Here is a 72089-nt window from a genome sequence, read left to right as displayed (position 1 = left end):
TTTGCCCCCTAATGACGAAATCCTATCAGCGCGCATAGTTACGCGCCTTGGCCACACCCCCCGAGACACCTCAGCAACAGCACAGACATGTTAATTCAATAAACAGGGAATGGGAATTGTCAGAGACAATGCTCGAGACTTATAGCCAGGAAAAGAGCACATTCCTCTTAATTACTTTGACTACAGTTGGTGTGAAGACTGTGTCTGAGACAATACGCAAGAAACAGCTGCGGATGTCTGAGTTCTGGTCACCTATTCATTAAACAGTGGATGTGTATTGACTGAGACAATGCTCCAGACTTTGGGCCAGGAAAAGAGCACTGTCAGTGTGAAGACTGTGTCTGAGACAAAACACAAGAAACAGCTGTGGATGCCTTAATTCAATAAACAGTGAATGAGGATTTTATAACCTTTATTTTTTCAGTTAATTTATTAACCACAGGTCCTCTCAGTTGATTCTGTGATTCAAGTGACAGGTTTTGTGAAACTGGCTGATCTTGTTCATCAACAAGAATGACTACATCATGGGCAGAGAGAGGAGGGAGTGGTCCATCATCAAAAATGTGGATGTCTGTTGTGTATGAGAAAAGGTTGAGTGGTGGTTGGGTGGAGGCCACAGAGAGCAGTGGCTATGTGGAGGGCACAGCCAACAGCGGCTGACCAGGAGTTGCATGGGGTGGAGGCATAAGCTCCATTATTTGACTGACCTGGGATAATTTTCTTATTTAAAGACAAACATGCACAATAGATGAGCTCGCATGAACCAAACACAGATGCCATTGAGACAGGACGTAACACATGCACTATATATTTACCTGTACATCCTGATTTAAAAGCCACAGCACATATAGAGTTGTGGATGTTTTTAAGTCATGATCCATTACTGACCCAGAGGAGCTGTTGTTAACTGATCTTGATGATGTGGCTTCCTGCATCATAAATATTTCACTGGCCATTTCATGTTGACCAACAAAGTCAAACAAAACCTAATAAAAGTGAAGCACAGTGTCATACCAGTCATACCAGTTCAATTCAATTCAGTTTTATTTATATAGCGCCAATTCACAACACATGTTGTCTCAAGGTTCTTCACAACAGTCAGGTACATACATTCCAATTAGTCCTAAACATTGAACAGTGCAGTCAGATTCAGTTATTTATTCAAATTGGATAAAATGTTTTTCTATCTAAGGAAACCCAATAGATTGCATCCAGTCAGTGACTTGCAGCATTCACTCCTCCTGGATGAGCATGTAGAGACAGTGGACAGTCACTGGCGTTGACTTTGCAGCAATCCTTCATACTGGGCATGCATGTAGCGACAGTGGAGAGGAAACACTCCCTTTTAACAGGAAGAAACCTCCAGAAGAACCAGGCTCAGTGTGAGCCTGGGGTTTTGAGAGAAAGAACAGAGCAGAGACACAAAGAGAACAGATAAACTTTGAGCCAGTTTTCAAGGTTAGAGTCTGAAAAAGAGCACATATAATTAGTTACAGTAAAGATCAGTCAATCGCCATGTCTAGGAGAGAGACAGGGTTAAACACCAAAAGACAGGGCTATGTGGATCATCGGAAGAGGGTGAGCATTAAGTTGTTGCCAGCAGAAGCTCGGACAATGCCCCTCTCCAGAAAGGTGTCACAGGTAGACACAGAGCCACGCCAGGTGTAGCTTCTAGGAAGAGAAAAGAGAGAACAAAGTTAAAAGCTGAAATAACAGCAAATAATGCAAAATTGGAGAGTAGTATGAGAATGTAGCGAAGAAGGTGAAAGTGGTCATTATGTCCTCCATCAGCCTAAGCCTATAGCAGCATAAATACACAGATAGTTTCAGTTCACATTATTTAGTGCTTATTTACAACAATGTCGTCAGAAGGCACCCCACAAAGGGTCCCACTGATGTCATTGTTATACTAAAAATCACAAGGATTGGGATACCTCCCTCTGTCAGACTGATTATAACCATTGGAAAAAAGAAGGGGTCACACAGGTAGCAGAAATGGAGGGTGTGTTTGCACCTCAACCATAACTGAGCCAGTTTAGGCTAAACCCGACTCCCCCTTACTCCAACCAACAGGGAGGGAGGAAGGCTCCCTCCCTGATAAAGCCACTCTAACTATAAGCTTTATCAAAAAGGAAAGTTTTAAGCCTAGCTTTAAAAGTAGACAGGGTGTCTGCCTCACGGACTAAAACTGGGAGCTGGTTCCACAGGAGAGGAGCCTGATAACTAAAGGATCTGCCTCCCATTCTACTTCTAGAGACTCTAGGAACCACCAGTAAACCTGTAGTCTGAGAACAAAGTGCCCTGTTAGGAACATATGGAACAATCTGATCTCTGATGTATGATGGAGCTAGATCATTAAGGGCTTTATATGTGAAGAGGAGAATTTTAAATTCTATTCTGGATATAACAGGGAGCCAATGAAGGGAAGCTAAAATAGGAGAAATATGATCTCTCTTTTAAATTTTCATCAGAACTCTTGCTGCAGCATTTTGAATCAGCTGAAGGCTTTTAACTGCATTTTGTGGACATCCTGATTGATTATCTATAATGACAAGCACCATACAATGGTACAATGGGAAAATAGTTTGAATCTTAGTAGTCCAGACTGAATTACAGATATCTGTAATTAGAGTTTTGACTAGTCAAAATGTAATTACAGATTTTGACTAGTCAAAACTCTAATTACAGATATCTGTAATTCAGTCAAAATGTAATTACAGATTTTGACTAGGCAAAATTGTGTTGCAGATATCAGTAATGTATATCCAGTCTAGCAATTAAATGTTAAATCGGCTTGCCATATCGTACCAGTCTCTTTTGTTCTCTGTGTGTAAATCAGTCCTTGGCCCTGTCCCAATACTCGCACTTCCACCCTTGTGTCCCTGAATTGCACGTTCCCGTTGATGGGTTCGAGTGCGTAGTGTGTCCCAATTGTCCAGAGTGGTCCTTAGCCCCGCCCCCTTTGTGCCCTCAATCCACACTTCGGCCAAGCCCGCATCCAAGCGGACTTCGCCGAAGTATATTACCCACAATTCACTGCTGCAAATGATGTTCTGAGCAAAAACCAATCACAACCGTCAACGTAACCAGCCATCAAATCAGAATAATATGAACTGATTAAACTTTAGACAGCAAGCCGAAAATGTTTTTTTTTCAATCAACATTGTAAGATACCACTGGCTTCAGAGTGAGTCTGGGCAGTCAGTAGCCCATAACACTGAAGTTACCTTTCAAACAAACAGTGGCGCAGTGAGAGTCTGGTGTAAAAGCTTCCTTCGATTCCTGCACTTTATTCTCCTCAAAACAATTGCTTGTTGCAGTTTTAAATAGTTTTTTAGCAGCAAGACTGTGAAAACAGCGCTGGTTCCTGCCATTTTTGATGTTGCAGTTACGGTGCAGAGGTGCAAGTCAATGACGTAACCCCTACTGTCCCAATTCTCAAATTTTGCACGCTTGTAACCTGCACACTACAACCCCTAATGTCATGATTTTTACAGCCGACTTAACCCTTCTCCTCCGACGGGAACAACGGAGGTTGGTATCCCAACGAAACCTCAAAAGGTGAATAACCGGTGGCTGAGGAGACATGAGAGTTGTGGGCGTATTCGATCCACCCCAAGTGGTCACTCCATTCAGCGGGGCAGGTGGACGTCATGCACCGCAGGGCCACCTCCAACTCCTGGTTAAGGCGCTCCACCTGACCGTTAGTATGGGGATGATGACCAGAAGTCCAAGGCTACATGGGACCAGGGTCGAACAGGGATACTGAGAGGTTGATGTAAGCCTGCAGAGGGTCGATTAGAAGACTTACTTCTAGCGCATGTGGCGCAGGCCGTCACGTACTCCTGGACGTCTTTGTGAAGGGACGGCCACCAATAGCGTCTGGTGACTGTGGCAATAGTCCTACTGACACCAGGGTGAGCGAAGAACTTGGATGAATGAAACCAGCCAATCACTCTGGATCGCACTGATGCTGGAACATAGGTCCTTCCAGGAGGTCCAGTTCCTGGCCCAGGATCATCAGGGAGAGCTCGCTGCACCAAGTCCTCTATCTCCCAGGTTAAAGAGCCCACGGTACAGATAGGCGGCAGGATAGACTCGATGTGTTTCTCTGTATCTTCAGGTTCAAATTGGCGGGATAGAACGTCTGGTTTGATGTTCTTGGAATCTGGTCTAAAAGAAATAGACAGATTAAATCGAGAAAAGAAAAGAGACCAATGTGATTGACGTGCATTGAGTCACTTAGCTGACTGAATGTATGACAGATTTTTATGGTCTGTCCAGACCAACACAGGATGTTCAGCGCCCTCCAGCCAATGCCTCCACTCCTCTAGGGCCAACTTAATGGCCAGCAACTCTCTGTCTCCAACCTGGTAGTTTCGTTCAGCAGGGGTCAATCGACGGGAGGAAAAGGCACATGGATGAAGCCTTCCATCCTGATCAGAAAACTGGGAGAGCACCGCACCCACCCCAGTATCCGAGGTGTCTACTTCCAGGGTAAACTGTTTCGTAGAATCTGGATGGATCAGAACAGGCACTTGGGAGAACAGTCTTTTCAGCCGGGTGAAGACGGTCTCAGCCTCCGAACCCCAGCTGATGGTCGTCTTTGTGGAAGTTAGCGCATTCAATGGGGCCGCCACCTGGCTGTAATTCCTAATAAATCTTCGGTAGATGTTGGCGAACCCCAAGAACTGCTGCAACTTCTTCCTCGATCAGGTACTGGCCAGTCCATTACTGCTCGGACCTTTCCTGGGTCGGCACAAACCTGTCCCTCCTCCAGAACAAAACCCAGGAAACTGATGGTTGACTGATGAAGTCACACTTTTCCATCTTAACAAACATTCTGTTTTTAAGGAGACGCTGTAGAACCTGTCTCACATGGTGGCGGTGTTCCTCTAGACTCCTGGAAAAAATTAAAATATCGTCCAGGTACACAAATACACAAATATTCAAAAAATCTCTCAACACGTCGTTGGCGAGAGCTTGAAAAACTGCTGGGGCATTATTTAGGCCAAAAGGCATCACCAAGTACTCGAAATGCCCCAGAGGAGTCTTAAATGCTGTCTTCCACTCGTCTCCCTGGCGGATTCTGACTTAGTGGTAGGCATTTCTGAGGTCCAGCTTAGAGAAAACAACAGCGCCATGTACTGGCTCAACACAGAAGCTAGCAGAGGAAGAGGATATTTGTTTTTAACACTAATTGCGTTCAAACCTCTGTAATCTATACAAGGGCGTAAACCTCCATCTTTTTTCCCCACAAAGAAGAAACCTGCCCCTAAAGGAGACGAAGAGGGATGAATAACCCCAGCAGCTAAAGACTCAGCAATATATTTTTCCATTACTTTTCTTTCTGGCCCGGAGATGCTGTACAGTCGGCTGGAGGGTAAAGGGACACCAGAAAGAAGATTAATGGCACAGTCGTATGGTCGATGAGGCGGTAGAGACAGGGCCCGAGACTTGCTAAAGACCATTTTAAGATCATGATACTCGGGGGGAACTCTGGTTAAGTCTGAGAGTTCCTCCTCCATACCTTCCTCACCAGGGGTTGTAGGACAGATGGCTGACTGTAAACATGAATTGAGACATCCCTCAGACCACGCTTCTACCCGTAATTCTGCCCAATTTATGTGGGGATTATGACGCTGGAGCCAGGGAAAACCAAGTACTAACGTACTCTGAGCTATGGGAAAAACAAAAAAAGATACCTCTTCTCGGTGATTACCGGACGAAAATAGCTCTAGAGGCAGTGTTTGATGGGTGATCTCATGAAAAGATAAACCATCCAAGGCCAAAATCCGACGTGGCTGGGTCAATCTTTCTGTGGAAATCCCTTTCTTTGAAACAAAATCTAAATCAATCAAGTTCAGATCACAACCTGAGTCAACTAGGGCAGATAAAACCTCAGAGTGATGGTTCACACACAAAGTAGCCAGTAACGTGAAGCGTGGGGTCTTACTACTGGAGGATCGGTCCATCGGTTGCCCAATCACAGCTGACGGACCCGCCCTTTTGGCCAAACCGGACAACCGGAAATGAAATGATCGGAAGCCCCACTATAGAAGCACTGGTTGGCCTCTCGACGTCGTTGTTGTTCTCCAGGCGGAAAGCTAGCTCTCCCAATCTGCATAGGTTCGGTCTTGAGGTGGCTGATTTGAGGCCCTAATGACACTGGTAATGGGGACGGAGGAAACGGAGAGGTTCGCTCCAACGCTCTCTCGGAGCAATTCCTCCTCCTTTCCCGTAGACGAGAATCAATGCGGATAGCTAAATCAATGTACTTATCTAATTCTTCTGGTTCATCTACAAGGACTAGTTCGTCCTTTATGGGCTCGTTCAAAGACTGGAAAAACGCCGCCTTTAATGCGCTTGCGTTTCAGCCTGAGGATACAGCTAATGTACGAAAATCGATAGAAAAGTCCGCTAAAGGACGATTCTGCTGTTTCAACGCCCACAATTTGCAGGCAATACAGGACTGATCTGAAGCTACATCAAATGTCTGTTTAAACTCCTTAATGAAATCCTCATATGACAACCCGAAACCAGTGCAGTTGGAAAACCTTGCCTCCGCCCATCGGAGCGCCCTTCCAGTTAACAAACTCAAAACATAAGAAATCTTACCCTCATCATGCGAAAAAGCTCGAGGTGACCGATTAAACACCAACCTACACTGAAGTAAAAAACCACGACATCCACCCATCTCTCCGGAAAACCTCTCAGGATGAGGAGAAGTAACATCTCAAAAAGGTGGTGGATGTTGGGCCTCCAGTGGCTCAGCAGTACCCCAAATGGGTGTGGCAGACTCAGAACTACAAGCACCTTGAAACATTGATGCCAAATGCTCCAGCTGCTGGTTTGTTTGCAGCTGTCTATCTAGGAGGGTTTGGAGAGTAGAACTTTGCGTATGAATTTGCTGACTATGTTCAGCTAAAGTTCTCTGAAGGTTCTCCGCTGGGTTAGGCTGGCCTGAGTGTTCTGTCATGATTTTTACAGCCAACTTAACCCAGATGCAGAGACTCTCAGAGAACTTTGTAAAAGGAATACGTTTTTATTGAAAGATTGATCAGGAACAACAGGAGCGACGAGTCTAATCTTCCTTACTGTGAAAACACAAAGAGAAAAGATAAATAGCTGAACCACAGAAACATGAACCAACATAAACGTATCTTACTGGAGATTCCGGAATAACCCGCCAGGGAGAGAATAAATGTCAGGAAAGGAGTTCAGCTTGCCATGCACAGACTAGATCAGGAAGTAGCCTTAGCCAATACGGAGGACTGGAACAGATCAGGTAGGATTCACACCACGGAGACAAAAACACTCAGGCGCCGAGGTGTAGGCAACCTTCCTCTATATGCTTCCCAGCTGATGAGTAGATGCACAACCCCTGTCGCCTCAGGTACACTCCTACTGGCGGCACCTAGTGTCGAAAAGGTGTAAGCAGCAGGCAGCAGAACTCCAAATACTGACACCTACATGCACTTGTAGAAAGTAAACACTTCATAGAGGGCCGTAGGGTGTAGTGTGGGTATTTGGACAGGGCCCTTGTCTCCTCCTATGGCTAGGCTCAACACTTGCCCCTTTTTCCTTCATATGTAACAATGGTCATTATGGCCAAACACTGCAATATTATTTTCATAGGAAGACAGGACATGACTCCAAAAATTGCGATATTTGTTCCTAGGTGCATTTGCAGACCAGAATTGAGTTTTTGATGTTGCTTTTGGAACAAACGTTTCTTTCTCTCTGAGCGGCCTTTCAGCCCTCGTCGACATATGCACCATTTCACTGTGGATAATAATACTCCATCACCAGCTTCGGCCAGCATGTTCTAAAGGTTCTCTTCTTTTGTTCTACGGTTCATATGCAAGTCATACTTAAACACTCATTTTGAATGTGCACTGTAAACCCGGATAAGTAGAATCTACTTAAAAAAATCAAGGTAACTCGTTGCCTTAAAAACGTTAAGTAATGAGGCATTAGTTGTATGAGTGAAGTGAACTACGTTCAATGAACTTGAGCCCCTATTGGAATGGAATAGAATATTTAAGTTGCTTTTACTTGTAACCAAGTTATAGTAACTGAAGATATGTAGTTTAAACAGTAATTTTCCACTAGTTAATTTAACTCAGCTTGTTAAGCAGGAATTACTTCATTCCAGTTCAACTAAATTGTATATTCTACGTGACCATACTTAACTTTTTTAGTTCTTGAAACTCAAAAAAATATTTTTCAATTAATAGAGCTGTGCAAAATACATACAACTGCAACATTTTACTGATTAATTGTTGAACATTTTCTTTTTAGCATCAAAAGAAACATTAATGGCCCAATAGGCTTTTAGTGAGCATATTCTGATCTGTAAAAAAAAAATGTGTCTAATGTATTGGCACACAAAGCTCACTCACTTCCAATCATTACAACATCGTACTGTGCTTCTTCAAATTTGGCAGAGATACAGGCAAGATAAACCAAAGCCCTACTGAAAACTGGCATTTTAACGTTTCGAAATAACAAATTTGTCTATGAAGAAAACAAAAAAGGGGTTGAGACTGAAAAAGGAGAGAACAGGAGGGTAAAAAACAACAGAGAGCAGATAACAGCCATACTCTCCCCTCCGCCTCTACCCCACACCATCATCTTGGCATTTGTGAAGTTAACAAAAAATGTTTTTTCAGGATAACAAAAAGTGAATGATACAGAATAATGTTGAAAAATAAAACTAACAGTAGATGCCCCATCTAGAGCCCACACTCTCCCACCTCTACCTTCCCTCCTCGTGACCCCCTTGCTTTCTCTATCCCACACATATTGTTTTTCAGTCCTTCCCTCTCTCCTTACATCTAGACATTCCCTTCTATTAAACTTTTACACTCTAAAACGTCATTCTGGGCCTTAGTATATATCACAATAATAAAAAAGTATATCATCTTAATAAAATCTCTGAAGATCACAAAACTGATTATTTGAGTTGGACAAATCAAAATAAATGCTTAAAAATCCAACAGATAATTTAGCCTTATATTTACATCATTTATTTAAGTTTATTTCACAATAGAAATCAGTATTAAACAAACAAATTATAATTTTTAGATATCCGTAATATTTTCAGTAAATACCAGTCAAAACTTTTGAGTATGGAAAAATTACACCAATCGGTTTCAAGAACTTTAATTATTACTCACTCTAACTCAATAGACTTCATCTACAACAACAACTTGTAAAATTTAGTAGTTTTTAACGGGACGTGCCGACATTCGCGCGCAAGAAGAGTGGAATTATGGGATTTTAACCGTGCTTTAAGCGACAACACCAGGCAAGCAACGGTCGAGGAGGCACCACGGTAAAAATCACCTGGAGGACTCCATACGCCAGTACTGTAAGTAGAGTGCTCAAAAAATTTAGCAAAAATGTAATATGTAACAATAAGAAAATGTAACAAAATATTACAAAATGTCCTGTGCGAGTGTTAATGCAGCTGTTGCTTTTGAGCTCACATAGCAGAAACGGTAAAGCTAACGACTTTAATAGTGATATAAATGCTATGTAGCGAATTTTACGACATTTTGATGGTGAAATTGTGTCTTAGCATGAATTTTGTGGCCATGATAGATGATTCTGTTTTATTTTTTGACGGGGTGTTTTTTTTGTGGCTCCCGCTAACACTGACGTCATTTGAACGTTGATTTTACGTTTTCAAACGTCAATTTGAAGTTTGTAGTAGTAGTTTAAAATGTAGTGGGTCTGAGAGATTAAAAATTTACAATGCATTGTAATTGGGTAAAAATGTGGAAAAACTTTATAAATATAATATTTATATATATACATATGTGTGTTTATTCATATTGTGTGTGTGTGTGTCTGTGTGTGTATGTAAAACGATAATAGTAGAACTTATAAAAGTAAAAGCTGGAATGTAAGAATAATACCGGTAATAATAATTATTTGAATAACCCTCTAGTCATCCAGACTAATTAATAAATAATTACCTTAAGAAATAATTTCACCTTTTTAGTGTAAATTTTCCATTGTAGTAGTATAATTTACATAAAAAGAGTGTATTATTTTAATAGATGTGTAGGATAAAACATAGTGGTTCAAAAGCTATGTACATTAATAGAAATTGCATTAAATCAGTCTTTTTGCTCCGTATTGTAACATTTTTTGTCATCTTTTTTTTTTTTAAGGTGGCAGCTCATGGGATAGCAATGTAAACTTTGCAAATTTGAGGATTCTTCAAAAGGCGAGTTGCTCAAGCATTATCGACTCAAGCACGGTACCTTTGGTCGTGGCTATTCAGTACCCTGTCTTTATTTAAGCTGTCCTTGCTCCTTTAAGACACGGGGTGGCTTGCGTACACACTTGTCTAGATCCCACAAAACTGAAGAGTGTGAACGTGTGCAATCTTTCAGATGTCAAATTTGTGACTCATTTTATCCTAGAACAAAAGACTATTTTCAGCATATTAACTCCCACTTGAAAAGACATGAATCAATAGAATGTGTTTTTAACGGATGTGATTTCAAGACAAACATACAACACACAAAAGTAGAAAACATAAGGCCCATTCATGGGAAGACTTAAAGATTGATGTGATCGCAAAACATCCTGTTGCTACAGAAAGTGAAACTGACTTATCTCTGTTGGAATCATATGGTCACGTGGATAGTGATACCACCTTAGAGTTGGGATGTGAAAGGGATACTTCAGGTGAAATAGTAAAAGCTGTTGGTTCTCTCTTGCTAAAATTGGAAAGTATCTATAATGTCTCTTGCAAATGTGTTGATGACTTGGTGGAACAGCTTCAGTTCATCTGCACTTCATCCACTGAGTACATTCCAAAGTTAGTGAGTGATATTTTTACAAAGAATAGCTGTGCTGTTGATGAAGCTATTGTTAGTGAATTGGTTGACAAACTTCATCACTCCAATCCTTTTACTGCAGTCTTGGGTCCTGATGGTCCCTTTTCTTCTAAATTTAAGAGGGTGAAGTATTATAAGGAAAACCTCTGTGTAATTGAGCCAGTAGAGTATATTTTGGATCCAAAGGAGAATTGCAGCTTTCAATATGTGCCTGTTCTTCCATCCTTACTGGAATTATTGAAAAATGAAGACATTGTAAACAGGTTATTGACTAAACAAACTACTTCAGACTACTCACAGTTGGCATTCTTCCGTGATGGAAAATATTTCCAGTTAAACGAATTTCTTGCTAATGAAGAGTACAGTATTTCACTCATTCTGTATGTAGATGATTTTGAAATCTGCAATCCTCTTGGGACATCATGTAAAAAACATAAAATCACAGCAGTTTACTGGGTACTAGCCAATAGTCCACCTGAACTGAGATCACAGTTAACATCAATTTGTTTAGCTCTCCTTTGAGAGGGAAGGAGTTTTTTTTACCTCAAGTTGGAAAAAATATCAGAGGTACTGTTTTTTGCATTTCAGCAGACAATCTGGGTGCTCATTCTTTGAGTGGACTTGTAGAAAACTTTTGTGGACATTATATCTGTAGGTTTTGTATTGGTGACCGTTCTGAATACCAGAAAAAAGAAGTGCATTCAGGAGCTTTTCCACCAAGAACAAAAGAGAACTACAATTTACATGTTCAGTCTGTAAAGAGAAATCCTGCTCTGGTACACTGTTGTGGTGTGAAGAAAAGTTGTCCCATCACAGAGAAATTAAGTCATTTCCATTTTGTAATTGGGTACCCACCTGACCTTCTACATGACCTTTTTGAAGGCATAATTGCTTTGGAACTAGCACTGTGTCTTAATGTGTTCATCCACAAGCAGTACTTCACCTTGACTGAACTTAACAAGTCCATCACTGAATTTCCCTACAAATTTACTGATAAAACTGATCACCCCCAACCTATCCCAGCAAATTTTGCCTCTCGTAAAAATATTGGTGGGAACGCCACTGAAAACCGAACATTGTTAAAATTATTATCATTCATTATTGGTGCAGCTATACCACCGAATGATCCAGGATGGCACATTCTCATGATATTAAAAGATATAACTGAGCTTGTAGTTGCCCCCACACACACTGAGGAAAGTATTTGCTACCTAGACACACTGATATCAGAACATTGGCACAAGCTGTTGGAAGTTTTTCCGGATCAAAAATTGATTCCAAAGCACCATTTTTTGGTTTGATAAGAGGGTTTGGTCCGTTGGTTAGCCTCTGGACTATGCGATTTGAGGCAAAACATAGCTTCTTTAAGCGCATTGTTAGACACACAAACAGTTTCAGAAATGTATTGATGTCACTGGCCTCAAAGCACCAAATGGTGATGGCATACAGTATACAAGAAAATGCTTTGAAACCTGCAGTGTGTGTCACAAAAATATCATCTCTTCCATTAGATATACTTGATACAGGAATACAGCAGTGTTTAAAGGGAGTTTATCCAACACAAACCTCTGTGAATTTGACCAATGTGGTTACACTCCATGGAACTAAATATGCTGCTGGGATGGTTTTGCCTTATGGGTCAACTGGTGGTATACCTGATTTTATTATGATTTCACAGATTGTTGTTGTAGATGATAGTGTCAGTTTCATTGTGAAAATGCTCAACAGTTGGTATGATGAACATTTTAGGGGAACTTGGGGACATGTATCCCTTGACAGCATATTTGGTGGGAGGAAAACTCATGGTGACATTGAAACGTCACATTGTTTGCCAGTGTTAGGTGATGAGACTTTTAATGTCTAACACCTTCCTTTATTCAGATATATTTGTGCTGTTTCTGTCCAGATGGATTCAGTTGCCTTGAAAGTGGTTATAGAACACCGGAGTGAAAAGCTTACACTGTCCTCAGGAATACTCAGCACAGTAGAACAGTTACACAAAACTGTAAAAGAGACATTTGGACTCATTGAAGATTTTACCCTGCATTACTTGGATGAGGAGTTTGGTGATTACTTTTCTCTCCATTCTACCAACCAGCTTAAACACAAGGGTATCATCAAAGTTGTGACCATCCATGCCTGGCAGAGCTAGGCAGTTGTAATGGCTGGTTTGGGTGGATGTACAGTCTTAAATATAAGATGGGAAATTACAGGTCAAAGCTCCGAAACCTTGGATTTCCTGAGGTTGCCTGCAACTCACTTAAGAACAAGCACCCAGATGATCGGTCTCCTGCAAAGAATATAAAGAAAGCACGGAAAGGAGAAGTTGTGTTTCTCCCACACTATCCTGCTGGAGACAGTAAGGAACAACAAGAACTGGACCGAAACCAACTTATCGCTGAATCAAAAAAGAGAGACAGCACAGTCATCAAGGACTTGATGTCCAGGACCTTTGCACATCGGAGACATGATGTGTTCAGGCTACAGATGAGCATCAGTGACATCAAGGACAGATGGCCTGCCTTGTTTGATGTCTCGCAAGTGAGTATTCGGAAATGTTGTATCACAATGGTCAACACATATTCTGGACTGAAAACCTGCATGTTTCACAGCTACATACTCAGTTGCACTTCATTAATTAGTTAGTTTAACCTGTACCATCTAATGCAATCAAAGACAACAGCTCTGACACATACATTTTCAATTTATGTTGACATTGTCAGAAATCTGATAATTATATTAAGCGTTGTCTAATCCATATACGTTGAGGGGAACAAAATATTAGGAAAATTTCCACAATGTCAACATAAACTGAAATGTATAAGCCAAGTAAAAAGAGAATTTATTGCAGAGCTGTTGTATTGGACTGCGTTAGATTGCACAGGTATACCTAATGAAGTGGCTGGTGACTAATATTCTTGCAGCCTAATCATCTCAGTATGAATTTAAATTTTTGCTGAATGACAACAGATGAGTCACCAGTTATTTTTTTTCTCTTTTCTCATCTTTTCTCATCTTTCAGATTACCGCAGAGTTTCAGAGGATCACCACACTGAATCTTGAGCCAAAATTCATGGCAATGTTGGACATCTACACACCTAAACTGTTGTCCTTATTTCAATCGAAGAAAGGTGCTGCAGGAGAGAGACAATGGGCACAAATGAATGTTCTCCTTCAGGTATTAAAATGTATCCTCCTATTCAATTTATAGCTTACCTGTAATAATCATAATTCCATCTGTCTCATTCACATTTCTCTTCTTTAAGTTAATCACCATCACTAATTACATATTCATAACCTCACAACTTACTTGTATCCCCTCTGACTCTTCCTCATTCTTCATCCTCTGCTTTTTTCCTTTGTTTTCTGTCCCTCAATCTTTCACATCCTCTGGACACCATTTTACATATTTTGTTTTCTTTTTATATCACTGCAATCCAGCTCCAGTTAAATGTTTCTAATCTAAATGATATTGAAAGGTTTGACATTAAAGTTTTTCCAAAGAAATAAACCTCTGCTTGAATGTTTACTGTTGTATTTTATTAGTTCTGCAAAGTTCTTTCTGTTCTGCAGAGTGGAATTCCCATTCAACAGACACGTGAGGTTGTCATCCGATGTCTCATCAGCCATCTGGGAGAAGATGCAGATGCCTTGTTTAAGGACTTTGAGGTTAGTATGATACTGTAGTTGTCCTGATTTTTAACAATGTAAACATGGGTGACCATAGGGTTACTGCAGTACAGCTTGTTTTTTCCATACCGCACACAAAGAAGAGGCTGCTTTTCATGTAGCATAAAAAGCAGCTGCACATCAGCTGCTGTAAGAGTCACCCACATCATTTATAGATTGATACTGATTATTACTGTTTCATGTCTGTCCTGCTTTAAATACATTGAATGTTATTTTCTGTGTCAATTTTATTTTTTAGAGAGAAATAAATTATGAAAGCATTAATTAGTTTTCTTGTCTGTTTTTAAAAAAAGACCATAGACAAATTTGGGACCACCACACTAGTATTGTTTAGTTTGTCCACTTTATGTCTTGCTATACTCTTATGTTAATAGGTGACATTTGTCTTGTGACATGCAGGTTGAAAGTGAGCTTTAAATAGTTATCTTTATTTCTGCAGGATGCTGCTGATGGATCAGCCAGTGTTCAAGAGGAGTTATCAGAAGAGGTGATGAAGATTTACCTGCTGAGGAAACGAGATGGGTCAATCGATGTCGGGATTGTGATTGAGGGCAACACTGTCCTCAGCAGTCTTGGGGATGTTAGCAGAGCCTGCTGCTATCTCTTGGGTCTGACCTGCGATACCCCAAGAACCTCAAGTACAGTTTTGAGGTTTTCCAGAAAGTATTGCTGGAGCTAGATTCTGGAAAACCTTCCAACAAGATTCAGAGACTGAAGAATTACCTCAGTATGTAGTTGCTGGTTACAGTTCAATAAGATACTCTCTTGGTCTCTTCAATGTTAATGGAATTTTTCATTGACAAGTCTAAAGTTTGATGACATACTGTTGTCCTAATGTTTACATAAGAGTTGAGTTTTTTTTTTCATAGTGAAATTGCATTTTGAACTGGTATTTTCTGTTGTAGAGCTTGAAAAAATTAAGTGAAATATCATTGTTTTTGGTGCATTTCAGGAGGATTCAAAATGTTCTTGCATTTCAGCAATATGCTTGTGTTCATTTCAGCCTGAAGCTCACATGGACATTGTCACATCATCACTGGCGATAATTATCCATGTTGAAAGTTTTAATGCAAGCTGTGTTTTCCATTAATGCCAAGAGCCCATTGTTCTTGGTGCATTTTAGCCAAGGTTACAGAGACCCCTTAGGGGTTCAGTTCAGCTGTTTTTACAGCATGGACATTTTTACATGTCATTTGCAAAAATAAGCTGTTTAAACTTGATATTTTATATTTGTCAAATCATTAAAAATGTTGACATGTGTAGAACTGCTTTGTTTATTTTATTTGATATTGACCTGAAATACATCTAGATTAAAGAGTTAATACTTTCTAAAGAAACAAGTAAATGTAACACATTTATTCTGATATTTGATGGTCCAGTATGAAGTAGATTATGTTAAAAACATTAAGTAAATGTAGCAGAAATTTTTGGTTAAACAATAATCTCATTTTCAGTTGCATCTAATTAACATTTGAATTATACTGCCAATTGATTAAAAAAAAAAACACATGTAAAAACTTGTGGAGAAGAGATCCTGGATCTTACATTGCAAGCTGATTCTTAAGTGTTTGAAGTTTAGGTTTCAGATCTGTCTTACCCAATTTCAGAAGTACCTGTTGAAAAAAATCAAAACTTCTTCATGTACTTCGGGTAGTTGAGATAAGTAAGTCCTGCGGATGGCTCTCAGCATCCATCACAATTTTTCCCTCCAAGATGATTCCCACCGAGGATGCGTTGTGGTGAAGGGACTGCTTTTGTGGAGTGATGTATTCCTGTTCATGGTAGAGGATCCCCACGGGGACATCATTGTATAAACCCTCATCATCAACGTCCTGAAAAAAGGAACAGTGCATGACCACGTCAACATCTTGTTATAAACAGCCTTTATAGGTACACAGCCCACAGTCTGCCCTGTCCATTGTCCACCTGCTGCCTTGTTCAGAAATTACTACAGAAAATAAGTCAGGACAGGTGCAAAGAGAATTTTTTTAGAAACAACAAAACATTTTTTTTAAATAAACACCTTAAAATGATATGTATGGGAGGGATAGAGATGGAGAGAGAGGAAGGCAGGTTAAGAACGGGGGAGATAGAAAAAGCAAGTGGTGAGAGGAGAAGGGAGAAGAGGTAGTAAACGGGGGGAGAGGGAAATAAGGGAGAGAAAAATCAAAGTTGCTTACAACGCAGGCCTTGAAGAAGGTGGAAGGATCATCGCCGAGAATTACAGGAAGCCCCCTGAGGACAAGGCATCTGATTTCTGTCACATTCAAAGTCTGGTAGATTGAGGGAGAAGAGAGGACATCACAAAATTAAAATAAGGTTTATATGTTACCCTGAAAACTATGAGCACACATCCATCTATCATCTATAGCTCTACTCTATTAAAGTTGGGGGTGGGGGGCTTCTAAGACTTAAATATAGAGGTGCAAATTAACAAACCTTCGTTTGTTGCATTATGTCAACCAACACCTGCCCTGTGAGGTCCCTCTTTGTCTTGACGATTTCCATGAGCCTGGGACTATGATGGTCAAGGGCCTCGTAGAACTCCTGTTTCAGGCTCTTACCAACCATCCTGCTGAACTCCAGACACACCTGATGTCAGGTTTAAACAACCTAACAATATTTATAACAACACAAAAAGAAGAGAGAGAGACAAAGTGTTAGTTATTTACTCGTACGAGGAGAACGATCAGAGATATGTTCAGTTACAAGTCCCCAACCATTCTGAACAGCATCTGTCCGCCTCCTCTTTTTATTGTCTTTCGGGGGTCCCTAGTTTACAAAAACATTGTTCTCTAAAGGATGGGGGAAAACAACAGCTGCATCGTAAACAGGTCATAAACAGCTTTATACATTAACAACACATTTCCCACAGTCTCTTCCAACTTGTAGGGTCAGCTGTGCCTTCATCTTTATGACCTCCTCAACTGGACTGCTTCCTTCTCTGCTAGTTCAGCTCCTATTTATGACCTTTGCCTGCAGACAAACTCACACATCCTTTTTCACATATACATCATGAAAGGTTATGAGATCAAATAGTCAAGTTAAAGAATAGGAGAAAATATAAGATAAATCTATATTTAATTATTCCAACACCTGAAACATGCAAAAGAAAAACAAAAAACATGTTCATGTTCAAATGAGCTGACATCATAATGTGATCTCTTGATGCAACAACTCCGACTCCAATATTACACTTTAATACAAGTTTGATGAGCCCCTCTGGTGACATTGGGATTATTTTGTAAATGCGTGGCCATGCAGACTGTTGATCATTGCTTAAGCCAACAATCATGAACAAGTCATTGTAATTCAATTCTATATATGATATTAATTCCAAGTTGTCCATACTTCTTGGCTAAACCAACAATCATCGGTGTGCACAGAAATGAAAACAATAATAATTCATAGACATGCAGTAAATTTTAAAAATCCAATGTCACCAGAGGGGCCCTGTAGACACAGTATGTGAGACAAGTCTACAGGTCTACCTGTTGTTCAGTAAAGAGAGCAGGCCAGCGTTCACATATCTGTGTGATGGCAGGCTTGTCCTTTACAACTTCACTCCTTCGAAGAGCAAATGTCAGATCCATCTTCTGCTTGATGAGGGCTCCATTTGGGGTTTTCTTTTTCATTTCATCCACCATGGTCTGTCAAGCATCTTCAAGGGTGGAGTCATCCTGTCCATCTGGATAATATGGTAAGTAATTGATTTCTCCTCTTTTTGGCTTTTTGATTCTCTTGTTAGGTGGGTCTCCACATGGAGAGTGCTTTCCATGTTTACCACCATTCACTGTGACGTCACAGTGACCCAGCCTACGCATTTTTGTTCGGTAATTTTCCATCTTGAACTTCAAGCTGTTTTTCCAACCGCTCCAGCCGGACGCTGATCCTTGTTCTTTGAGACATGGGTGTATTTGCACTAGTGCTGAGGCAACAGCTTCAAATTCTGAATTTGTTGGGTATGCTTTCAAGGCATACATGGTCTCGGCAACCCTTTCAAGAATGTCATGTTTGAGCTCCTTTGATGGAATGAGGTGTGTTCCATCCCTGAGATGAAGCAGATTCGCTTGACGCAGCCTATATTCCACATCGACAGAAAATTTAGATATATACATATCAAATTCCTCTGGCCACTGGCGCAGTCTTTCCTGAGAGGAGTTGGAGAGGATGTCTGTGTCTGCCTGGCTGGGTGTGTCGCTTAGTTCTTCACTTGATGTTGACTGTGGGATGTGCACCTCCACAAGAGAAAGCAATGGGATAATTTATAGGGTAGGTTGCTCAAGCAGCTCTGATAGCTCTGTTAAATTGCACAGTTCGTTGTCAAAGTTGGGATCTTTAAACTGTAAGCTGAAGTTGTAGTTTAATTGAAGAACATCTTTAAGTGACCTAATCAAAAGATCGACTGTATCAGGCTTTGTTGTCAGCTCCACCTTCCGTATGTCTGCGTCAGTGATGATAACTCTCACAAGCATTCTCTGTTGCACTGCCATCTGATGATAAAGAGAGATATTGTTCAGCACAGAATAAAATGTTTGAGAGTTACCATTAGTTTTCCACCTATTCTGTATACTGACAGGGGGAAAACATCATTAAGCTCTGACAATGGAACCACACACAGAGGCGTGGTTATATCGGAGTAGCAAACTTCATATGATCTAAGGTGCTCGTGGTACCATGCACTCATTACTCTGCAGACAAACAATATTTCTGTATGAACTGCAACTATCTTTGTGATCTGCCTAAATTCAGGGAGACCTGAGCAGGATCCAGAAGAGACTACCATATCTGCCTTGTATGTAACTCCATCCACACAAATGGAAGACGCTACAAGAACTGCTGCTGGCTTTTGGATTTTCTGACTTAGTATCCTCTCAACATTCTCAGGAAAAGATGAGACAGAGACAGTAGTGACCTTTTCCATCTCGATTGAAGGTTTGAAAAATGAACATGAGTCCAAATGATAGCTGACTGCTCTCTGGTGTTTCACAGCAAGTGTAAGGGCTACATTCCTGTAGTTCTGAGCATCACGGATAACCTTTTTAAAAAATTTGTGCTTGCCCTCAAAGCGCATAGTCCAGACATCACACAGTGGACCAAATGCCTTAATGAGCAAAGGGTAGCGTTCAATGTAGTGGTGTTTTGGTCGTAATCTAAACTCTGGGAAAGTAGACTGCAGTAATTCTCTGTGCTCTGCTATCTTGCACTCCAGGAAGTACAGTGTCTCTTCAGTAAACTTGGGAGCAACTTCTAACTCCACAATATCTTTGACAAGCATGAGAACTTCCCATGCCTTTTCCCCTGGAGGAATACACTCTCCGACGAAAAATGGTAGAAGCCTAATTAGGCACCAGTTCTCATGCGCATTTCCCCCGATTGTGCGTTTTGTGGAAAAGCCCTTCGTAATAGGCTGTGGTCTATCAGTTTTGTCAGTAAAGGTGTATGTAAAGGACCTGATAGCCTGATTCAGTGTTCCTAGACTAAAATATCCCATGGAAATCAGATATGAAAGGCACAAAGACAACTCCATGGGGACTATGCCCTCCAGAAGATCATGCATGAGGTCAGGAGGGTAACCTTTAACAACATGAAAGTGCTCCAATTTTGCAGTAAAAGGGCACTCTTTTTTCACACCATATGTTCTACCGAGTTCTGGGTCTTCCATAACTTCCTGCACTTGTCTATCATGCCTGTCTTTGTCTCTGAGTTCAAAGGCACCAGAGTGGACCTCTTGTTCTTGAGTTTCACTTCTACTTGCCATACAGAATCTGCAGAACTTATCAACAGAGAAGCTCTCATAGAATCCTGCCACTGCATGAGCACTTAGGTTGTCAGCAGCTACATACAAAACAGTTCCTTTCACACTTGCACCCAAGGCCTCTATGTAAACACCATCCTTTTCTAGTGACATAAGATCACGTATAAGTGGGTCCAGGACTTTAGCATAACCAAATTCTTTTACAGTGGTTGTGTTGCATATAAGAGCAAGTTGAATAGAGTTGAGTGATGCTCTATATTTTGCTGGCATATTGGCAATTACCCAGTAGACAGCACACATCTTATGCTTCTTCTTCGATGTTCCTAACGGATTGGCAACTTCAAAGTCATCAATATACAGCCCAATGGCAATTGTGAACTCATCAATAGTAAAAATACAATTTTCTCTGAAGTATGCACCATCTATATGAGATTTATATTCATTTGGAACATGTATCTCTTCAGACATTGCTTTGTCGAACACATCTGTCCTGCTCAGCAACTTCTGCAGCATTTGCTGTATAGGAACATATACAACTGATTTCTTATCTTTGTCAACTACATACTTTACAGGCATCACCAGGGGAAATTCTTTAGACACATAGGATGCTATCTTTTTGGTTGTTGCTAAGGAGCCATCTTTGCTGCAAAATGTTGTCATAACATTGGTCTCAGAAACAACAGTGCTCACTTTTTTCACAACTGACTCATCTATCTCAGAATCATACTTCTTGAGAATCATCTTCACCTTGTGATGCAGAAGTGGCTCTGACAAATAAGGTATATCACAAAGCTGTTTGATAACTTCTTGTACACAGCACTCAGGTACATGGAGGATAGTCTGCATCTTCAAAAAAAGTGCAGCTAAGTTGTGCTCTAGCTGCTTTTTTAAATCCTGAAGATCTATCTCACAAGTTTCTTCAGTGGCATCATCTATCTCCCCCATGTGTTCAATTGGCATTTGCTCATTTGGAAAACCACACACTCTATTTTCATCACGTATTTCAACAATAACTATTTCTTTCTTGAACATCTTCAAGTTGTCCTCTCTATGTGCTTTACTTTTATGTGCATTGAAAGTTGAATACACACTGCTCTCAAATATACAGCCTGCATACGGACACTGAACCTTTTGGTTAACTTTCAAGTGTCTGCTTCAGAGGTGGCTGAAAAATTCAGCTTCAGAGCAGGGCTTAGTGAACTCACACAATTGACAGCAGAATTGTACAACTTCATATTGTTGTCCTGGTCGTTCCTCATTAGTTTTAGAGTGAACACGCGATATGTGTGCTTTAAGGCTGTTTAAGGACTTAAATGTACACAGACAGTCCTGATGCAAACAAGGGAATGGTACTGTCCTTGTGTAGCTTCCATGTTTTAGGCGGTAGTGTTTAAATAGCTGCACCCTCTTCCCACTAATAAAACCACAATATTTACACTTCCACTCCATTTTTCTGGTTAAAATTACGTGAACTAAGTAAAATTGCAGTTAGCTAACAGTGTAAAGCTTCTGAAGATAAGTAGTTGAAATTGGCTTTCCAACCGAACAGGTTAGCTGGCAAGCTAACATTAGCTAAGTAGCAAAACAGTGAAGAGTTCCAACTTACCGTTTTGAGGCTGAATTTGGTTCTTTCACTCAGTGCTTCAAATGTCCGTCGAATGATTTGTTTGTTAAAACTTCACTTGCCGAAAATATCAAAATTGCTGAATTCTTTGTCTCTGTTCTGTCCCTAAAACCTTCAGAGCTCCTCAATGCCAGCTCCTCCCGCTCCACTCGCTCAAAACCGGTCCAAACTGGATGTTTCGCGGGCATGTGGGTGACATGAAAGGCAAAACTTGATGATATTGAGTTGTTTGAGCAAACACATAATTACAATAAGCTACGCCATCAAAAAGTGCAGTTTACTCAGAAATATTAATTAATATAAAGAAATTACAGATATTTAAGTAATACTAACTCAATGTGTTTAAGTACAAACAATTGATTGTACTTAAAAACATAATTACACTAAAAAAGGACATAAAAAATTCAGCTTAATCAAAATAAACAAGTCATGTCAGTAAATTAGACCTGTTTAAGTAATATGAACCAAGTCTCTTTGAGTTCAAACAAAATCTGGGTTTACAATGTATCATTCAACTGACAAATCCTAGACAGATGACAGATAAAGCGTCCCTGATAAAGCAGAACATGACGAGTACAAGTACAACAACTTGTCATCCCGTTTTAGCTGTTTTGTAATGAGGAATGAGCCAAAATTTCAGTCTGTAGATATGCAAAGCTGGTAGAAACATACTCCAACCCTCTTGCAGCAATCAAAGGAGGTTCTATGAAGTATTGACTAGGGGGGACTAAATACAAATGCACACCACACTTTTTAGATTTGCAAAAACAAAAAGATTTGAAACTCTATTCTTTTACCACAAATATATAATTATGCACTACTTTGTGTTGGTTTATAACATAAAATCCCAATAAAATACATTTTGTGGCTATAATGTGACAGAATGGAAAAATAGTTCAGGTGCATAACCATTTTTTGCAAGGGAGATCAAATTTTCACATAAATGGAAAATGGACTGAACTTATATAGTGTCAGGATCTGTCAATGTGGAGTTTGTTATGGTTTTGTGTTTGTTTTTGAGTGAGCAGTTTATTTAGGTTTATTTACTCCTGCGTTGTGCTTAGTTGTGTAAGTTTCTTCCTCCTGGCTTTTTATGATTTACCCAATTGCTTGTTTCCCGTAATATTAGTTGTTCTTTCCCAGCCTTGTTCCTTAGGGTGTATTCACACTTGCCACTTTTGGTCTGCTTTAAACAGACCAGAGTTCGTTTCCCCCCTGTGTGCTGTGTGTTGCTTAGCAATGCTACTGGCTTGTTGTGGGACAAGGCACGTAGAGAACGTTGGCGTTCAGCACGCATTCTCCGATGGGTTTCCAAAATTATAAATGGAACGTCTCAAAGTCTGTGTTGAATGAGCTGCTCTTTACTCTCACAATAATATTGCAGCTGTAATAACGGCACAAATATGCAGAACAGAGGTGCTGCACGCAGCACGTCTACAGCTGTTTTCCTAAATGTCCGGTTCTGTGCTCTGTCCCGCCCCTGTCATTTTTGTCCAATTGGAACAATGATCGTCAAAGCGTGTTTACAAGTAATAGTTCACTTGCAAAAAGTACAATGTGAAAGCAAACCGCACTAAATGAAAAAAATAAAGTTCGTTTTTGGTCCGGACCAAACAAGCGGACCAAAAGACTTTCCTGGTGTGAACACACCTTTAGTATAGTTCCTCATGTCCTTGCTTTGTCCAGTTAGGTCTTTTTTCATGTGCTTCTGTTTGTGTTCATTCTCCCCTCGTTGTTAGGTCCCTTTGGTTATTATTTTACTCAGTTGTTTATTTCTTAGAAATGTTTCCTCCTCTGGTTATTATTATTATTATTATTATTATTACAGTTCTCTTTGTTTCTTTTCCTTCTTTGGTTTTTCTAGTTTAGTTTCTTGGTTACTGTTTCTGTGCTTGTTTACTGTTAATTTATTCTTGTTGCATTCTTCTTCTAGTTTATTAGTTCCTTTTCCCCTTTGGCCCCTTTTGTAATTGTTACCCAGTTAGTTATTTCCCTGAGTCCAGCTTTTCCCCATGTCCTCTGGTTTAGTTCTTCCTAGAGTTTATTTCTTTTTTTCCTTTCTAGCTCCCATACCTTCTAGGTTTATTACCCTCAAGTTTGTTTTCATTTGTAGGTTATGTCTAGTTTAGTTTCTCCCATGCCCCTGTCTTACATTAGTTACCTTAGCAACCCATTCCCTCAGTTCCCTTCACCTGGCCTGCACACCTGCAATCATTCACTCTGATTACCTGCCTCTCTCTTGCCCATTGTTTCATCATTCACTTCCCCTGTATATTTACTCCCCGGTTTCACTTGTCCCCTGTCACCGCGTCTCTCTTCTAACCACCTGTTGAGCTCCTGCCAGTTACCTGCCTGAATCCTGCGATTCACCTGACTTGCTCTAGCATTGTTTACAATATCCCTGTCTATCTGTTTCCAGTTCAGCTCCTGTAAGTTCTGTTGGACTTGTCTACTGTTTCCTGAATCATTGGCTGAGCATCCTGCGTTGTTAACCTCCAAATAAATATGAAAAAAAATCTTACCTCACGACTTCTGAGTATCTTCCTGCAAGCTGGTCCGACCCAAAACCATTCTCTGACATATAGTGCCTTTCCAGTCATACAGACCACTCAAAGTGCTTTACAATAGAGCCACATTCACCCAATGGCACTCACTAACGCTCACATATTCATACACCAATACACAGATCGATAGGCAAGTTGAGGTTATGTGTCTTGCCCAGGGGTACATCGACATATGGCAGGCAGAATTTGGAATCGAACCCACAACCTTCTGTACAAGACGACTACCCACAGTCGCCTTAAACTAAACTTCAACTAAACTTTGTGAAGCTGGAGTAAAAGGAGCACACAATACTTCAAATCTGGTGGTCAAACAGCATAGCTGATGTACAAAGCTAAAAACAAACAGCTACTAGATACTATTTATTTCACTGACAGAGTGGGGGCTATGATTAAACAGAAAACCTCAACTTTAGAACCTTAAGGGTTTTAACAACCATGAAGAGAATGTGAATTTCAGTGGTGTGAAGGTTTAGAAAAAACTCAGCAAAGAGCTGAAGCAAAGTCCAAGCATGAGTCGGTTTAAGAAAAGACTCAAACTGGTTATTTTCATTTAACTGTTTAACAGACCATGCCTCAAGCTCAGCTCCTTGGATTTGTCTGCTTGCTTTCTGTCTCACTGTGTATGACTCTCGCCTGAAGTAAAGACCTTTTCTCTGCCTCAGTACCTATCTCTCTGCCTGTAGTTAAAGCTGCCTTTTACTGCTTCCACTCTCCTAACTGTGACGTCATCAAATCCTCATCAGTCTCCATTGGGATGGGGATCGAGCCCCAGGAACAGCAAACAGGACTTTTGCCCTCTCCCAGTTTCTTAGAATGTTAGTGGCTTTATTTTTGAGTTTTACATTGCTCATTTAATATATCACAGCCACTAACCATTCTCTTTCCCCTTCAGCCATTTCCTGTGTCCCTCCGGGTTCACATGATTCTCTTCCTTCCTCTTCTCCTGTCCCTCAGCCTGAAGAACCCATGCAGCTGGGTAGCAGTAAGTTATCTTCAGAGGAACGTGAGTGACGGAGAAGATATTCTCAACCTATGCTTTTATTGTGGAGGTAAGTTTCGCACAGATGTCCACTAAAAGACAAGGCTCAGTAGGGGGGAGGAGGCCTCTACTGAGCCAGAATGTTTCTTCCCAGACCTCCTCTTCTTTTTGCATTGAGGCAAAGCTTAAAGTTGCCACCAAGATTTTTTTCTGTTTCAGTTTTTATTGATTCAGAAACTGAATGTATAGATGAGGCATTTGCTAGAAGTCTGGGGATCAATTTTAATCCTGCCCCATCTGCTCACAAAGTGCTGGCCTTGGATGGTCATACCCTTAATCACTCACATTCTGAAACAGGAATTGGCAGAAGTCCTGGTCCGTAAGGTTTTCCACCTCCACGGATTACCTGCTGACATATTTTTTCAGACAGGAAGCTGAAGATTATTTCCCCTTTTTTTGGAAGGAGTTCTGCTCTCTTATGGGGTGTCCATCAGCTTGTCATACGGATCCCATCCTCAAACAGATGGACAGACCGAGAGGGCCAACCAAGAGATAGAGACCAAACTGCACATCCTATGCAGCCAGGACGCTTCTGGGTGGTCACATAACCTGTTTTGGGTGGAACACGCTATCAATTCCTCCCCTCCAGCACCACTAGTCTATCACCCTTTTATGTTGCCTTTGATTATCAACCACCCATATTCTCTATTCAGGAGAAGTATGCTAAGGTTCCCTCACCCCATTCAGCTGCTCTCAGGTGTCAACGGGTTTGGAGAAGAGCCAGACAAACCCTTCTCAAGATGTCCCGAGTTAATGCCAAGTCTGCCAATTGTCTTCACACTACTTTTCCTGATTATCAGATTGGTCAAAGGGTCTTACCCCTCAAAGTAGAGAGTCGTAAGCTGGTTCCTTGTTTTATTGGACCATTCAGTATCTCCAAGGTTATTAACCCTGTGACCATCAGGCTTAAATTCCCTCGTTCTCTGAAAGTCCATCCTACTTTCCATGTGTCTCGGGTCAAATCTGGACAAAGACAAAAAACGCCTGTTTAACAGATCATGCCTCAAGCCCAGCCCTTTGGATTTGTCTGGTCGCTTTCTGCCTCATTGAGTATGACCCTCGCCTGAAGTAAAGACCTTTTCTCTGCCTCAGTCCCTATCTCTCTGCCCTGGAGTAAAAGCTGCCTTTTACTGCTCCCACTCTCCTAACTGTGATGTCATCAAGTCCACGTCAGTCTCCATTGGGATGGGATCGAGCCCCAGGAACAGCAAACAGGACATTTGCCCTCTCCCAGTTTCTTAGAATGTTAGTGGCTTAATGTTTGAGTTTTACATTGCTCATTTAATATATCACAGCCACTAGCCTTTCTCTTTCCCTTTCAGTTGTTTCCTGTTTCCCTCCAGAAAGCTTTTTGCAATAAACATTTTTAAACGCTCTGTGTTCAATTGAATTTCCGGGTCTCAAGTCTGTGGCTTAACAATATATACATATATGTTGCTCCAAAACCTGTATTTCAGCATTAATGGTGCTTTCACAGATGTGCAAGTTACCCATGCCATGTGCACTAATGCACCCCCATACCATCACAGATGCTGGCTTTTGAACTTTGCTCTGATAAAAATCTAAATAGTCAATGTCCTCTTTGTCCTGGAGGACACAACATCCATGATTTCCAAAAACAATTTGAAATGCTAATTGGTCAAACCACAGCACACTTTTCCACTTTGTCGGTCCATTTCAGATGAGCTTGGCTCCAGTGAAGCCAGCAACATTTCTGGGCGTTGTGGATATGTGGAATTAGCTTTGCATTTTAAAGTTTTAACTTGCCCTTGTAGATGTAGCGATGAACTGTGTTAACTGACAATGGTTTTCTGAAGTCCACATGGTAATATCCATTGCAGAATGATGTTGGTTTTAATGCAGTGCCTCCTGAAGGATTGACGGTCACAGACATTCATTGTTGGTTTTCGACCTTGCTGCTTACATGCAGAGATTTCTCCAAATTCTCTGAATCTTTTGATGATATTATGGACTGTAGATGATGAAATGCCTAAATTCCTTGCAATTTTATATTGAGAAAAGTTGTTCTTAAACTGTTGGCCTATTTGCTCATGCAGTTGTTCACAAAGTGATGAACCTAGCCCCATCCTTGCTTGTGAACGAATCAGTCTTGCTTCTTTTATACCCAATCACGACACTCACCTGTTACCAGTGAACCTGTTCACCTGCGGAATGTTCCAAACAAGTGTTCTTTGAGCATTCCTCAACCCAGTCTTTTGTTTTTCCTGTCCCAACTTTTTTGGAAACTGTTGCAATCAGCATATTCCAAATGAGTGAATATTTGCAAAAAAAAAAAAAAAACTATATACTTTCTCAGTTTAAACATTAAATATCTCGTTTTTGTAGTGTTTTCAGTTGCATATAGATAGAACAGATTGTTTAACAGGTTGCAAATCATTGTTTTTATTTACATCTTACACAAAGTCCCCGCTTCATTGGAACTGGGGTTGTAAAAGCAAAATAGGATTTATAATGTATATTTACAGGTACCCAGCTTTTGTGGATGACTTTGATTCATTCTAGAGAAATTGTTTATTTACTGAACATTGGCTTTTTACCCAAAGAAATACCTTCAGAAGCTAAATTGTTTGTGATCAAGACCACTATAACAATATGTTGCAAAATGGGGCAAAATACATTTACAGTCATTTTTACATTGAACACATTTTTAATCATTTTGGATAGTGAATTTACACCACATTGCTTAAAGATTTGTTTTCTATTTAGTATAAGTTTAATCCAAAATCACCAGCTTAAGAAATTAGCCAATGTTTCTCTTATTTCTGTAGATGCACAAATATGTAGAATTATGCAAGGTTAATACAAGGATAGACCCTAATTGTTTAATGAGTCATTTGTGCAAGTATTTCCTGTTTTGCAAACCTAACTTCTGTTTGTTCATGAGCAGTGTTTATGAACAGACTTACCACTTTGATTACCCAGCAGACCTCTTTGTAACAAACTGTCAGGAAAAACAAAAAATTGCACCAGCAGATTTAAATAGGAAAAGACTGCTCTTTGTTAGGGTAATTGCATTCACTCTGTGACATGTAATTACTGTTACTTTTTTCTGAAAACCTCAATGGTGAACATGTCAGTGGTGTAGTCTAATATGTGATTATCTACCCTGAAGTCCTTTTCACAGTGTGAGATAAACGGAGTTCACCTTTGAAAATGCTGAACACCAGCAGTTATAGAAAGCAAACTTAGACTTTAATTCTGAGAATTTTGTTTCTAGATTTTTGTAGTGGCACACATTTTTGTGCATTACAATCAGGGACGTGCACAGTTAGACACTAGGTGGTGTTAGAGCACCTGCCCTTTTATCCTATGGACAAAACAGTGCCCTCCTGAAATCTTTTTTTTTTTTTTTAACAGTGTATAGTGTGGGGCCCAAGGTAACATTTCTGAATTTAAAGGCCTGTACCAGTGCCCCACATTTTTAAACTACCACCTCACCCACACACATAATTGCCCCACCTCGTGTGTCTCTCAACGGGGACGGGCTGCATGCAGAGCGGACAGGTGGACACACGCTGGTGCAGCTTACCTCTTCTTTCCTACGCCTTCAGATAGAGCCCTGCCCTGCCGACAGGCCGGCTAACCATCCAGGTAGTTAACAAAACGAATGTACTCGCTTCTTAAACTTCAGATGAAAAAGATAAAACTTCACTTGCCTCCATTTTACCTAAACAGAACAGGCCAATCAATGGCATTCTGCCGGCTATGTCTTCTACGGCCGCCACCGGGCGCCAAGAGAATGTTTACGATATAATGCCTTGATTAAATTAGAAAAAATAAATACATTCAAATCTATCTTATAGATTTATGTATTACATTTGCTATAATGGTCCCTGATGACTTCTGTTTGACTCATGTTTTTTTTAATTGCAAGTTGGCAGTGTAACCTGCTTTGCTACAACATAAGGTTATTTGGTGCAGAAGATATTTTGTGATACAAATACAGAATGCTATAGTCAAGACAAACACGTTGTGCTCGGTGTGTAAAAATAACAAGAAAGATAATGTTAGTTTCAAATTTGACTCAGGAAGTTCAGGTTAAAGGCTGGTTGTGAGTCAGTAATCTAACTTTTAATCAATCTATGATTATTTTGTTGCCTTATCTTAAACTTTTATAAAATGCATTCTTGTTTTGAGTTTTTTCTTCATTTCCCTAGATCCCACAGGACAGCTTGCTTTGTGGGTGCTTAGTAATACATATAAATTATATTCACACTGTGCCTGTAATAAATTTCACACTACAAAGGCAGCCGACAGCTCCATGTGCTGCACAAGGTGCCCTTTCTTTTCACCTGAGCACTTGCCCCCCAAAATGTCTGTGCACGCCACTGATTTTAATGTTTTTTTCCATATATTTTGTCTGGTATAGTCAAGAATAAAATACGTTTCACATATTTCAATGCTTCTGTCAAATACATGAAATTGTTCAAAATTAATAACATTGTTGACCCTTCTCACTTACTTCAGTAATTCATCTGATATGCTGCATCATAAAAAATACTGACTCATAGTGACACATTCTTGCTTTGTTAATGCTTGGAATTGATCAATGCTAAAGTCTGTATATTCAACTCCTTTTTGAGAACTGACTATAGATTCTCAATGAGGTTAGAGAGAAGGAGATTCCTGACCAAACTTTTAAATATTCTGAAAAGTTACCCCTGTTGTACTCATTTTGACTCATGACAGTGCTCTGTTATGCAGAAAATAGCATATATCTGTCAGGATTTTTACAGCCGACTTAACCCACATGCAGAGACACTCAGAAAACTTGTTAAATAAAGAAGTTTATTGAAAACTTGGTCAAGCACAACAGAAGCGGCAAATCTAATCTCCCGTCACTGAAAGAACACAAAGAGAAATGATTAGTGGCTGAACCTCAGAACATGACCCAACTGAAACATTCTCTTAAGAGTCAGGAAAGACGCCCCGCTTGCCAGGTTCAGTCCAATTCCAGGAAATAGCCAGTACCACAATGGAGGACTGGGACAGGTCAGGCAGAAATCACACCTGGAACAGGTAACAAGGGAAGTTAAATTTCACACAGAGAAAATACTTCAAAAAATCCTTCACAGCAATTCTTGCAAAGTTTTTCAGAGCTGGCCAGAAGATTACCACAGAGGCAAAACACTCAGGCAACAAAGTGTTGGCAACCATCCTCTTTATGCTTCTCAGCTGATGAATAGATGCGGAACACCTGTCGCCTCAGGACTCTCCTACTGGCGGCACCTAGTGTTGGAAAGGTGTTAGCAGCAGGCAGCAGATGACTCCAGATCCTGACAATATCAGCACCAAATTGTCCTTGGATTGTTTGATAAAGTTGCTCCCACTCGTTCATGGCAGTGTTCTTGGGAAGATCTTTTGAGGAAGCCCATGGATTGTTTTAGGAGATTTCATCTTTGGCACCACACAAGACTCGTGGTACTACTACCCTTTTCTTCAATGAACCAATATTTTCCAGATGCCCAATAAAATGGAGGGTTCATCAGAGATAATAACTTTGGATGAATATTCTTGTACTTCCTGCCGAAATTCAGATTTTCTTTTAAGTTTGGCAGAAGAGGATTCTTCACAGCCAATTTTAACCAAAAAGATGTGCATGCGTGTGTGGTTCCATTTAAATACTGCTAATGTTAAGCAAGTTCTTTATTCTTTTTCTCTGTACAGCAGTTAAAAAGGAGACAGAAATTTGGTAGCATCGTCACAATAAAAAAGCTTTTTTTCAACTGTTGAAAACTGTTGAAATGATCAGACAAATAAAATGTAACTAAACCTAAGCTATTTGTGCCTGATAATAAAACAAAAGGGGAATAGAATAGAAATAACCGTTATTGTCTGTCAGTGGGGAAATACAGGAAAAAAAGATACTGAACTCCCTTCGGGGAATCGAACCCCAATGTGCTGCACATCAGCACTATACTAACAAGGAGAATCTGACTTCACATCTATTCACTGTCATTTTAAATAACCACTCTTTCTGTCATAATGTTAACTGCCGACCTGACCCACATGCAGAGAACAACCAGAGACAGATGACATTAGTGAATGTTTATTTAAACAAATGATCCTGGGAACGGGAAATAAGACTAGAACCGTCTGGCTGCGGGAGAAGAGCAGAGTCCCGCCAGCTAGGTAGCACCTTTTATCGTGTTTTAGTACTTTTCCTCTGTGAGTAGGTTCCAAAACTGTCCATTAGCCCAGGGCTTCAACTGAATGTCAGCCTGTAGCGTCAAAATCTCATCCTCCACTCAGACGCATTCAGGTGAAACAGTGTGGCAAATTTTGATGAAAGTGAATCAATCTCAGCATCTTCCTAAAAAGGGTAACACATGGATGTAGCAACTGGCTCAAGTAATGCAAAGTCTTGAAAGCATTTGTCAAACTCTGACAGACATTTTTTGATCTGTTCTGTGTAGCGTGCACTATGAAGTTGTGCACACTCATTCCCTTGCATCTCTAGGTCTGACACATTGTTTGTGAAGTTGGCCAAATCATGGTGCTGCAGCTTTGAGGATAGATGTAGCCGTTTCTGTTTGAAAGCATTAAGTGAGCTGCTCATATTGATTACGGTGTTGTTTTTACCTTGCAGCTCTGCATTAAGGTCATTCAACATCTTTGTCAGATCGGTTAAAAATGGCAAGTCTAACAGCCACTGGTCATGAAGTTGGTTGTATTCTGCATGTTTAGTTTCAAGGAAATGTTCCTTAATCTTTAGACCGAAATCTCAAAATCTTTCTAGAAGTTTTCCTTGACTAAGCCATCTCACATGTTTAAAGAGATATGGAGCGAATAGAAAAGATGAACCTCATTGCCCCATGTATTATTCCTTTCATGTTGAGCATTTTTGCACACAGCACATTTTGGTATATTATGCAGTGGTAATTGTGAAAGTTGGGGAAAGCAACAGCCTCTCTGCACTTGGTAATAAACCCATTCGAGCAGCCAACTATCACGGTCTGTGGTAATGGACACTAATTTGAAGATGACACGTGAAGTTGATTTTTTTTTTACGAAGTTTTGGGAAGACTGAAAAATGTCCTGTCCCTGCATTTGCTCTTTCTTGGGCAATACTCTTAACAGCTCCTCTTTTGCAATCATATCAACAAACTGCATCCAAAAAACAAAATGCACAACTAGGGTGTGTAAATCAAATCCATTGACTCGACTAATTATAGAGAAAAACACTTGCAGTTTGCAATATTGTTCAAAAGCTGCTGGGTCAAATCCTTGGCGATGGCTTCAGAGCGCCATGTAACTGTATTTCTTGAAAGTTTGATTGAAGTTAATATGTCTGAATAGTTTTAATAGATTCATCTGCTCCAACAAATGCCTCTTGTAGCATTTCTCCAAAGGATGTATTGTGTTTAATGATTAAGTAACTTACACAGAATGATGTTGTAATTGCTGCCTTTGCTTTTGTGGTCACCTGTTAGAAAAAAAGACTGCTGTCCAGACAACTGGTCTTTTAGATCCTTCACTTTTCTCTTTCTCAGCTTTCTTTTCAGAGGGAAGTTAATGTCATAGTTTTTATGAGCAGTCTGAATAGGCTGCTCCATGTTTCACTTCTTCAGAAAACCAATGGCAGGCTGACAGATGAGGCAAATGCTTTTGGAGTATGACATAAAAAAACACATATTAATTAGCTTTTTCTCACTTGAGTGTCCAAAGTTTCTTCAAAAAGCACAAAAACAACAATGGTGTTGATAAGAGGTGAAAAAATAGGGACTGATGAAGTGGAAGATGAGGAACAAAGGAGTTATCAGCCCTCGGCAACTACAGAGCGAGCAAGCCATAGCTAGGCGGGAGTACAGAGTTCAGGGGAAGCAGGAGTTTGTTTGGTTCTCCTGGGGTTCCTGTGTTCTGGGGGAGCCTTTGGATGTCTGTGGCTCGGATCTCAACAATTGTACAACATTTCTGAGTGCTACTCTGCCGGACAGGACACGGGGGTAAAAAAAAAAAAAAAAAAAAAAAAAAAAAATCACACAATGTGATTTTCTGGATTTTTGTTTTAGAATCTGTCACTCACAGTTGAAGAGAACCTAGGATAAAAATTAAAGACTTCTACATGCTTTGCAAGTGGGCAAACCTGCAAAATTGGTAGTGCATCAAATACCTCATACAGTATAGACCAAAAGTTTGGACACACCGTCACATTCAAAAAGGTGGCTTTATTTTCATGACAATGAATATTGTAGCTTCACACTGAAGGCATCAAAACTATGAATTAACACATGTGGAATTATATACTGAACAAAAAAGTGTGAAACAACTGAAAATATGTCTTATATTCTAGGTTCTTCAAAGTAGCCACCTTTTGCTTTGATTACTGTTCTGCATAGTCTTGGCATTTTGTTGATGAGCTTCAAGAGGTGGTCACCTGAGATGGTTTTCACTTCACAGGTGTGTCCTGTCAGGTTTAATAAGTGGGATTTCAAGCCTTATAAATGGGGTTGGGACCATCAGTTGTGTTGTGCAGGAGGTGGATACAGTACACAGCTGATAGTCCTACTAAATAGACTTATAGAATTTTGTATTATGGCAAGAAAAAAGCAGCTAAGTAAAGAAAAACGAGTAGCCATCATTACTTTAAGAAATGAAGGTCAGTCAGTCCGAACAATTAGGAAAGCTTTGAATGTGTCACCAAGTGCAGTGGCAAAAACCATCAAGCGCGACAAAGAAACTGGCTCACATGAGGACCGCCCCAGGAAAGGAAGACCAAGAGTCACCTCTGCTGCGGACAATAAGTTAATCCGAGTCACCAGCCTCAGAAATCGCAGGTTAACAGCAGCTCAGATTAGAGAACAGGTCAATGCCACACAGAGTTCTAGCAGCAGACACATCTCTAGAACAACTGTTAAGAGGAGACTGTGTGAATCAGGCCATCATGGTAAAATAGCTGCTAAGAAACCACTGCTGAGGACAGGCAACAAGCAGAAGAGACTTCTTTGGGCTAAAGAACACAAGGAATGGACATTAGACCAGTGGAAATCTGTGCTTTGGTCTGATGAGTCCAAGTTTGAGATCTTTGGTTCCAACCACTGTGTCTTTGTGTGGCGCAGAAGAGGTGAACGGATGGACTCTACATTCCTGGTTCCCACCGTGAAGCATGGAGGAGGAGGTGTGATGGTGTGGGGGTGCTTTGCTGGTGACACTGTTGGGGATTTATTCAAAATTTAAGGCATACTGAACCAGCATGCTACCACAGCATCTGTGGTAGCCACAGCATGGCTACCACAGCAGCGGCATGCTATTCCATCCGGTTTGCGTTTAGTTGGACCATCATTTATTTTTCAACAGGACAATGACCCCAAACACACCTCCAGGCTGTATAAGGGCTATTTGACCAAGAAGGAGAGTGATGGGGTGCTGCGCCAGATGACCTGGCCTCCACAGTCACCGGACCTGAACCCAATCGAGATGGTTTGGGGTGAGCTGGACTGCAGAGTGAAGGCAAAAGGGCCAACAAGTGCTAAGCATCTCTGGGAACTCCTTCAAGACTGTTGGAAAACCATTTCAGGTGACTACCTCTTGAAGCTCATCAACAGAATGCCAAGAGTGTGCGAAGCAGTAATCAAAGCAAAAGGTGGCTACTTTGAAGAACCTAGAATATAAGACATATTTTCAGTTGTTTCACACTTTTCTGTAGTCATAGTCATGAAAATAAAGAAAACTCTTTGAATGAGAAGGTGTGTCCAAACCTTTGGTCTGTACTGTATATATATATATATATATATATATATATATATATATATATATATATATATATATATAAATATATATATATATATATGTATATATATATATATATATATCTCAGACCTAAAAGTAAAAGTAGTGAACAAAATACATTTTAAAGGCAAATGAATTCAGTTTCACACCATTAAATTCTGTTTCAATTTAGTGAAATTCATTTTCAAACCAATGCATTTCATTTTAAATTATGTACATACAGATTCAGTCTGAGCCATTCAAAGTCAGTGTCTGATGGCATGCGAGATAATCTTCTCTGAGATCATCAGCAAAAACATTAACAATGCTCATGCCTTATTTAACACGGTCGACAGGTTAACAAACCATTCTGTAAATGTAGCATCTGGACTCCACTCTACCAGGGCCTGCAATGAATTTGCTAACTTCTTCACTGAAAAAACCCAAAAGATCAGAGGGGCAGTCAGCACATCCACATCAACTCCAGTACCAAAGTTGTCTCCAACTATAACTGATTTTGACAACATTTCCCTATTTCACCAAATAAATAACAAAAACCTAGAAGAAATCGTACAGCAGCTAAGTTCTTCTTCCTGCTGTCTCGATGTTTTACCCGCAGCTTTCCTTAAGAAAGCTTTGCACGTAATAACTTACTAACAACGACCAACCGCTTCGATGTCTTCCAGTCAGGCTTCCTGCTCACCAGAGTACAGAGACTGCCCTTGTCAAGGTGTTCAATGACATCCGTATAAATGCAGACTGTGGAAGAACCACAGTGCTGGTATTATTGGAATATCTTGTCAAAGTACCTCAAAATGCTCAACCATTATATGCATTTGTCCCACTTTTAGGAATGTATTTCTCCAAAACCATGAGAGGTGACAACACAGTTTCTTCAGATTATATTAGAGGGCCATCTATATCATAACCAGATTTAGTATTTCATAATTTCACTGTAGATTTCTGGAGAAATACACAACTACCCCACCAAAGTACGTCAAACGCTTGTTCTTGGTGAGGTCGATGAGGTCCTGTGGGAAGTGGTCTGGACAGCTTAAAGGGCAAGAGCATCCAGATCTACTCTGACCTCTCCTGGACTGGAAATGCCCCTCGCCTGTTGAAGAAGGCACAAGAGCTCTTCTTCATCAGGACATGAAAACAGACTGTTCTCTCTCCTCAGCTGCTTACAAATGTCTACAGGACCACGGTGGAAAGCAGTCTGTATCTCGGCATGACAGTGTGGTGAGGGAACTGCACAGGAGAGGAAAGAAGTATCACCGGTGGTGAGGACAGCACACAGGATTATGGGATGCCATCTGCCCGACATGGACTCTGTTTTATACTACACTTGGGATAGTTGTGTATTTCTCCAAACCTTTACAGTAAAATTATGAAACATTAATTCTGGTTATAATATAGATAACCCTCTAATAAAATCTGAAGAGATTGTGTTGTTACCTCATGGTTTTGGAGAAATAAATTCCTCAAAGTTAGGCAAAAGCATATGCTGGTTAAGCATTTTGAGGTACTTTGACAAGATATTTCTCCAAAACTGTACAGTAAAATATTATATATTTATTATTTTATATAAAACATGAATGTGAAAGTTGTAAAAATGTAATTAATATAAATGTTCTGTAGGTTCCTTTTCTGTTTTCCTCTTATTTTCTCAACCATTGCCAGGATCGGGGTCCTTTCTGCTCCATTACTGTAATGCACCTTGTATGCGCTATGCTAATCTTTAAGAGAGAGCTAGTGTCGGCTGGCGTGACCACGTATTTCTGACTGTCGGCTCACTTAACTGCAGTTTTCTTCTGTACTAGTCCTGCAGTTCGAGCGGAGGTTCAGAGGTGCGGGGGATCAGAGTCTGCCGCTTAAGTCAGCGCTAACCAATAGGGAAACGTCTTATATCGTTCGTCGTTAGGCCCCGCCCAGGATGTTCATGTTTCCAGCACTCAAAATTCATTGAGTTCAACCAAAAACAGAGAGCGTCAAAACCAAAAGAGCGAGACTCGTAACCAAAGATTTTTGACATGCACAAATAAAAGTTTATGTTTTGCAAATAACTTTTATCTCTTCATGAGAAAAAATTAGTAATTTTAATCAAAAAACGTTTTTTCAACCAATTGTTTTTCTCCCCAAAATAAAATATTCCATAAAAAAAAAAAAAAAAAAAAAATGTTACAACTTACAAAAGTTTTGACCACAACTTAATATTTTTTGATTGAGATTAGTTTTTTTTGATTGAATATTCCAAAAGTTTTGACCACAATTTATTTTTTTGATTGAGATTAGTTTTTTGTTTGATTGAATAATATTGAGACAAATTTACTTCCATACTGTGAGAGATGGCCAAAAATTAATATTTCAGTCATCCCAGCAAAGGGGCTACTTTAAGGAATCAAAATTTGTAAAACTTTAAATGTGTTATATTTTTGTTTATTACATAATTGCATATGTTTATTCACTGTTTTGATGCCTTTGGTGAGAATTTATGTACAATTTAAATAGCCATAAACATCAAGAAAACCATTAAATGAGAAAGTCGTTCTAAAACGTTTGACCGGTAGTGTATATATAGAGATATATGCTGACACTTTTGAGTTCTTTAAGAAGATAAAAACCTTCTTTTCCCTTTTTTTGTGCCCTTGCCATTAAACCTAGTGCCCCCATTTGCAGCAAGGTTCATCTCTGTTTCTCTGTCCTGACAGGAACTACTAATGGATTAGTTCTCTATGCTGATTTCTGCAGAAAACCACCACAGATTGTCTTTTAGTGGGAGTGGTGGAAAGTAAAGAGCCACCCGTCCTGAATCCTTTCTTTCAGGAGTTCATCACCTGTTGGAGCCCCGAGCTTTTTATTGAGCGTAGATAAAATGTGTGTCTTTGTGATTCAGTATTGTACTTACTGGAGGTTTAAAAGTGTTTGTGGCTGTCGGAGATCTCGATATAGCTGCATAAAAGGCAACAGCATTCTACTTTGTTCCATTATGTCAAAAACACAGATTTCTGTTAAATAATGCATAGCTGTCACAGCCACCTCTTTTATTCCTAAAAGAGAAATGACAAATGGCTGTGGGAAAAGAAATGTTGCTGTGCCTCTCAGAAAAACTGCTGACACTTAAGATTGGCAGATAGCCTGAAAATGGACCTTTTACAATCCTCTTTTGGGTCCTAGTTTATAAAAAGGTTTCTTCAACCTCTATGTTCAACATGAATCCATATGGATATGAGGGCACATTTTTATAGATGACAGCCTTTCCTAAATTTAGGATGTTACACCCATTACATAGACTTCATGGACATGCACCCTGTGTATTTGATATGCTCATTAGGGCTCAGGAAATTGCTGAAAATATTGATATAATTTACTTTCAACTCTAATTTTCTAGATACTTTACTTCCTTTACAATAACGCAATCACCCCACGCCCTTTCGCACCTCAGACATAGATATTGGCAGTAGGAGTCTGCATTAAGGACAGTTTGGTTCTATCCAACTCTCAGAATGCAGAGTGTTACTGAATGATAAAATATTGCAAATATTGCATTTTTCAATTGCAATGTTGAACAAACTGATATTACTATGGTGACTGCAATACAAAACACCTAGCAGCTTTAATGCATATTCATCTCTACATATACAGTTAGAATGCTTTCCTTCCTTCCTTCGTTGTTTTTTTGTTAAGCTGGGGATGAACTACAACTTATTTACCCCAAAACCCAGTTGGAAAAACTCAGCATCAGTCTTCATTAGTGGGGAACTGTCTGAGGGGTATTGGTTCTCTCCGGGTACTCTGGCTTCCTACTTGTTAGGTATTAATTAGTCAACTCAGAGGCAAGAACGATACAGAGTCAGATTTACTCGCAGCAAGGGTAGCTCACACTCTGCAGTGCAAATCTACAAAGTATTAGCACCCCTCTCTCTTTATTTATACATGCTGGTTCACACACAGTTCAACAAACATTCAGGGTGTGTGTGTGTGTGTGTGTGTGCGGGGTCAGAAAGGTTAGGGTTCATGCGTCTTGATTTTAAACAGAGAGGGAGTGAGGACTTGGTAAGCATAACTCACTCATCTCCCCCCTATCCCTTTCTGTGGTATGTAGGAGGGAAAAGCACTTAGAGCAGACATGAGTTATAAACAATACAAAAGTTTTCAAACCCTAACACTACTACAATCCAAAAAGATGACTCTGAGGTAGTTGGTCTCTCTAAACTGCCCTTAGACATGAATGTGCATGGGAACATGGTCGGTTATTCTCTGTGTCTTTGTGTTGTGATGGACTGGAAACTTGTCCAGGGTGTACCCAGCCTATTGCTCAATGACAGCAGGACACTGCACGGACAACCAGGTGTAGACGATGGATATAGCATTTCCGAATTCTGGGGATATCCTCTATTACCACCTACAACAGGTATGTTTGTTCGTTCTTTCCAAAGGAGTTTAAAGGTTTTAGTTGGTTTGACAAACCATGTAGTCTGTGATCCCTCAGCCAGTATCCCCAGCCTTTCAGTTGTGAAACAAAGACCTACTGAAATTGTTAGTGTGAACTCCTAATATTATTAAATCTGCAATTCATCTTGAAGACAGTGAAAGTTGTGTATTGTGTCCCCAGCTTTGGTTCTGTTCAGCTATATCTGGCCATTTCCTCAGTTTGACTTCAGTCCCTTGCCTGCTTTTACAACTGCAGTGTGTTATCAATCAACTACCTGCCTCTTGTTCACTAATCCCCTGTCCAGCATTTTGTACGTTTCTGTTTTTGGTGAGATCCTTCCATTGTGATCCTGTTGCCATACCAGATTCTATAATGACCTTTGTCTGCTCTTGAAAGTTTGCGCATTTTTTAAATTGCCTTTTATTGTTGTATTATTTGGATTTGGGTTTGGATTTTTAAGTTAATTAAAAGCTTTGTTCATTCGGCCTACCTGCCTGTCTCAATCTTACATTTGGGTCCTCCCTAACAACTATATATGACATCTTCAGCTTCCTGGAAAACACCTGAAAGAGTTGAGTGAAAAATGACGGGTACTTAAAACTGGTCTCATTTTAACACACATTGACAAAAACCCAATTTCCATCTGAAGATAAGTAATCCCAGGTCATGATGCACCCACTACCATATTTACTTGTGGATATCATTTTATTTTTACTTTGTTGTTTTATGCAAAATGTACTGTACCTTTTGGAATTAAGGCCCAAGTTGTGGTTCAAATTTGGTTTCACGAGACCTACTAGGACAGATTAATTTCATTTCTAGTTATTCAGATTTATGAGAATTGATCCTTTGTGATGTTTTGCCAAGTTTAACCCTTACAGATTACTTCTGTTTATACATTTCATACGTTTCAGATCATTAACTGATTTTTAAGTTGCTATTGTGAATTATCCGACACACATGGTGAGCACACATGTTCACCATGTTGCCTTAGCTCATCATTAAGGGTACTTTTTAGAAAAGGTCAGAGAGGCTACCTTATGTCATCTCACATTTTATATCTGTAATGCCATTTTGAAAATGAGTAAAGTGGGCAACAGTATGGTGTGACTGTGCTTGGTTCCTAATTTTGAAGCAGTGCTGTGTAACCCCTTCTGTACTGCTACTCTCTGTAACACAGCTATGTATTACAGAAAACCCAGAAGGAGTATCTACTCTAGGTTCAGTGAGGAGTCTGTCAGTTTTTTACCTGTGCATGGGTTTGGACATCCACCCCAAATAACACACTCAACAACAGATTGGCAGCAATGAATTGAATATATTGAAATTATTTACACATAACCAGTTGACTCAACATTAAAACAATAAAAGTTCATCAGGCCCTTCCTTCTTGTGCACAAATGATTCAACCAAGGTAAGGACTCAAAAATACCTCTGAGATCTCAGACATAAAAAACTCAATGTCCCAAAAATAAAAACAAATAAATTGAGTACACTCAAGCCCTACCGCCTCTCAACAAAGAGTGTCCATGAAACAGAAAATGGTCCAGGATAGGTGATGTAAGGGGCGATGATGTGGCTTGGTAGAAGATCCAGTCACAGTGGGAACCAATGAAAGCAGACATTAGCAGCCATGTAAGGACTCACTCCTGCTGAAACCTCCAAGGAAAAAACCAGCCTGCACAGATGTGCAGGGCAATTACTCTCCAACTTTACACAAATTTACATTAATATAAAAGTTTAGTAACTAATTTCCCAGATCCTCATTTACGGTACTGAACTCATAGGAACATCACTTGCACATGCAATAACTTATATAAAAAAGAACATTCTTTCTCGGAGTAAGAATAAACTGGTCAATCCAAAAACTCTTGTATATCTGTGCAACTAACAGTGCAGCACAACAGTATCCAGAAAAGTACAACTCAGCAATATGGCTCAAGACTGGTTATCACTTTAAATCCAGTTAGCCCACATGGAATATTTAACCTTCATAAAATCACAATTTCCTATAACACACGTTTAATAAAACACACAAATCATCATATATTTTCACTTTATTAACTTAACTTCCTTACTTGAAGTTTAACCCGACTGGTTTTTTATGCAATAAAGAACTCCTTTAGCAGCATTCAACACTTTGCTAACTCAATTAGCATGCTAACACAATGTAAGCAACTTGGGAACTCACCAGGATATCAGTTACACAAAATTCAAATAAATCCAAGCTAGAATCACAGAACTTAAAATCTTTTCAGATTAATCAGTTCACATACTCTTCATCAAATCTTCTTCTCGTCACGAAGTTTCACTGTAAGCTCAACTTAAGTTTCTTTCTTCTTCTACTTCCCATGCCAACGGCGGAAAGTGATGATTCAAGATGGCATCTGAGAAAAAATCTAGTCACTCAACTGTCCCAATACCCACACTACACCCTACGTCCCTCTATGAAGTGTGTACTTTGTAGAAGTGCACATGGGGGTTGAAGTGCGCAGGTTACAGGCGTGCAAAATTGGAGAATTGGGACAGTAGGGGTTACAACATTGACTTGCACCTCTGCACCATAACTGCAACATCAAAAAGGGTGGGAACCGACGCTTTTTTCGGAGTCTTGCTGCTAAAAAACATATTTTAAAACTGCAACAAGCAATTGTTTTGAGGAGAAGAAAATGCAGGATGCGAAGGAGGCTTATACACCAGACTCTTGCCATGCCAGTGTTTGTTTGAAATGTAACTTCAGTGTTATGGGCTACTGACTGCCCAGAGTCACTCTGAAGCCAGTGGTATCTTACAATGTTGAGCCTGGAAAACCAGTAAAAAAAATTTATTTTCGGCTTGCTGTCTAAAGTTTAATCAGTTCATATTATTCTGATTTGATGGTTGATTACATTGATGTTTGTGATTGATTTTTGCTCAGAACGTCATGTGCAATAGTGAATTGTGGGTAATATACTTTGGCGACGTCCGCTTAGATGTGCACTTAGCCGAAGTGTGGATTGAGGGCACAAAGGAGGCGGATCTAAGGACCATTCTGGAGAATTGGGACACACTACGCACTCAAACTCATCAACTGGAACGCGCAATTCAGGGACACAAGGGTGGAAGTGCGAGTATTGGGACAGGGCCTCAGCGTTCTCTTACAGTGAGGAGGGGATTCTTATTCTCCTTTGGAGTAGGCTGAATGATCATGTGCTGCCCCTTTGTGGCTAAACTCATCATCATAAAGCAAGTTGACTTGAAGGAACTGTATAGTTTCCTGAAGCTCATTTTGTAGGATGTAACAATGTGAGAGTTAAATTAACCTGGTTACAGCTGCATTTTCATTAATACTTAAAAATGATTTTCCCTTCATTGGTACAAACGATTGTGCCCACATGACTACTATAGCACATCTGGGAATGATCAAGGTGACTTTGTTGCAAGTCGAAGCATAAGAGTGCAGAAAATCCATTGATTTCATGATCTTTAGTCCTCTCATTTCTACAGTACATTTTATGACCACATAGTCTGAAAAAAATCTTTGATGTTCTTAATGCCATGTTAAAGTTTCTTTATGACCTCAGAGTTTCCCTAAATAGGCTCAATTATGGCAACCTATATGGTGCTACATAATCTAGAAATGAGTAATATAGAGAGCTCCCATTGCTGCAATGCATCATATCTCGCAGAGGAAAAAACAAACAATGACCTCTTTTTTTAATGAGACATATTTTAATTTGGGATCCAGTGTGATGTGTTACATGGATTTTGAGTGTGCATCAGGTTCTGCCACGATTTGTCAGCATAATCAAAGTCATTCACTAAATAACCCATCAGCATAAACAGGTGACACTTTATGATTTCACCTTCTTTCTTAAAATATTTAATAAAAGTCACAACAGTTTTTCTCTGAATAGCAGTGAGTGTGATTCCAATCCCTGCAGTTGGCAAAAGTATGTGCGAGTGTGTGTGGGTTTAAATCATCTGAGTTCTGCTACAGTTTCAAAACAAACATGGCAGATCAAGCCTATGTTTATTGCCAAATAATCTTGGTAATAAAAGCTTTGAATAAGTCTAAAGAATGGAAGTGCTTCAAGTTAGGCAATGATAAATAGAGGTTTAGTGACTCTGTAAGTTTCATTACAAACTGCAGCAGCAAAAGAACCATGCATTTAGATTATGCTCTTTTATCCCATTTCATCACATTTACTGTGTAGCTAATGTGACTATCTAAATCATGCAAATTTAAACAAGACAAATGTAATAATACATGATATGCAAGTGATTTCACTGTTTGTTATTACATAAGAAACAATTAGTTCGGATTTTTTGAAGTGAGGTTCTGTGTTATAATTGTTAGCAGTTTAATGGCTTCATCTGGAGAGAAACACCACGTAACCTGTGTCATGATCTGCATTTGTTTTGTGTTTTCTGTTAATTACACTCACTTATTTTCCATTTCATCTCATACAGGTCCTTCTCAAAATATTAGCATATTGTGATAAAGTTCATTATTTTCCATAATGTCATGATGAAAATTTAACATTCATATATTTTAGATTCATTGCACACTAACTGAAATATTTCAGGTCTTTTATTGTCTTAATACGGATGATTTTGGCATACAGCTCATGAAAACCCAAAATTCCTATCTCACAAAATTAGCATATCATTAAAAGGGTCTCTAAACGAGCTATGAACCTAATCATCTGAATCAACGAGTTAACTCTAAACACCTGCAAAAGATTCCTGAGGCCTTTAAAACTCCCAGCCTGGTTCATCACTCAAAACCCCAATCATGGGTAAGACTGCCGACCTGACTGCTGTCCAGAAGGCCACTATTGACACCCTCAAGACATTTCTGAACGAATAGGCTGTTCCCAGAGTGCTGTATCAAGGCACCTCAGTGGGAAGTCTGTGGGAAGGAAAAAGTGTGGCAGAAAACGCTGCACAACGAGAAGAGGTGACCGGACCCTGAGGAAGATTGTGGAGAAGGGCCGATTCCAGACCTTGGGGGACCTGCGGAAGCAGTGGACTGAGTCTGGAGTAGAAACATCCACAGCCACCGTGCACAGGCGTGTGCAGGAAATGGGCTACAGGTGCCGCATTCCCCAGGTCAAGCCACTTTTGAACCAGAAACAGCGGCAGAAGCGCCTGACCTGGGCTACAGAGAAGCAGCACTGGACTGTTGCTCAGTGGTCCAAAGTACTTTTTTCGGATGAAAGCAAATTCTGCATGTCATTCGGAAATCAAGGTGCCAGAGTCTGGAGGAAGACAGGGGAGAAGGAAATGCCAAAATGCCAGAAGTCCAGTGTCAAGTACCCACAGTCAGTGATGGTCTGGGGTGCCGTGTCAGCTGCTGGTGTTGGTCCACTGTGTTTTATCAAGGGCATGGTCAATGCAGCTAGCTATCAGGAGATTTTGGAGCACTTCATGCTTCCATCTGCTGAAAAGCTTTATGGAGATGAAGATTTCATTTTTCAGCACGACCTGGCACCTGCTCACAGTGCCAAAACCACTGGTAAATGGTTTACTGACCATGGTATCACTGTGCTCAATTGGCCTGCCAACTCTCCTGACCTGAACCCCATAGAGAGTATGTGGGATATTGTGAAGAGAACATTGAGAGACTCAAGACCCAACACTCTGGATGAGCTAAAGACCGCTATCGAAGCATCCTGGGCCTCCATAAGACCTCAGCAGTGCCACAGGCTGATTGCCTCCATGCCACGCCGCATTGAAGCAGTCATTTCTGCAAAAGGATTCCTGACCAGGTATTGAGTTCATAACTGTACATGATTATTTGAAGGTTGACGTTTTTTGTATTAAAAACACTTTTCTTTTATTGGTCGGATGAAATATGCTAATTTTGTGAGATAGTAATTTTGGGTTTTCATGAGCTGTATGCCAAAATCATCCGTATTAAGACAATAAAAGACCTGAAATATTTCAGTTAGTGTGCAATGAATCTAAAATATATGAATGTTAAATTTTCATCATGACATTATGGAAAATAATGAACTTTATCACAATATGCTAATATTTTGAGAAGGACCTGTATGTATTTAAGTTCGGCTGTTCTGTTGATTTGTCTGTTTTTTTGCCAATGCTCTGTGTCTGGTTGTCTTCCGAATTCTGTGAGTTAGTGGCTTCATTTATTATTAGAAATAATAACAATGCTGCATCGTCCCTCAGGTTTTCGCCTTGGTCCGTCCCCAACTCATGACAGAAGACTCCAGCCAGTATTTGAACAAAGAAGACATAAAGGCTACAGAACCTATGTGGTGCATTCAACAGCAGCTGGAGGAGGCAAAACATTTATACGAAGAGGTCGAGATCTTGCCTTCTCCACTGCTGCTGGAGGACATGCATCAGGTCTTTTGGGGTTCCAGGCTGGTGCTCGCGCCGCCAGGGTACAGCCCAGGGTATGCCTCCTCTCCGCCTCCTCTGCATGGTTGTCTGCCTGGCAAAGAGGATCCTGGGCCAGCAGGGCTGATGAACTGTTTGCACCTGCTGCAAATCAAGCTCATCACTGAAGCTTAAAAGGTGCTGTCTGCCGGTCATTTGGTACCTCTAGCCACAGAAAAAACTTTCTGAATGTTCTCTCTAGAAAATTTGCTTTTTGCTAGTTTTTGCTCTTTGCCCCTTGTTCTAACTTCTACCTATCAGAGGATCACCTGGTGGCTCTGCCTTTGAAGGCACTGTTTCAGACTCATCACAAATAAAAGAACCTCCATTTACCCACTACTTCCCATTGAACAATTATTTCCTCACTCACCAACTCTCTTCTCACTCCTAGTGGCTAGAACCTTCCCCAGAACCCGTCCAGGTTCAAAAACACACTGCTTTTCAGATGAGCCATTCAATAATCTGTGTTGCCTCCTGGAATTTTCTCCATGTGGGTCAAAAGACTGATTAATGCTATGACAAGACGCTTTGAGTGCAAACATTATAAGTTTCAAGCGTGAAGATATTAAATCCTGCTCTTAACTTGAAAATGTACACTTTTTGATTTTGGGCATTTTAATTCCCCCATGATCTACAGACTGTTTGAGTTGGGATGGAACCCAGTTTCTCCTTAGCATTAGGATAAGCAAACAACGTAAAGCAGTCAGTGTACAGCTTGTATAACGGTGTAATGTTGCTGTCCCCTCACAATAATTCAACGCAGAGCCATTAATGTCAAAACTGCTGTCATCAGGAGTAAGTACACCTCTAAGTGAAAATGTCTAATTTGTGCCAAAAGTGTCAATATTTATGTGGCCACCATTATTTTCCAGCACTGCCTTAATTTTTTTGGGCATGGAGTTTAGAGCTTCACATGTTGCCACTGGAATCCTCTTCAACTCCTCCATGATGACATCACAAAGCTGGTGGATGCTAGAGACCTTGCGCTCTTCCACCTTTCATTTGAGGATGCCCCACAGTTGCTCACTATGGTTTAGGTCTGGAGACATGCTGGTCCAGTCCAGCACCTTTACCCTCAGATTCTTTACCAAGGCAGTAGTCATCTTTGAGGTGTGTTTGGGGTTGTCATCATGTTGGAATACTGCCCTGTGGCGACGTTTCCAAAAGGAGGGGCTCGAGCTTTGCTATAGTGTGTCACAGTACATGTTGGCACTCATGGATCCCTCAATAAACTGTAGCTCCCCACAGCCAGTACTCATGTAGCCCTAAACCATGACACTCCCACCACCATGCTTAAGTGTAGGCAAAACACACTTGTCTTTGTAGTCCTCAGCTGGTTGCCGCCACACACACTTGACACCATTTGAATGAAAAAAGTTTATCATTAAACCACGGGACAAGGTTTCAGTAAATCAGTGTCCTTAGTCTACTTGTCAAACTGAGGTGTATCTTGTGCACCATCTTTAGAATAGAACTCATCCTGGGATGACAACCATGCAGAATTTGATGCAATGTGCAGCATATGGTCTAGGCACTGACAGGCTGACCCCCCAATCCTTTGATGGCAGTACTCGTCCTGTATGTCTATTTTCAAAAGACTTCCTCTGGATATGATGCTGAGCATGTGCACTCATATCCATTTGTTGACCATGGCAAGGCCTGTTCTGATTGGATCCTGGCTTGTTAAACTGTTGTATGGTCTTGGACACCATGATGCAGCTCAGTTTTAGGGTGTTGGCAATCTTCTTATAGCCCAGACCATCTTTATGTAGAGCAATAATTGTTCTTTTTTAGATCCTCAGAGAGTTCTTTGCCATGAAGTGCTGTGTTGAACTTCCAGGGACCAGTATGAGAGAGTGTGAGGGCGATAACACCTAATTTAACACACCTGCTCCAAATTTACATCCGAGAGCTTGTAACACTAAGGGGTAACATGGCACCAGGGAGGGAAAAAAGCTAACTGGGCACAACTTGGACATATTCACTGAGGGGTGTACTCATATTTGTTGCCAGCAGTTTAGACATTAATGGCTGTGTGTCAGTCATATCTTCAGTGTTGTCCAATGAAAAGATAAAATAAAATATTTACAAAAATGTGAGAGGTGTACTTACATTTGTGAGATACTATATCTATATCATATTTAATTTCATTTTCATTTCCAAATTTCATTTTCAAACCCAAATACACAAATCATCAAACATGAATACAAAAATCATCATTTCAGTCATCACAAATCAAATCGACCAATACATACGTATGTGCATTGGTTGATTTTAATAGAATAAATTCAACTATCCACATACTTTTGTTCTTACAGTATTTATTTCATTTGAACAACAGACTTCATTGTATTTTATTCAAACTATATGTGATTGACCAACACAAATTAATTCATAGTTATAAAATGGAAAAAATGCTAAACGTTTTTGATTCAAGACTTAAGTCTTGGAACAATGTCCTAATTTTGTTTAGGTTTAGACTTTGACTGGGCCAGTCCAACACATAAATATGCTTTGCTTTAAACCATTTTTTGTAGCCCTGGATGTGTGTATACTAACTTGCTGGAAGGTGAACCTACGCCAGCGTCTCAAGACCTATGCAGCTTCCAGCAGATTTTCTTCTATGATTGTCTTGTATTTACATTTATCCATCTTCCCATGAGGTCTGTCACTGCTTAACAAAAGTAATGGCTTGCACTTTTATTGCGCTTTATCAAGTCCAAGGACTCCAAAGCTCTTCACACTACAATTAGTCATCCACTCATTCATACACGCATTCACACACTAACAATGGTTGACCACATTGTAGCCACATCTGCCCTGGGGCAGACTGACAGAAGTTAGACTGCCATACAATTAGCGCTACTGAGCCCTCTGACCACCATCAGCAGGCAAGGTGGGTGAAGTGTGTTGCCCAAAGGACACAATGACTGAGATGGATGGAGTGGGGGTTTGAACTGGCACCTGCTGGTTACAGTACAAACCTATACCCTCGCCGGCCCCCAGTAAACCATGGCACCATATTTCATGGTTGTTCAATGAATAATGTAGAATTTGAATAATTTGAAGGTGTCAAAATTGCTTTGCAAAGCAGTGTGTGTAGAAACAAATGTAAGGACAACCACTTTAGCAATCTCATTAAACAGCACCAACAGCACCACATTTCTGTGGCAGCAACACCCTATAGAATAAAAAACATTTAGGAAGGACATAGGTAATGTCCTCTGTAATGAAAAGGTACAAGTTTGCACTTACAACTCCAGCAGTAAACTTATATGTTTATTTCCTAACATATGTTTTGAAAGCTGAGATGCCCTTTAAGTGGTGAAAAGAAAAAAGTAAGAGAAAATGCATTTATATTTCATCAGAGAGACACTTGGCTAAACATCTGGTAAGTGGTAAAAGGAAGAGGACAAAAGTAGAAAGGACAGGCATTCATATTTGATCACACATGGTTAGAGGAAGGAGACAGCCACACTAACTGATGTCTCATGGGAACATCAGAAAATAAAGATGAGGGACAATTTAATAGAAGAACGAGTGAAACACTGAAGCATCCATCCATATTTTATCTGAAAGAGGTGACTGAAATGTCCGCTAATAGGTGGATATCAATATAGATGCATCTGACCACTTAAAGCCAAAGGAGAGTCATTGAGTGATTCTGGAAGGACTACAACTAAAGTTGATAACTGCCTGAATGAATACAGACACATCTACAGAGAGACAGGAATTAGTCTGGGCTTTTAACTTTGTTTGCAGTTTAAGATGCCATTTATTCTACTTCTTTATATTGTTTGTCATTTGCAGCTCTTTAAATTCTGTCAGGGTGCAGTATGTTATGACAACATTTTTATTTGTGACGTCTGAAAGCTGCACACATCAAATATGAATAAAGCTTATGCTGACAAAAATAGACATGAAGGCCACACAACCTTCATAATCTTTATTGTCTATTTATATAGGTTGAAATTTGTCTTGAAACTAGGAAGATAAAGTTTGATGTAAATATATATCCAGTTAAATTAACAAAAAAAAAACAAATGTTAGGGTAAATTTAATCAGATCAGAATCACCAACCATTACCGTTAGTGGATGATGACATATCTCTTGTGACAGCAGGAGACAGCTACCAAAAACATGCATCCATGGTTAAATCCATTCATTTTGAAATATTTCAACAGCCCTCTTCCTATATAGCTATCCTGCTTTACTACACAATAACAATAATTAGCTGACTTGTTTTTTTTTTTTCATGTCTTAGCCACATAATACACAACAAGCTACTTATCATGAACAACATTGCAAACATTTGAGATTTTTCAATATCTTGTACATACTTGTAACAACACTTAGCAGTTTCACTGTTTAAGGCAACACCACACTTTTTACTAAATAAATTGTTTTCTCACTGAGGGGCTCGCAAGAGATTACTTGACCATACTAAGGCCAATGCTAAGTTTTAAGTAAGTGCAGTCTTTCTTCGTGCTCCTACACTGCCGATGTCTATATATTGATCATGCTTCAACAAACAAACGTCCAAGCTTGCAATATAGATTGAAGTCATTTTTTACCTAATAGATGCAGAAGCATATATGCCAGCAGGCATTTGTGCAAATACACAAAACATGCTCAAGTTTTGTTTTGTGTTTTTACTTTTATTTATTTGTGTGTGTGTGTTTGTTTGGTTTGATGGGTTTAGAGAGAAGCAACTTATCTCATCATTTAGATGTATTTCGTCATGCAGACTGTGTTCTTCACAATTTTAGTGTATAAGTGTGTGTTCGATGAAAAACTGAATGGTCCGTATTAGTTCTGATTGGTCAATGAGCTGCAGAGACAAGATGAGCATTATTTTTCTGGCTCTAGCTGGTGTTTTGGTGCATGTGTGTGCTCTCTGTGGCCCTTGCACTAAAATGATCACAATGGTGCAGTGGTGCACTCTTGTCAGGACAAGTGCTGACAACATAATTGGTTGGTCTGGCACTTCAATTCAGCACTGCTAGATTGCTGTGGGCTTCATTCTCTGCTCTGTTTGCCTCTGTGGCTGATAATCTGACAGAGACGGAGACCATGGTGGCATTACAGCACTCTGTCTGCATGCACTCGAAAATTGTATGTACGTGGATGTGTGTGTGTGTGTGCGCTGGATGCTCACACAGTATCTAAATCATTGATTATTTCAGCATTCTTAATTTTGTTTTATTCCTGGCAAATACCTAAAGTTTCTATACTATAGAATTATATATTGGCAATTGAGGTAATATTTCCTATGTCCTCTTTTGTTCTACACTGACATCATTATTGCAGGCTGGCTATCCAATGAGATTAGCTTGCTGGACTCCAATTGTACACACAAAGTAGGAAAGCAAAAACATTTAGAATTCTCCATAAAAATCATGTTTACTTAAAAACGAATTATATATTTGTTCTATTGTCTATACCTGCTTATCATTGCAGGATCAGGTGAGACTGGTGCCTTTCTTCAACAGTCATTGGCCAAGATGTGGGGGTAAGCCCTGGACAGGTTGCCAGTCCATCACAGTCTAGACACATTCATACAAGTAACTAAGGAGAATTTAAAGTAACCAAGTAACCTTGTCATGTATTTGGACTGTGGGAAGAAGCCAGGGTACCAGGAGAGTACCCAGGCATGCAAACAGGAGAACATGCAAACAGTTGATGGCATTGGCTTCTACCTCCTCCTTTGCCCATGTTAGTATTCGCCAACTTCTATCAATGTTTCATCTGGGATTTCATCTCAGTTGTTGCTCCTTTGACATCTCTCACCAAACCTGCTAACCAACCTAGACCATTTTGTCTTCCAGCTGAACCGTTCAGCTGGTCCATTTGTTCACTACAGCTTCCATCTTGCTCCATCCCGACCCCACTAAGCCTTTTTTGGTGGAGGTCTATGCCTCCGATGTGGGCGCTGGTTGCTTTCCTTTCTCAGCGGGGTTTGAAAGGTAAGCTCCACCCATGCTGCTACTTCTCAAGGAAGTTCTCTCCCACTCAGCAGAAATACGGTGTCGGAACTCCTGGCCATCAAGTGGGCCCTGGAAGAATGGTGGCACTGGGTGCTTGGGGCAGAAGAACCATTTCTCATCTGGACTGATCACCAGAATCTCATACACATCCAGACTGCCAAACAACTCAATCCCAGACAGGCTCGTTGGGCCCTCTTTTTTGAATCCTACAATTTCCGTCTCCTCTATCGTCCTGGTTCTAAGAACCTTAAGGCAGTTCTCCCAGTCTGCTCCCACCTCAGATCAGGAACCAATCGTGCCCTCCCACAGATTTGTGGCGCCTCTTCGCTGGGCTCTGGAGGACTCAATCCGTGCTGCCCTCCCAACCGAACCTGCACCGCCAGAGACCCCTGCTGGTCGTCTTTATGTTCCCTGCCACTGTCGACAGGAGGCATTGATTTGGGTCCACTCTTCCCCACTCTTGGATCATCCAGGCCCAGGTAGAATCCTTCGCCTGCTCAACCGCGCTCTCTGGTAGCCCTACTATGAGTCGTGATATGCATGAATTTATTTTGGCTTGTGACGTCTGCGTTCTGGCTAAGTCCTTCACCCAGTCCCCTGCAGGAGACCTTCAACCTCTTCCTGTCCCTAGGCAACCCTGGTCCCATGTTGGGCATAACTTTGTCAATGGTCTTCCGTCGGTGAATGGTTTTGACATCATCCTTACCATTGTGGACCAGTTCTCTAGGGCAGTCCACCTGGTAGCTTTACAGGGACTCCCTTCAGCCAAGCAGACTGCTGAACTCCTGCTGGAGCATGTCGTGCGACTTCATGGTTTCATGGCAGCTTATCCGCCAATATCGGTTGGCCTGGATCAAGGCACGGGCCACCATTTCCCAGTCTAACTCCCAGTATGTTAAACATAATCGCTGCAGACATGTCCTGGACCTTCATTACAGCCCAGGAACTCTCCACATGTCAAGCTTCATACAGAGTCCAGGAAACTCACTCGCAGAAGTCCTTACGAGGTTGTTGCCAGGATCAGTCCTCTTACCTATCGTTTGTACCTTCCACCCTCCATGAAGGTTTGCCTGGTATTCCATGTCTCCCAGCTCAGGCCTCATATTACCTCCATCTTCCTCCTCTGCCATCTTCCCCACCTCCTCCGCCCAGGATAATTGATGGGGAGCCCGTCTATACTGTTCGACGGATTCTGGGGTGGGGGGTGGTCATGTCATATAAGTGGTCAGGTGACCATGGAGATTGGCATTAAAAGGAAGTGCTTCTTACCAGTTCATTGCTCAGACATGGTTCTTGCATGTCACGAGCTCAGATCCTTCCTCTGCGTCAGCAGAGTCTCCTCTCCAGAACCATAAGTCCTACTCATTCTGTTTCCCAGTCTTCCCTGTTAACATCCAGGATGACTTGTAACACTGTTCTCCTACCTGGGACCATGTTTACAAATGGGGGTGTTATTATATCAAATTGCGTGCTTCCACCTACCCACCGCTAAATTCTGCCGCAGCTGGGGTTCCCCATCACACAACACACCAACACAAATCTCAGTATCCTTGCATCAGTCTTATTCGTGACAGATATGGGCTACAAATGTTGCAGTCCACTGGGTCAAGCCACTCCTAAACCAGAGATAACATCAGAAGCGTCTTACCTGGGCTAAGGAGAAAATAAACTGGACGGTTGCTCAGTGGTCCAAAGTCCTGTTTTCAGATGAAAATAAATTCTGCATTTCATTTGCAAATCAAGGTCCCAGAGTCTTAAGGAAGAGTGTGCTGGTCAACTGGGTTTCTGAAGTCCACAGACAATGCAGCCATCTACCAAGAAATTCTAGAGCACGTCATGCTTCCCTCTGCTGACAAGCTGTAGGGAGGTGTGGATTTTATTTTCCAGCAGGACTTGGTACCTGCCCACACTGCCAAAGGTATCAAAGCTGGTTCAATGACCATTGGGTTCCTGTTTGATTGGCCAGCAAACTCCCCTGACCTGAACCCCATAGAAAATCTATGGCTGCATAATATGAGCTACAATAACATTTAACATTACATTTTTGGGATGGATAAAGTATTTTTGAATTTCAATTCAAATTTGAAAAGGAAGATAATGTACATCTGACCCAACAAGGCAGATGACCTACGCAGTGCCACAGGCTGATTGTTTCTATACCACGGCGCATTGAGTAATTCATTCAACAGTAGCCCCAACCAAGTATTGAGTAAATAGAAATAGGCATGCTTTTCAGAAGCCTGACATTTGTGCTTAAAACATCCTTTTTTGATTGGTCTAATGATATATTCTAATTTTCTGAAACAGATTTTTGGGTTTTCTTTAAATGGAAGCCATGATCGTCAAAATTACAAGGTCGTACAAATTAAAAGCTTGAAATATTTTACTCTATGTGAAATTAATCTCCTTAAAATAACCATTTAACTCTCTGAAACGACTGGCAAAAAATATTACACTTTTAGGCAACATTCAAATTTTTTTGGGACGTTCAAAACCAATGTCCATTGCTGCCCCTTTGTATGATTTGTCTGCGTGGGTTCAGCCCTAAGCAGAATAGACAAAAACAAAAACACTCAGTTAACTAAGTGAAACACAATATGTAGATTAATTATGCAGACTGATCTTTTCAAGCCTTTATTTCTGTTATGATGATTAAGTTTGTAAAAAATAAGTAAACCCAAAAACCTTCTGTGCATATGTAACACTCTAGAACTTAAAAGGGGTATATTTTTGCTTTGCATTGACTTAAATGCATTCTATCACCTAAGTATTTTCAATTACTACTTTTGGATTACTTTAAGTCATTAAATCTCTGAAGTAAACTTAATGTCTCAAAAATTCAATTCGTTTATAAACTCATGTTATTACATGTTATTACATTTCACATCTAATGTGTTGTGACCATAGCCATGGGTTACAACATTAAAGGCCAGTAAGAACTTTTCTACAACTTTCAAAATAAATTGCATAAACCTACTTCCAGCACAGCCAGGAACAAGAAGGGAATAACAGCGAACTTCCTGTGACATCACTGTTTGAATAAAAACCCCGCTTTGCAACAAACTAACCTCTTCCCCTCGTACCCAGCGGAACTGGACAGAGGGACACAGCACCCAAATGTATCTTTGCTGGCAAACAGGCATAACACTTCAAACTGGATCTAAAAGTGTCATATGATCAGGCAATCATATACACTAAGTTAAGTAGGAATTAATTGTTGTTTGTGTATCCGTTATTCATTCATAGATGGGGTAATTAAGGTACAAGCGTGCCTCGACTTTTCTTTCTGAGGTCTATAGAAGCAAACTGTGTTCCAGAGAGTTCCAAGCAGAGATCCTGTCTCTACAACGCCGAGTGGAGCAGTTTTCCTGGTCTGAAGGGACCGCATCACTGTGGCTACAGCAGTTTTCAGAACCTGTGAAGGAACCAGGAGACTGAATTTCGGCTTTCCAGGAGGATGGCAGTGAAACTGCCGGAAAGCATCACACAGGTTCTCAGGATTATTCACCCAGTGGAAATGCAGGTTGCAGTGGTTAGGGGATAGAAACTGGGTCAGAGCTGGGAGATTTAAGCAACAGGATCTGAGGGAGAAGCTTGAATCGAGGTCCATGGCACAGAAACAAAGTCATGCACGAGAAGGCAGATTCAGGCAGACAGATGCAGGGGTAAGTCAGGGAGAGGTGGTCAGGAGGTAGAAACAAGTTCAAAGTCCACAGAGCAGAAGCCAGTGAGGTATCCGAGAGGCACAAAGGAGATCAAGATCAGGCAGGCAGACAAGGAAGGAACGCTGGACACTACTCACAGAAAGGCTTTCAATAATCTGGCGCCGTTTGTCAGTCAGTGTGCTGCTTATAAAATCAGGTGAGCAGGTGAAGCGGGTGAGACATGATTAAGAGCCAACCACTGAGATAGACCCCATTGTCCTAAACTTAATTTTTTTCTGCAATTGATTAAACTTTTTATCCCAGTTTTGCTCTAAGAAAATAGATACCGGGACTACAACACCAAGACACTCAAATTCATCTAATTCTAATCTAAATGGAATATTTCACAGGTAGGCCATATTTACCCCATCCTATAGAGGCATAAGCTCACTTTTTGTCCAATTTATTTTATACCCTGAGAAGATAAAATTCATTAATCATCTGCAGTAGAGGTCCAATCGAGGTCCTTGGTTTAAAAATTTGTGAATCTATATCATCAGCGCAAGCAAATAATTTGTAAGGAGAGGTGGGTTATACTACCGATAACCCTAATGGGTTATCAGCAGTGTATCAGAGCTTAGACGTGTATAAGCTGCTAGAGGTTACAGAACCAGGGCAAAAATAAAAGGATAAATAAAATCCGCCTGATGCGTGCCTCTGTATAATTGAAAAGTTTTCCATTCATTGTTTTTGGTTACCATGGAGGCTGTTTGTACGCCGTACAAGATTCTAATCCAATTGGTAAAAGAGTCACTAAATCCAAATTTGGATAACACAGTAAACATATATGGCCACTCGACCTGTTTGAAAGCCTTTTCAGCATCCAAAGGCATTACCACAGAGTCATTAGAACACCTAGTTGGACTATATATGAGATAAAATAATCTATGTAACTTAAAATAAATCTAATGGTTAGAAATAAACCCTGTTTGATCCAGATGTATAAGTTTAGCAATATGATCTTTAAGACACTTTGATAAAACTTTTGTTAGTATCTTGATCTCAAATGAAAGAAAAGATATAGGTCGATAAGGTGTGACAGAGGATTGCGATCCTTTTCAGAATCCATGAAATTACACCATGACATAATGAACTTGGCAGACAGTTTTGCCCATTTTTGTTTTTAATCGAGAGTATTATGTTTTCCTAAGTAATCTTGCAAGAAATTTGTGAGGTTTATCATCTAATTCAAAAAACGTTTTGTTTATTCTTAGGGATTTGAAAGCCGACTTGTGTGCAGAGCAGAGAGTTAAATTCACACTTCAATTTAGCGATTTTGCCCCCTAATTCAATTGTAGGAGAGGATTTATAGATTTGCTCTAGCTGCTGCAAATTGGATTCCACGTCCTTCAAAGCCAGGTCCTGAGATTTGAGCTTAGCTGCAATAAAAGAAATAATATGGCCTCAAATCCTGCCTTCATACTCTCCTACGGATTGCATCATTAACATCAACCTTATTATTATCATTGATATAATCCAGAATGTGTTTTTCCATTATCTAGTGAAATTACTAATCTTTTAGTGGAGTTGGATCGATGCGCAAGTGTCTCTCCTCTACACCAGCTAAATCAGCATAGTCTAGATCAATGGACACAGGACTATGGTCAGATATTAAAATAGGATGGTAGGTAACATCCCTAGATGGTGCATGGTGACTGTGAGTTACTGGCTGCTCCCCCATTTAAACTGAGAAGATTGGAGTAAGACAGACCGCTTCTCCCGTGTGCTCATTTATATATTGTTTTCAGGTGAGAATAATCATCAAATCTATTCAAGGATACTGCACTTAACTTAAAAATGGTTAGGGTAAAGGTTTAGCTTAGAAATATGTTTAGGAGGAGTTTATGGTTTGTGTGTAGGATCAAGCTAAAGGGAGTAGCAAACATGGCGTTGTGCTAGGTGGCTACCAAGCTATAGATACAGACAAAAGGAAACAACTCACTAGTAGCAATGTGTTGTAAACGGAAGGTGGGGCACTTATCCTGTGTTTGGAGGATAATGTAAGCAGTAATCAGGCTCCATGGTTTTCATTTATATTTTAAACATGATTGTGGGAGGCTCAACAGTGATTTATTGCAAAGTTAAGAAAAGTGTTAAAATTTACATTAATTACAGCAACCCATTGAAATATATTTAATCCAAATAAAGACGTTTTGGTTAAATATATGAATAAGTTATTACAGTTTAAAATAACTATAAATTACATGCCCATAGAATATGTCACAATATGTGTTAGTAAATGCATATAATGTGCAGTGATGACAGAAGTGATATGTTAACTGGCTAATATGTGACTGAAGGAATTTATTAATTATTTCTGGTTTAGGACAAGCCAATGTTGATGATTTCTCGTGTCTGTGCACTGTGGAATGTGTCTACTGAGTATATATATGGACTGGACTATAAATTGGGCTGTATAGACACTTTGATGAGCTGTTTGTTTCATAAATAAGCTGAGAGAGATTGGAGTAACACAGACTGAGTGTGCTCATTCATATATTGTTTTCAGTTTTAGCTGCTGTCGAGGGATCCGAAACCCTGGTACCTGTTAGATTGTTATGAACAAACAATATACTCCACAAAGAAGTAAACAGAATGAAAAAGTAAATATAGAGCATGGCACAGATGGAAACAGTGAGACTGATGGGCATGAAGCAGGTGGACCGAATGAAGCTGATTATGGTCTGACAGTAGCAGGAAATGGTGACTAAAACATGACTGGAAATAAACAGAAATCCAAAGACACTATCTAACCAAAGGAAAGTCTTGCAAAAGTAACAGAACTAAAATGCAACATAAACAAGATGAGTAAGAAAGTAAACGTAGAGGAATTAACTAAAGCACCACCTGAAAAACATAAATCCTGATCAGAGGCAAGACCCAAAGCCCTGCCTGAGGATATGTTCATATTTTTCAAGGGACTTCTCACCACATGACTAGATTTATATTGCTGGGTATAAACTGATGAACTCTTATTCAAATGGGTGTTCAGTACAAGGTTCATATCACCAGCTATTGTAATATTAGAATTATCGACATTTGTTAATTGCCTAAGTGTCTTCTGGAAAAGCTCAGTGCAATCAAAATCAGGGCCATATACACTGTATGTTGAGGAAGGATCTCGGGTTGGACCAAAGTGCAGACAAGAGCTCGGTAGCCGCATCATAATTACTTCCTTGCTTATTCATAAAAGTCCAAAAACGTAACAAAAGCACTGCAGGAATAAAAGAAAGACAAGATCAAAAACTTGCGCTAATCTGCAGGTACTCATGGCAAAGTATAGCATAGTCAAAACGAAGCATAGGTATCCAAGGCATAGCATAGTCCGAAGCGTAGCATAAAAAAAGCATAGACGTAGTAAAGGGGTATTGACAGACACAAGGAACACAAAGAACACAGAGATACTAAATAAGAATCCAAGGGTGAAATAATAATAATAATAATAATAATAATACTAATAATACCACAAAAAGTAATAAGAAAGCAACCACAAAGTAAAGTCCAAAATGTCACTCCATGACACTGTATTTACAAAGGTGACAGGTAAGGAATTCAAGAAGTCTACCAGAATTAGGTACCTCCCTTTTGGATCCACAATAACTGTATTCTGACACAAAGGAATATTCTTTTTGGAAAAAAAAAAATGCCACCTCACTTGTTTTAGCTCCAAAAGTAGCATTGTATGCCTGAGCCAGCCAATTAGCATGGAGTACAGATTGAACCTTGCCTTTAGCATGCATCTCTGGTAAACACATTAAATCAGACTGCCAACTGCCAAACCAACCTGCTGAAAATGAGGAGGTTCACCAACTGAAGCTCTTCTCTACCCGATTTATCCTCAAGGAACATTGTAATAGCTACAGTCCTACCACTAATCCTTCCCGCAGCTCCACACCAGTAAACGGAGTCTTATAAGACACATTTGTGAAGCATGTATGTTTGCCCTTTAACCAAAAATATTCAAATTATTAATAGACCTAAAAGCCAAAAGCGTATAAAAGTAAACTTTGAATGTGATTTACCAGACTCTTTGATACCAAAACAAAACAAAAATTAAACACTTTGGGCTTAGACTGGCCATTTAGTAAGAAATAATAGCTATAATAACAGTGTATAGACTTAAGCTCTATAAGTCTGTGTATGCAGTAGTAAGATACACACTTAATCACAAGTAATACCTGAGAGAACAACCCATTGTGCTGATAATATTTCTGGCTCATCCAGCTAACATCTAATCCAGAAATATTTTTGCTGCCTCCAGCTTGTCAATTGTGCATGTGTCCCCATTGAGTGTCACTCGAAATCAAGCTGGATGAAAAAAGCCGTCACGTACAGTGCTGGTCTGGATCGTTTCAACTACATCAAACTTGTTGCGCAGCATGAGCACTTCCTTGGTCAGATTCGGAAAGAAATAAACTTTCACTCCATTGAACTGAAGAGGAGCATTTTGAGTTCAGCGTTCCATCTTCCTAAATATCAGACTAGCAGTCTAGCATTGCATTCGTAATGTCACCCGACGATGGGTTAGCAGCATGCTTGTCAGCCTCACTTGCTAACTCACCCTGTTCTCATCTGGTTTTCACAGTCTTTTTTTATCAGCTTTTGGAATTTTATGTTTGTCAATGTTACAGCCTATTTATTGATGACAAAAAACATAAAAAGTATGTCAGGAACAGATGAATATAAATTAAGAATTTATAGGCTATTGTGGAGCTCTCCAAAACACATCTTATGCCATTGCTTGCTAATCATTCCCCTCTTAGCTGAATATTTTAGAAAGGCATGCTTCCAGTTTTAGTTTCTAGCTTGCCAAATAAGGAAAGACTGCATGGTGTTGGTGAGATTATTTAATGTCTGTATTCGGTCATTGCTGCTATAGTTGAACCACAGGATTGTTGATTCTGTGGCAGTGATGAATACGTGCAGAACACATTATGTGAGAACCAATGGCTCTCATTCAGTGGACTTTTTCCAACATCTCGCTAGTGACAAAACTGTGTATTTTAATATGTCAAATGTACGATACCGAAGTGTTATTTTTGTAATTTTATTGAGTCTTTCTATACCATTGAAATAAAAAGCAGATACTGTCACAAGGGTATGTGTACTAGTAATAGTTTTGAGACTTGTGGTTGGCATGACAACAGCTATTAGTTTAGGATTTTACCGAGAGACATGGCTGGTTAGAGTTTCACATAAAAGTCCAAAGTTTTGAAGAGAAGTGTAAACGTGATTACTTAAGTTTATAGTAAATATATTTATTTATTCATTTCTACCCAGCAGTATTAAACCATACAGTCTAAACTAACCGTAATGTTTCTTATTTATAATTTCAAGTTGTCAAATTAGCTTTCGTTGTAGAAACCTTTATGGATTTCCTGTTAATATTATTGCTGTATATTAGAACCAAAGAGGTCAACTATTATTTCTTTTTCCAAGCCTTCATCTTTCTTGTTTTCCACAATTTCTAAGTTGTCCTCTCTGGATCACTGCTTCAACTCACCTCTCCTCTCTACACACAAACACACGCGCATGAACACACCCACACACACTGAATGTGGGTGGTGGCAGGCTGTGCACCTTTGAAGTCCTGTAGGAGTGTGTCTCCTGTGGTCTGAGCCATCAAAGTTTCCATTTATTGGTTCCTGTGTGACAGACTTCTCCTTCTGACACACTGTCACCTCGTCTTTTTTAACACACACTCTGATGCATGTGAATTACAGTATAACCAAGCTACACAGCCACTCTGATCTTCTGCCATTAAAACCCTTGATGTGATGTGTAGGCAAATCGTATGGTCAGGAGAGGACTTTCGATCCTCTCACGAGACTGAATCCTATATAGTGGATGGACACTTTTAATTGATTTAGACTTTTATTGGATTTAAACAGCTACTGTGAAATGTTTACCTTTATGATTATGTCAGCTAAGCTAAGCATTTGCTTAAAATTTACTCTTTGATATAAGTAATGAACAGAAATAAATGTTTGGTATTGTTTCCTAAAATGTTGGTAAAATCTCTTTCTTGTTACACCAATATTGTGTATCTTTACACCCCTAAATACTTTTTATTGTCAAAATATTTCTAACATAAAAAAGAGTGCATAGATAAGTAGTCAGGTTCTTTGACATTCCAAAAGTACTTTAGTTTTATACTAAAGTAAACAGCGCCTCGGGTGCCTTGTTGCTGAAAAGCGCTATATAAATAAACTTGACTTGACTTAAACGTTTATTTTTTAATCTAAAACTCAAAGAGCAGAAAAACTGCCCATTTGAAACATTAACACAAATACCTGAAAAAGATTGTGTTCGAGGGGATTCTTACCTCACTGAATGGGAGTAAATCTGTCTCATTAGATTATGATTGTTTTATTGCCAAAATGTTTCCAGTGAAATTATGGACATGATTTATTTCTGTCTTTATTTTTTTAACCCTTTGCATTTTGAGTAATACAGGGCTCAGGTGGTAGGAGTTCGTCCTGTAACCAGTGGGTTGTTCAAGGTCCCGCTCTTCCCGGCTCAGTTGTTGTGTGGGCTAGAAACTTCACCTGACTTGCCTGTTGATGATGGTCAGAGGGCTCAGTGGCGCCTCTGTATGGCAGCCTCACTTCTGTCAGTGCACCCCGGGCAGCTGTGGGTACAATATAGCTCACCACTGTCACTGTGTGAATGTGTGTATGAATAGGCTAATGACTGATTGTAGTGTGAAGTGCTTTGAGGTCTCTGGGGACTTGATAAAGGGCTATACAAGTTCAGGCCATTTACCATTCAATGCGTTTTCAATGTACTTAAATCCAGTGCTATGTTGAATTTAAAATTTTGTTTTACTTTTTAAATATTCTTAAGTGGTAATAAATTTAGTCAAAAAAGTAAAGTAAAACCACAAAACTCTTGAATTTGCTGTTAAAGATATTATTCGCATAGACCTTCTTCTCACTAATGGAACAACATTCGATAGTTCTACGTGAACAGCATCCAGGCAATCAAATCGTCCTTCCATTGGCATGTGATATCACAATGTTCATTTATGATTTTAGCTGATCACAATAATTAGGAAAAGCTAAACTATGGCTGTACACCCGAACAGTTTAGGAATATATATTTGTTTATCTGTTGTTTAAGAAAGAACAATTTTATTTCTGAATTGCACAATTAACTGAATTGCATTAAATAAACCAAAACTCATGCTACCAACCACACTATGAACTCTGACATCTAATGTTTATGGGAAGTGCCATCAGTCATGGTTGTTCTGCCAGCAAACACCATTAGTGTACCAGTGCCATAGCTCATCTCTCTATACCCCTGCAGAGGACAGTGGTTGAACCGATAAGATTATGCTTTTTATACTATTGTAGTTAATTTATTGAATGATTCAGAACAAATGTCTTCATTTGTTGTATACTATTTGCTTTACAATAAAATGTACATTTGCTAATACTCATATAAGGTTCATATTTTATTTTACTCAACTTAATTTACCACCCAATATTCCATTTAGATGAAAAACCTGTTTTCCAAGGGAGATATGGCTTATGGAAGGAAATTAAATAAGCTTTACTTGGTTCTTTAAGTGTAAGAATGTGTAACAACTTTAATTTCCAAAACACTGCAACCTAATTTTTACTTAGTTTTTTTTTTTGTATAGGTGGATGGTGAGCTGAAACCTTGATCTGGTTTCTTACGATAACACAGGATAGATACTAAAGGCCACCAGTCAGAGAATGAAGGTGGTAAAAAACTGTTTCTTGCCATCATTCAAGATAAACTGTAAATTATCGGTAATTATTTGGAATGCCAGACAAAACACAATGTTTTTTTTACTGCCACAAAATCTACCTGCAAACGTAAACCACTCAGTGCTCAAGATGGAGAACAAGCAATAGCGGCCCATTCACCAACCTTTTGTTTAAAATAATAAAGTACTGAATAGCCGAGAGAAATGTAGAAACATTTCAAAATCTCACTGTTGTCTTAGGTTATAGCTGCCTGTCTGCACAAACCTGTTTAACCGTAACATCACTGTGATACATTTAGTTTATTTATATAGCGCCAATTCACAACACATGCTGTCTCAAGGCACTTCACAAAAGTCAGGTACATACATTCCAATTAATCCTAACCATTGAACAGTGCAGTCAGATTCAGTTATTTATTCAAATTGGATAAAAAGTTTTTCAATCTAAGGAAACCCAGCAGATTGCATCGAGTCAGAGATCTATAGCATTCACTCCTCCTGGATGAGCATGTAGTGACAGCGGACAGTCACTGGCATTGACATTGCAGCAATCCCTCATACTGAGCATGCATGTAGTGACAGTGGAGAGGAAAAACTCCCTTTTAACAGGAACCTTCAGCAGAACCAGGCTCGGTGTGAGCGGTCTTCTGCCACGACCGACTGGGGGTTTGAGAGAAAAGAGCAGAAACACACAAAGAATACAGAAGCACTGACCCAGGAGTACTTTCTAGGGGAAGGAAAAGTAAATGTTAGTGGATGTATCTCCTTTAGTCATTTCATCTAAAAAGAAAGAACAGATAAACTCTGAGCCAGTTTTCAAGGATAGAGTCTGAAAGAGAGCACATATAATTAGTTACAGTAAAAGCTCAGTCAATTGCTATATGTAGGAGACATAGTGGATCATCTGTAGAAGGTGAGCATTAAGTTGTTGCCAGCAGAAGCTTGAACAATGCCCCTCTCCAGAAAGGTGTCACTGGTAGACACAGAGTCAGTCCAGGTGTAGCTTCTAGGAAGAGAAAAGAGAGAGAACATAAAGTTAAAAGCTGAAATAACAGCAAATAATGCAAAATCGGAGAGTAGTATGACAATGTAGCAGAGAGAGTGAAAGTGGTAATTTTGTCCTCCAGCAGTCTGAGCCTATAGCAGCATAACTACAGAGATAGTTTCAGTTTCAGTTTATTTATTTATATAGCGCTTATTTACAACAATGTCGTGTCAAGGCACCACACAAAGGGTCCGGAACAGCACGGGGGCGCCGGGGAGGGCAGACCAAACCACCGAGTGCCAGAGCCCGGCCACCCCAGAACGGGCCACGTGTAGGGGCACGTGTACATGCTGCCTTACATATGGAAAACAACACAACAACTGCCCCTTCGTAATTAATGTTCGTTCAAATAATTTTTTTCAACCACACTTTGTGGTTTTGACTCCTGGGATTCCAGGGACTCCTTAAATGAGTATTCTGCAGAAACTCACTTGCTTCCTGAGCACTGCTTCTTGCACTTCTATACACATTACACTACATCTGTTCAACTGACTAACACAGTTCATTGTGTCCACTTTAACAGTTCTCTATTCCACCTTTGACAGAGCCCCAGACTAGATTTCTGATGTCTTGTTATCTGTGTTTTGTATTTTCACCTGTGGTCTGCAGGTTTCCTATAATACTGATGTTATATGCATTTGTAGATAGCATGAATTGTTATCAGTAGGTGTGTAATGATATATCAAGCTCACAAGAGGAAATAACATGCTCACAGAGATGAAACAAGATTTTATCACCATATTTGGCAAAAATTTGAGTGTTTGCAGAATATAAAAACAGTTTGCTCAAAAGTTATCTTCTGAAATGTGTCCTTTAGCCTCTAGCACACTTCATGTATTACCTCTCTCTGGTGAACAACAAGCTGCAAACAACATGTTGTGGTTTGGTTTCCATTGCCTTGGAGTAACAAAGATGGCACAAGAGAAAAGCACTCTAGTGCGTTGCCTGTGCTGCTTAATTAGTAGGTCGGTGTTGGCTCAGAGTAATCCATATCCTCACTCATTTTATGCTATAGAGACACAGAATGAAGGCATTCACAGATGCCTGGAGCTCATGGAAAGCTAATTGTCTCTTGCAGTTTGTGGGTTTGTTCGGCCTCTGATCTCCTCGTACTCTTGTCTTTCTTTTATAGTGTCTTAGTCTCTATCCTTTATCTTTCTTCCCTCTTGCTATTCCCTTCCTTCCTCTTGGTCTGTCTCATTTTGTCGCCTTCTCTCTAGCTACAATATCAGACGGCAAATCAACATCACTGACATTGAGTTTTGTTTTTCGGTCTAGACAATAGATGTTGACTTGACAGCTCGTTTAATGATTTCTGCCTTATTTAATAGCTGTCGCTGTAATCATTTGTTTTTTTTTTTCTACAGCAGTAGAGTTGCTGTAGATGTAATCAGAGACTTAATGATGTGTAATGTCCGCACACGGGCTGCAGATTTTTAGAACAATCAGGATGGGCTTTAATTAACAGACTGAAACAAGAAACTGACAAAGCTTAAATGCAAATCCTGTTGTCACTATGTTTATTTTCTTAGCGTATTTCTTTGTCTCTGGTTAAGCTCTTTGTCTGCTTTTTTCAGATCTGTGGTTGGTTTGCTTACTGAACACATTTTTCTCACCTCTTCTTGTTTTCTCCTTTTCTGTGTGCTTTTTATCTTCTATCTTTGTTTACATAATACTCCTGTTATGAACACATCATAAGGCATGTCTGACACATGGCTTCGCATGTAACATCGTGAATTAAAAAAAAATGATTTAAACGTACAGTACAGACCAAAAGTTTGGACACACCTTCTCATTCAAAGAGTTTTCTTTATTTTCATGACTATGAATATTGTAGCTTCACACTGAAGGCATCAAAACTATGAATTAACACATGTGGAATTATATACCGAACAAAAAAGTGTGAAACAACTGAAAATATGTCTTATATTCTAGGTTCTTCAGAGTAGCCACCTTTTACTTTGATTACTGCTCCGCACACTCTTGGCATTCTGTTGATGAGCTTCAAGAGGTAGTCACCTGAAATGGTTTTACAACAGTCTTGAAGGAGTTCCCAGAGATGCTTAGCACTTGTTGGCCCTTTTGCCTTCACTCTGCGGTCCAGCTCACCCCAAACCATCTCGATTGGGTTCAGGTCCGGTGACTGTGGAGGCCAGGTTATCTGGCGCAGCACCCCATCACTCTCCTTCTTGGTCAAATAGCCCTTATACAGCCTGGAGGTGTGTTTGGGGTCATTGTCCTGTTGAAACATAAATGATGGTCCAACTGAACGCAAACCGGATGGAATAGCATGCCGCTGCAAGATGCTGTGGTAGCCATGCTGGTTCAGTATGCCTTCAATTTTGAATAAATCCCCAACAGTGTCGCCAGCAAAGCACCCCCACACCATAACACCTCCTCCTCCATGCTTCACGGTGGGAACCAGGCATGTAGAGTCCATCCGTTCACCTCTTCTGCGCCACACAAAGACACAGTGGTTGGAACCAAAGATCTCAAACTTGGACTCATCAGACCAAAGCACAGATTTCCACTGGTCTAATGTCCATTCCTTGTGTTCTTTAGCTCAAACAAGTCTCTTCTGCTTGTTGCCTGTCCTCAGTAGTGGTTTCCTAGCAGCTATTTTACCATGAAGTCCTGATTCACACAGTCTCCTCTTAACAGTTGTTCTAGAGATGTGTCTGCTGCTAGACAGACTGTAACTCTCCCGGATGTGGGAAAAACAGTAAAGGTGGACTCATCAGAGAACAATACATGTTTCACACTGTCCACAGCCCAAGATCTGCGCTCCTTGCACCATTGAAACTGACGTTTGGCATTGGTATGAGTGACCAAAGGTTTGGCTATAGCAGCCCGGCCGTGTATATTGACCCTGTGGAGCTAAAGACGGACAGTTCTGGTGGAATCAGGAGAGTTGAGGTGCACATTTAATTCTGCCGGGATTTGGGCAGCCGTGGTTTCATGTTTTTTGGATACAATCCGGGTTAGCACCCGAACATCCCTTTCAGACAGCTTCCTCTTGCGTCCACAGTTAATCCTGTTGGATGTGATTCGTCCTTCTTGATGGTATGCTGACATTACCCTGGATACGGTGGCTCTTGATACATCACAAAGACTTGCTGTCTTGGTCACAGATGCGCCAGCAAGACGTGCACCAACAATTTGTCCTCTTTTGAACTCTGGTATGTCACCCATAATGTTGTGTGCATTTCAATATTTTGAGCAAAACTGTGCTCTTACCCTGCTAATTGAACCTTCACACTCTGCTGTTGAAACCTCCCACACTAAAATGCCAGGTGTTTCAGTTTCATTTTCCAACCCCTGTATATAGGCATGTATATATTTTTTTTATGGCACTTGTCTGGACACTTTCATTATACTTGCATTATATGTGGTATGATCAAATGTTTTTTGTTTTTGTTTTTTTTTGGAGGGGAATCAATAAATTTTAAGTCATAAAAAGCCTTGATTTTTCAAACAAGAGATCATTGCAGCACTGGGCGTAACACTACTGTTGTAACTCACCCAGTGTTGGAAATGGCTTAAAATAAGGCTAAATGAAACTTCTGAAGCAAAAGCTTAAATTTTCAATAGTTACCTTCTACATTTAAAGCAGATAAAATAGTACACTTGGAATTTAGCTTAGCAGACAGCTTTTGTAACTAATGGTACTAACTCAGACTGGAAAGGACAACTATGCTGGACTTTCAAAATAGGACAAAACATACACTACAAACAAAAGCCTTCATATTTAACACAGCTTTGGTCTTAACACTACTGCTGGGACTGGGATGTAAATAGGTCTACTTTATCCTTTCAAAATAAAGCTTACTAATATTTTCAAAATAAATGACTCAACAATCCTTAGTTAGGGCCTGCCATAATAAAAATAGGAGAGAGGGATATTAATAGACAATGGCCTTTTATTAATGGCACTATTATTATCCACCTGTAAACTGGACTCTTTACATAGTATACTTATTGGGGCCTGGCATGGAAAGCCACTGCGAAGCAATGGCATTACTGGTGAAAAAAGAACAGGTCTAAGCGGATATCTTTGCTTTCTACCCTCAATCCTGATGCATACTTTGACTACTTCAGCCACAGAATCTTTGGCTCTGGTCCGAGAAACACACACAAAGAAGTAGGCCTTGTCTAAATTTCTTCAGAAATTTTGTAGTTATTGTTTTTTTATCTTTTTAGCTTTGACTTTTCTGTCACCTATTAGCCCATGGATTTTAAAACTAACTCCCAATGGGGCCCAAGCTTTTCCTGGAAATTATCGCGTCCGATGAAGTTATCGGTGGGGCACAGTGTATATCACAGGAAAGTAACTTGGACATCCTGAACACAAACATGCTCATTATCATTGATATGCGGTGGAGATAGATTAGGAGGTCTGGTGACTTGGTAACTTCTGTAAGATTGTGGTTTAGTGCCCTGTGCTGGGCAAACATGGGGGTTCAGAGTGCCATGTTATTAGTTATTTTCTCTATTGCTCTTCTTTGTGCGTGGTGAAAGCTACTGGTGTGTGATTCACTGATTCACTGAACAGAAAATGAAGTGAGACATTTTGCTCCAGACTTATCAAGACAAAATCTATCTTTCTTGAAAAAATGCCTTATTATATTATATTACAAATATTGAAGTTGTAAATAAAGTTAATTGATTTTCTTTGTAGCCATTTGTTGAGCATCAGAGATCTACTGAATACCTCACCTCCACAGCGAACAGGAGCAAAAGGTTCACTGAAAAACACATTGACATTAAGACCTTAAACTTTGTTCAGCAATAAAATAATCTTTCAAGATTTCAGATTTTTTCTTCACAAAAGCATAAAGTGCCCCTTTGTGTATGATGAGGATTTTCACAGTCGGATGTTCTTCCGTGATCCTCAATATTTTCTCTGAGATATCAAACACATTGACAAAACTAAGGTGTTTTTCTTGTTGCAGAAGTGTTTAATCTCATTCACAGCTCCATTGCCTGCTTTTAGGATTTATGGCCTGGTGGATGGCTCTTTCTGAGGCAGTTTAGGAGAGAACCATTTAGAGCGCAATCTGTTCATACATCTGTCTTTTGTTTAGAAACAGGCTTGTTTTCTGAGGGGTCAGAACAAACCTGTTTTCTAGTTGGATCCCGATATTTTCAGTTGGCTCGCTCCCATTGTTTGTTGTGAGAATAGTCCGCTGTTGTTTTCCCTTTTTTGCTGGGGTTGAAGAGACATTTCTCTGTATTGTCAGCCAGACTTTTTCATCTGGCTGGAGGGTTCTTCCTGTTAGCCATCTTTCCAGATCTGACGGACGGGATTTATCCTTTGGCTTTGAGCAAAGAGAGTTCCAGGGAGGACTGTTGGTCAGTTTATTATCATTAACGTTAGCATTTTGTTTCTTAGTTAGCTGTCTTATCACTGTTTAGAATCATCAATAGGGTGGTATAATTTCCATTCCCAGCATTTACCTACACATTCACTTCAAGTCAATAAATTTTCATTTCCATCATATGTATTTTCTTGAAAAACTGGTCTAAATCGTCCATGGAAAAGGGAAGTATCCAGAAAGGCATCTTGTGCTGATTAGCTGACGTCAACTGGTCCTTCTCTCAGGTGCAATTAAAATAAATTGCTAAATATGCTAACCTTACTGTCAGATGCATATAGAACAACATTTCCATCAGTTCAAATTACTATAAGCTACCTCTTATTATGAAATTATGTGTACACTTTGGTTATACGCTTATACACATTTGTGATGGCCACATCTGCAGCCACACAGTCGGTAACCACACAGAAACACTTTTTCATTTTGAGTTTTCATATACACATTCACTGCAGCATAAATACATGGGTTTCTGTTTATATTTTCATTTGACAATATTTAAATACATTAGTTCTAATTGTAGCACGCACATTTGGTTAACTTTTGTATATTTAATTTTGTCAAATATTTAACATTTTTTGTGCTGTCTTTGCTGGTGCTGTGGGGGAGTACCTTGAACAGAAGCAATGGACTCTGACTGGCATACTCCAATCCCAGATTGACTGATTCGGTGATACCATCTGGAGTTCCATCATGGGGGAAGACCATGGAGTCTTTATACAAATTTTTGCATGTTATTTTTGCTTTTGTGATTTGCTTATTTTGTTTAGTTATTAGTCATTCAAGTAAATTTTTAAGCTAACTGTGTTTAGTTATTTTTGTTAGTTAAATTTCTGTATATGTTTTCCTTCCCTCTTCCTCAGTGTGTCAGTCTGGTCTGATCAGCCAGTATTTAGGTCCCCTGTGTTTGTTGTGTAGGAGGTCAGTTTGTTGGTTTGACAAATTAGTTTGAGGTTTTGTTATGTTTAACCCTGATTTTTTTGTTTTGAGTTTAGCTTCTTTATTGGACCTCTTTTTAGGGCACTGTAACCGTTATTTGAATTTTGTTAATTTGGGGAAATAAAACCCATGTTCTTTGAAAACTATTACTGTGTCCTCATGCTTGACTGGCCCGATCTCTCACACATGGTGTCAGGAGAGGGATTTGCCAGTTGAGGACACAGTATTTTTTTATTTTAGCAGTTTTTCTTAAGCCCGTTTTTGTTTTTTGCTTTTTTTGACTCTCCATGTTTTTCACTTTTTGACCATGCACCGTGGAGGCAGGAATAACAAACCAGAGACCCAACTAACAGAGGAACCATGTGCTGGAGAAGAGGAGATGGAGGCTGGAGCTTCTACAATGGCAGCAGACACTGGGGGTGAAGATAATAAAGAACCAACATTGAGAGACCTGACTGGGATTTTGCAGGCGTCCATGGGCCAGCAGGAGGCATGGGAGGTAAAATTAAACCAAGAATGTGAAAAACAGGAACAGCAGTTTAAAGCCTTAAAACATCAGTTTCAGCTACTAGTAATGGAAGTGCAGGCCCGCACATCTCCACTCCCTGAACCCTCTTCAACTAATCCAGAAATACAGGAGGATGACTATGAAGACGTTCAGCAGGCCCAGGCTATATCTGCACCAGTCAATATATTTTCAGGTCAGTCGCAGTTTTCTCTAGAGCCAAAGTTACAGAAATTGACAAGTGAAGACTGGGTTTTTCAGCTTATTCCTCTGATGAGAGCCCCAAAGAGCTGTATGTGAGGCTAAAGGAGTTGATTGGGAAATGGATTCTACCCAGAGGTAAAACAGTGGAAGAAGTTGGTGAAATATTAATCCTAGAACAGTATTTAAGAATGTTGTCCCCTGAGCTCCAGGTGTGGATAAAAGAGCATGATCCGAAATCAGCTGCAGAAGCCTCCACCTTTGCTGATGTGTTTGTGGCTACTTAAAGGAAGGGCCAGCATTGGAGTAACACTTCCTTTAAAGACAAGGACACCTGCAGGCCAGCTCAATCTCAGCATCAACAGGGTTCAGCAACAGGTGTGAGTAAAATCCCCGCCAGAAATGAACTGCCTGCAAATATTCATAATAAATTTAGTAAAATAATTCCAGTTTGTTACCTTTGTGGGCTGGAAGGGCACATCAAACCTACGTGTCCACAAAACCCTTTAA

The 72089-nt window shown here is 40.0% G+C and overlaps 1 long non-coding RNA gene across 1 annotated transcript; it reads left to right on the top strand.

The window, feature by feature from the left end:
- The first annotated feature begins 25177 nt into the window (after positions 1 to 25177).
- Positions 25178 to 46226, top strand: LOC124858611. Its single transcript, XR_007035885.1, has 3 exons — positions 25178 to 25310; positions 25388 to 25544; positions 45873 to 46226. It is a non-coding gene; the product is annotated as an uncharacterized LOC124858611 (long non-coding RNA).
- The last annotated feature ends 25863 nt before the right edge of the window (positions 46227 to 72089 follow it).

The sequence above is a fragment of the Girardinichthys multiradiatus genome, chromosome 22 (assembly GCF_021462225.1).
Source record: "Girardinichthys multiradiatus isolate DD_20200921_A chromosome 22, DD_fGirMul_XY1, whole genome shotgun sequence".
NCBI classification, from domain to species: Eukaryota; Metazoa; Chordata; class Actinopteri; order Cyprinodontiformes; family Goodeidae; genus Girardinichthys; species Girardinichthys multiradiatus.
Note: the sequence above shows the minus strand (reverse complement) of the source record. Positions and strands in the feature narration are given on the sequence as shown.